A 55,023-nucleotide genomic window follows, 5' to 3' on the forward strand; every position below is an offset into this window, starting at 1 on the left:
TTTGACTGAATAATTTCTAGACCGCCATAACAATTATAATTATTTGAATACAAATATATATATATATATATATATATATATATATATATATAATATATATATATATATATATATATATATATTTATATATATATGTGTGTGTGTGTGTGTGTGTGTGTGTGGTGTGTGTGTGTGTGTGTGTGTTCATGAATAAAAATAAATTGACTTAAATAGTTTATATTTGTAAGTAATAATTATATGTATAAATAAATAATTATAAGTTATTTTTTATAAAATAAGATGGATTAGAAGATTATGTCAAACGATCAAATCTTTTACTTTAAAAAAATTATTTAAATTATGAAATACTATTTTAACAACAAATATAAAACCCGAGTGACTTGGTCAAATTTCATTGACTCGGTCGAGAGTTTCAAAATACTGCTAGAGTCATCAAGGTTGCCAAAAAAGATCATGTGTGAGATGATTCACATGGTATATCCCACTCCTTGGTATATGATATTTAGTCTCAATCTTTGACGAGATTAGAAACCATGGTTGAAGATAACACCTTTTTTTTGTGTAAAATTATTTTATCTTTTAGCAATTTTCACTTATGAGATCTCTCTAAATATTTCAAGATTTATCGATTTCACCCATTCAAATCATGGTTTTAAAACTCGGTCTTGCATCTCTTCTTGTCCATGTTAGATATTGAGTCGTCTTACACGAGTTTTCTAATACGTTTGAGATGTGTCGTTCAGGGTTATAAATCTCGTCCAAAAAATTGACTTGTCCAATTCATCTCGTCCATGCCTGATATCAAGATGAATCGAATGATACGTCTTGGATGAGTTTTGAAACCATGATTCAAATAGTTTCTGTTAAAGAAATGGCATATGACCCAAAATGAATTTAAAAATCAAGTACTTGTGACCAGAATGCATAGATTTTTAGATATGTATATAGGCCAATTAGATGGTGGGCCTTATTGGTTTGAAGTAGTTTTGTTTGCATTCAACGTGTCCCAATATCTTAAAATTTTATTTTATTCTCATCACATGAATCTTCTGAAAGGGGTGCTTTGGTTGGTTTCTTAGTCCCACATCGATTAAAAATTAGAATTCTACATGATATATTCATATTTGACAACACGGCATTTAGTGTATTGGGAAATATGCTCATATAACGATATGGTATTAGATCAAGTTATGATTTCTTAACTTATCCACTTAGTTTCTCTTAACTCGCTCTGATACCATGTTGGGTAAATTTACATATTTCTCATTTTTTAAAATAATCATTCTCCTACTTTTCATTAACAAGAAAAACAATTAAAAAAGTCATGAAATTGGATCAATTTTTACCAAATACTACCCAAAAAGTGTCCCACCATCTCACCTTAGGTTTCATCTTTACACAAATAATTCACTTTTACCCATTTTCTATTAGAATAATGTTTTTTTGTTTTTCAAAATATTTTATGTAAGAATAAAGGGTAAGTTGTTCAAAAAATAATATTTACATTTGGAAAATATCATAGATTAAAGTAATATAAAATAGAGTCATGCTGGAGTGACTTCGATTCATACTTTGCTGAAGTGGAGTTGCACACACAATCATAGATGCTTTTCACTTGCATCTCGATGAAAATCATATATGATTCCGTACACACCTCCCTGTCAGCAAAGTGTGAATTGAAGTCAATCGAGCATTATTCTATAAAATATTATAGGCACCTTGTTTGCCCCTCTACAAATTCATCACAAATTTTTGTTGGACTTATAGTTTGCCTTTTATCAATCAAAGATAATCTCAAAATTTTGTACATTCCCACAGTTTCGACAAAAAATTCTTACAAAACTTTACCGTCTAGAAAATCATTGGAAAAGACCACAAAATTTTCCAATGCCAAACTGGGTGAATTTTTTGTACATTTTACAAGTACTAAGCAAAAGCAAAATGGTTAGAAAACTTTCACAACTATGGACTTATGCCTAATTTTTCTCAAGTAAAAATAACATATTCCATTATTAGTACTGGATAAGTTGTTGAGTAACAAGAAATTGAAGTAGCTAAATTTTATTTATTGAACAAAAAAATTGGTGAGAAGGAAGTTGAGATAGTTTATTCCATTGTTTTTGTGGATGTAGGAAAATTATGCTTAATCTAGATCAGATGCATGGAACCTTGATATTCAAGTGGTACGAAGACTGCGACATTAACTAATTCCTAGGACATGTGTTTTTCCTCTCATCGTAGCCATTTGTCTGTTATTTAACATTAAACTTTGTCCGAGATTAGAAAAATCCAACAAGAAAAATATTAACCCATTTCCAAATGATCATGATTTAAAAAAAAAAACCTTCCGAGACTGAATGATTCGTCCAAGTCATCTTGTGGTATTGGCCATGAGTGAGCAATATTTTCATTGTGAATTGTCCTTCATATTGACTTGTCCAATATCCATTATGATTCCTTGATATTTTGGATATCATCTTAGTCAACTAGCTTTTGTATTTTTGAGAAAAATAATCAAATTTTAATATTGTAAGTAATTATCTAAATAGAAACATAATTTTGTGACTGAGCAATTTTTAAACCACCTTATTTAAATATAAGTATGTGGGTCAACTTCAGTTGACTCAAGAAATGACACAAGATCTTGATTGTGTAAACACAAAATCCAATGATTCAAAATCATTTTTCAGATAAGTATAATCGAGATATGTAATGTTAATATACGCATAAAATCTCAACCAATATTAGATTTTGTATTGACGCAGTTAAGATCTTGTGTCATTTCTCGAGTCCAATAATAGATAAGGTTGGCAATGGACCAGGTGTGGGTCGGATGAAGCATATATTTGTATTCGACTCTATATCCAGTTATCCATATCCAATTTTCATCCGATTTTGTTAGGGATATTTGTATCCGACTATTTATCCAACTTTTTAGAGGATTATATATACTTTTTAAAGGATATCCAGGTACCCCAATTTCAAGCAGATATTTGAGTCATATATATACATAATGATATATATATATATATAGGAGCCGATCAAGGGACAGACGTGAAAATAGAAATCGCGACAAAGGATTACAACCCTTTAAATGCAAAATCCAATGGTTGAGATTTATCCTTGGGATAAGTAACTCTAATATTTATGTTATTAAGATACTCATAAATCTCAACCAATGGATTTTGTGTTTAAAGGGTTGGGATCATGTGTCTTTTTCATGAGTCATTCTTAGGAGTCAAAGGATATATATGTATATGATTCGGATATCCACTTGAAATTGGGGTACGAGTCAGGTATGGATATCCTATAAAAAGTATATATGTATATTCTCACCCCAGAACAACCATTGAACCAACCTTTTTCTGGTGTACGGGGAGAAACTCAATTGTCGTGACAACATGACTTTGTTTCTGTGTACCCCCGTCCCCACAAGATATTTCAGATCTCGTGGGTGAGGAAAATACAGTCAATCCACATAGCCCCGAAAGGGTATCATGCGATCAAAACTCTGAAATTGCCAATTATGTGGCCAAGACCTCATCAAGGTCTAGCATGAGGTCGACTCTAGTCCTTCCAAGAAATACTGGTGCGCCATGACATATTGAATATATTACAACTGGTAGACAACATACTACTACAGGGAGTTGCTTGTGATATATGTATGGGTTAGGTTCAAAAATCAGTCCAATTTGAAACCTCTAAACCATCAAAAGTGGTTTACAAATTAACAATCCACGATTCCTGAAATTGTAAACAACTTTCTCAGAAAAATCAGCACATTCTAAAACTTCTAACCTGTATAGGACAAAATATTGGCTACCAACGTTAGTTGTTGAACCTGATCCTATATATATATATATATATAGGTCCCGTTCGGCACCCTAAGTTTTACCACACACTTTAACAAACGTGTTTTGTCCTACATCGGTTAGAAGTTTCGGAATGGGCTGATTTTTGGTGAGGATGATCTCTATGGTGAGGAGATCATCCTCACCAAAAATCAGCTCATTCCAAAACTTCTAACCCCATCAAAAATGATTTACAAAAAATGGACGGTCCACGATTTTTCAACGTGTAAACATGGGGCTAAACATTTCGGAATGGGCTGATTTTTGGGGAGGATGATCTTCTAATCATAGAGATCATCCTCACCAAAAATCAGCTAATTCCAAAACTTCTAACCCATGTAGGACAAAAAACATTTGTTAAAGTGTGTGGTAAAACTTAGGGTGCTGAACATTTCCCTATATATATATATATATATAGGGTCCTGTTATTTGGCCAACAGTTTGGCAAACATTTTGGCAAACACTTTTTCAAAACATGGGTTAGAGGTCTTGGAATGGGCTGATTTTTGGTGAGGATGATCTCTACGGTGAGGAGATCATCCTCACCAAAAATCAGCTCATTCCAAAACTTCTAGCCCCAGTTTACAAGTTGAAAAATCGTGAATCGTCCATTTTTTGTAAACCATTTTTGATGGGGTTAGAAGTTTTGGAATGGGCTGATTTTTGGTGATGATGATCACCTCACCGTAGAGATCATTCTCACCAAAAATCAGCCCATTCCAAGACCTCTAACCCATGTTTTGAAAAATGTGTTTGCCAAAATGTTTGTCAAACTGTTGGCCAGATAACGCTACCCATACATATATATATATATATATATATAAGGAAATGTTCAACATCCAACCATTTACCCAACAATTTGCCCAACATGTTTTGTCCTACATGGGTTAGAAGTTTTGGAATAGGCTGATTTTTGGTGAGGATGATCTCTATGATTAGAAGATCGACCTCACCAAAATTCAGCCCATTCCAAAACTTCTAACCCTATGTTTACAAGTTGAAAAATCGTGGACCGTCCATTTTTTATAAACCATTTGTGATGGGATTAGAAGTTTTGGAATGGGCTGATTTTTGGTGGGGATGATCTCCTCACCATAGAGATCATCCTCACCAAAAATCAATTTATTCCAAAACTTCTAACCCATGGAGGACAAAACATGTTGGGCAAATAGTTGGGTGCCAAATGGAACCATATATATATATAGGGTCCCGTTCCCCACCCTAAGCTTTACCCTACACTTTAACAAACGTGTTTTGTCCTACATGGGTTAGAAGTTTTGGAATGGGTTGATTTTTGGTGAGGATGATCTCTATGGTGAGGAGATCATCCTCACCAAAAATAAACTCATTCAAAAACTTCTAACCCCATCAAAAATAGTTTACAAAAAATGGACGGTCCACGATTTTCCAACTTGTAAACATGGGGCTAAAAATTTCGGAATGGGCTGATTTTTTGTGAGGATGATCTTCTAATCATAGATATCATCCTCACCAAAAATCAGCCCATTCCAAACCCATGTAGGACAAAACACGTTTGTTAAAGTGTAGGATAAAGCTAGGGTGTTGAACATTTCCCATATATATATATAGGGAAATGTTCAACACCCTACACTTTACCCTACGCTTTACCAAACTTGTTTTGTCATATATGGGTTAGAAGTTTTGGAATGGGCTGATTTTTGTGAGGATGATCTCTACGATTAGAAGATCATCCTCACAAAAAATCAGTCCATTCCGAAATTTCTAGTCCCATGTTTACAAGTTGAAAAATCATGGACCATCCATTTTTTATAAACCATTTTTTTATGGGGTTAGAAGTTTTGGAATGGGCTGATTTTTTGTGAGAATGATCTCCTCACCATAGAGATCATCCTCACCAAAAATCAGCATGATCTCTACGATTAGAAGATCATCCTCATAAAAAATCAGTCCATTCCGAAATTTCTAGTCCCATGTTTACAAGTTGAAAAATCGTGGACCGTCCATTTTTTGTAAACCATTTTTTATGGGGTTAGAAGTTTTGAAATGGGCTGATTTTTGGTGAGGATGATCTCCTCACCATAGAGATCATCTTCACCAAAAATCAGCCTATTCCAAAACTTCTAACCCATGTAGGACAAAACTCGTTTGGTAAAGCATAGGGTGGCGATATATATATAGGGAAATGTTCAACACCCTAAGCTTTAGCCTACACTCGTGTTTTATCCTACATGGGTTAGAAGTTTTGGAATAAGCTGATTTTTGGTGAGGATGATCTCTATGATTAGAAGATCATCCTCACAAAAAATCAGCCCATTCCAAAATTTTTAGCCCCATGTTTACAAGTTGAAAAATTGTGGACCGTCCATTTTTTGTAAACCATTTTTTATGGGGTTAGAAGTTTTGAAATGAGCTGATTTTTGGCGAGGATGATCTCCTCACCAAAAATCAGCCTATTCCAAAACTTCTAACCCATGTAGGACAAAACATGTTTGTTAAAGTGTAAGGTAAAGCTTAGGGTGGCGAACGGGACCCATATATATATATAGGGAAATGTTCAGCAACAAACATTTTGGTAAAACATTTTTCAAAACATAGGCTAGAGGTTTTGGAATGGTGAGGAGATCATCATCACCAAAAATCAGCCCATTCCAAAACTTTTAACCCCATCAAAAATGGTTTACAAAAAATGGACGGTCCACGATTTTTCAACTTGAAAACATGGGGTTAGAGGTTTTGGAATGGGCTGATTTTTGGTGAGGATGCATGTTTTGAAAAATATTTTTCCAAAATGTTTGTTGCTGAACGGACCCATATATATAATTTTTCAACTTGTAAACATGGTGCTATTTTATTGTGAATTTATCATTTTAAATTTGGTTATATGATATATTCTCACCTAGAAAAACCATCGAACCCACCTTTTTTCATGTATGAGGGGGAAGCTCAATCATCACAACGACATGACTATGTTTTTTGTGGAGTCTCGTTTCCCACAAGGTATTTCAGATGTCGTGGGTGAGGAAAATAAGGTCAATCTGTTGAGAACCAAAAGGGTACCTGGCGATTAAAACTCCAGAACTGTCGGTTTTGCGGCCATGACCTCATCAAGGTCTAGCACGCGGTCGACTCCAGTCCTTCCAACGAAGTACGAACACTAGTGTGGCATGGCACACTAAATATACTATAGTCACTACAGATAGCCGTGGGCGATAGACAAAGCATATCATATGCGCAATAATTATGGATGATTTATTGTGAAATTATCATTTTAAACTTGGGTAAACAAATATTTGGATCGGATATAATGCACATCTATCTCCGATCCTAAAAAACATTGACAAATAATTATGGATAATTTTCCAAAATTTTAATTGGATAAAAAAATGTATACGTACCCAAATAATTCGGGCTGGATGACTTGATTACATGATTTTAAATCTCATCCGAGATCGAGACGACTTGCCCGAATCACCTCGGTATCGTCTATGAACGAGACGGATAGACAAAATATTTTACGTGTGCAAAACCTTGCAGGACAAATGAGATTACTCAAATGATATTTTGAAAAACTTGTCCGAGTCAATCAGGAATTTGTATATTTTAATTAAAATAGTTTTTTTTTTATAGATTTAAATATTGATTAACTAAATAAAATATGATTTGATGATTAAACATGTTCTAATTTGCCTAATTTTATAATAAAAAAATATTATGATTATTTTTATATAAATATATAAAAATAAATAAGTGTCAAATGATTTATCTGTCCGACACATCCCGATTTTGTCCATGGATGAGACAAGACGTCAAAACAAATTTTAAAACCATGCTCGGGTAAGCCGATGTTATCTGATCCATTGCCAACCCTAATAACAAATGAGCAATGATTATGGTGAATAAAGTGATTTAGACTCATGGATTTTAAACTCGTCCGAGATCAAGACGTGTTGTCCGAGTTAACTCGGTATCAAAGTTGAATGAGACCAACTCACAAAGTTATTTTTTGATTGAGTTTTACGTCTCACATTTAATTTTATGAGTTATCTCACGAGACGTCTCAAATGTATCGGAAAACTCATCCGAGACGAATCGATATCAGAGTTGAACGAGACGAGACGCGATACCTAGTTTAAAAACCATGTTTAGACTTATCCAATTTTAAATGTTACCATAGATAACTCGTTCCATTCGTCTGCTATCGTCCACCAACGAGACGGATAAACAAGGCATCTCAAACCATTTGAAAACGCTGTCTCATTTTTGAACGAGATGACTCGAATAAATTGGATTACTCGTTCGAGACGACCCGATCTCCTTCATAGACGAGACGAGAAAACGAGTTTTAAAACCATAATCCCAACGGAATAACAATAACAAGGGTTAAATGGTAAAAGGCCACTTCCATCCGGAACCAAACCATCCACAAAATTTCCCGGGAAGAAGGAAAGAGATTTCTTCTCTCTCTCTCCAATCTCGTCATGTGAAGAAGCAACTCAGACCACCAAACCCTAATTCTTCCTCTATCGATCTCTCATCTACATCAAATTCAGGAAGAAAACAGAGAGATCAGAAAAGATATGAGCAATCTAAGAGCAATCTGTCGCCCTCATGTAGTCTTCTTCTCTTCATTCATCTGTGGTTGCAGAGACCGATCTAGATTAGGGTTTTCTTTTCGAAACCGTTATTACAGATCATATCGAGTTTCTTCGCCCTCTGTATCATCTCCTTGGTTCAGTCACCCTGATTTGCTGAAGATTAATCCGCTCTACGGTGTGAATTCGAGGAGAACACTCGTTAGGGCATCCAAATGGACCGATGAGAAATCTCCGTACGAAACACTTGGTAAAAACTCACCTTAAAACCTAATTTCGTTTTTTTGTTACTTTCGAATTTCCATTGGGAGAGAACACAGTAATTTTTATGTTATATATTTGATAAAGTTCTTTGAATTCTGTTATTTATGTTTTGTTTATCGTGTTGATTTAAAATGGTTTTTATAAATGTATTTTTATTATTAAATACTGTTTATTTTGATATTTTAAGCTGTATTAATGTATGCCCAATCATAAAATATAATTTATATACAATACAACCATTTAAATTCTCAAAAATGATGAAAAATGTGAGAACTGATCAACTTGACCAAGTTTGCAAAGCTGAGACGGGTGATTCATGGTAGATATCTGCCTTGGATGCCTCCAAGACTCAGATGACTCTCCCAAGTCATGTTCTAACATGTGTTTCACATTGGTAGTCTGAATGGACTAACAGTAATCTCAGTGTTGGACGAGTTTTAAAACCGTGGTCTGAACAGATGTATAGATATTAATGCTTTCAACAAATTACTTTAGAAGATCTAGAATGCAATTGTCTAATATGATCGGGAATTGTTGCTGTCAGAAGAGATTGAGCAAAATCAGGAAATGCATTTGTTTCGAGGATTGATCTGCTTGTTTGCCTTTTTAAGTAGTTTGTGTTGCTTCTTCTGTCTGGGTCTCTAATTGTCCAATTTTGTTTTAATCCATCTTTGTTTAACGAAGTTATCAAAATACATGCATTTTCATGTACTTGGATATATGTATGTATCTACGCTGGCATCATGTTATGCATTGCTAGAGTTCATTCGTTTTTCAAAAAAGAGTTACTTTTGCCACACCGAATTTTACTAACACCACACCAACTGTGTGCAATTCTTTGGTGATTTACATAGGAATTGTTGTGGCATTAGTAAAAGTTGGTGTGACAATAGCAACTCTAAAAAAGTAGAAAAATGACTTCCATTTCCTGTTTATCATGACTTCCATTTCCTGTTTATCATTTTATTCATTGTGGCTAAATTTTTTATTGTTATTTTGTTTTTAATTTACAGAGTTGGAAAGGGATGCTGATGAAGAGAAGATAAAGTTTGCTTATAGACGCCTGGCCAAATTTTACCATCCAGATGGTTTGTTTCTTCATCTCTCTGCCTTTATGCTTTTCTAATCTGAACAACGTATTTATCAAATCAGCAGTTGATATTTTTAGCTTAGTAAGAATAAGTCTCAAATATAGTTTGTATTGGGAAGAGCAAATAATGTTATTTTTGAGGAATGTAGTGGTATGGTTTTCGAGACTTGGTGTTTAGGTGGGATCGCATCATTAGAGGAGGGTCTTATCCCTTGTGTATCTTTATCGCTTTTGCCTAGGAATGTCATCTCAACCTCTTGGGCTTGTGTTTTCTTTGTATCCTCTTGTTTTTATTTATTTATTTATTTTTTAATTTTCTTCTTAATGAAATTCTCATAAAAAGATGCATGTGTACATTTCTCTGTTCGGTTCAGTAGATGATATTTTCTATTGCATAGTGTGTGTTGGGGTTGGGAGTAGAGACCTTTTTGGTGGTCATGGTTGGCTCACACTTATTTTTTTTAACAATTGGGAAAACTACAAGAGCCTTTCCTAAGGTTTCCATAATAACGTTAGCCACCCCCTGGTTTTGAAGCTCAATGCTCGACAAGTTGATTTCTCTGATTCAATTACTGTGCACTTTTAACAAAGTAGAAAAAAAAAAAATCAAATGAATAAAAAGAGTCATGTTGAATCAAAAGTTTTGAATGGTTCTAGAGCTTTAAGATTCTAATTTTCCTCCATCAGCGTTACAAATTTTCTTGAAGACTAACTTAGCTGTAAAGCTTATCACTTTGCACGATCACCAGAGCATTTGCACTCTTGATGGGGTGAATCCACATTCTTGGGAGAATTAAAGAACAATTGGCAAAAAAACAACTATGTTCAGATTTATAGCTTGTTATTGTATTCATATTTGATCAAAGCAGATAATGAAGTTGAAGAAAACAAATGCTTGGCTATTCTTTGTTTAGGATACCCCACAATAAGGACGAACAGCGAATATGGCATGCTGAAGAAGGGATTGAGTAAATTCAAAGAAAAGGAGTGGCACTGGATGTACCTCATTCCAATTAAGGATATGATAATCATTTAAAATGATTATATGGTGGTAATTAGGCAACAAAGAGGTGGCTGCTGTTGATTTGTGGCCAGGATGCGCTCCAAAGTCACCATCTTTAATATCTTGGTTTGAATATCCATAGGGTTCGTGATTTTGATGCAAATGCTGCCTACAAAATAACAATTGAGTGGCTAAAGTAGAGATGTGATTCTGAAGTGTTATGTAACATGTGCATACCAATTGGGCCAAAGGAAATTGTGTAATATGGTATAAAAGTAGCTATATGTTATGCTGGGCAATCAATAAACACATGTACATAGAATGAGTGTGGCCAAGACAAGCCTGTTGGGGTACATGTGATAAAAATGTGAGACGTTTTTTTTTCTCCTGATAAGTTAACTTTAATTGAAAGAGAGCAACAACTACAGCAACAGAGGTCAAGGCGACCTACCTAGGAGTGTCTCCAATCAGTGATAAAATGAAGGGGAGTTGATTGAGATGGTTTTGCCATTTGCAACGAAGATCTTTCCTTTTACACTCTAGTTTTGGAGTGTGGTGTCATATAACTTCTCTAGACTAAACTTTACCATGGTTACACCTATACAGACTTAGCGTGGTAACTTTAATTTCTTAGAATTGTTGTGGCTAGTCTCATTCATGATCTTTACCGTTTTTTTTTGGTGTTACTTAACTTTCTGAGAATTTTCCTGTGATCGTTAACTGATCAGTCTTGATACCATGTTGAAGTATACAATGGTAGAGGGACTCTTGAGGAAGGTGAAACATCTGAAGCTCGATTCATTAAGATTCAAGCTGCTTATGAGTTGCTCATTGATGGGGAGAAGCGGAGGCAATATGATAACGAGCATCGTGTCAACCCAATGAAGGTAAAAGTTGTTATTTTGGGACTAGGCTTTGTTGTTGTTTTATAGCTTACAAATAGATAGTGATAATTATATGATACAATTAGCTGTCTACTGTATTCGGTTTTGTTCTTTGAGTTAATTTCTATAATTAATCATAAATGCTTAACTTGCTTAAGTTATTGATGAAGCACCTATAAAAAAAAGTAATAGAAGAAGCAAACCTGGATTAAATCTGTAGCCATTTGGAGGATTTCCCAGTGAATTTCATGTTAGATGCGGGCTTATTCTCATTCTAATCACTCATACATCCTTCTTCTGACTGTTCTGCCAGGCTTCTCAAGCATGGATGGAATGGCTTATGAAAAAGCGAAAGGCGTTTGATCAGCGAGGTGATATGGCAATTGCAGCCTGGGCTGAGCAGCAGCAGCGTGAGATGAATCTCCGTGTTCGGCGTCTTTCACGTTCAAAGGTAATGCATATTCCTAAATGCTTCTTTATTCATTCCGATTTGGGAAAGAAAGAGTTATTCCGTTCCAATAACACAGAAGGATGCATAATCTATGGCCATTCTTGGTACACCCACAATAATTGAAAAAATAAAATAAAAAATGTTTTGCATAGAAATTTGTGACACAAAAAGGCCAGCAAAAGTTTTAGGGCAGTTTCTTAAGGGGTTTCACTCGCAATAGTTTACAGGTGATGCATAGCGACATTCACCCACAAACATTTGCTATTATTGGGTAATCAGGCCATGTGAAATGGCAATCGCCACTATTTGATATGCAGTGATTTGTGGTTATTTTGCAGGTGTGCCAAGCAGTTTTTCTTTCATTTTATAAATTAATTGTTGTAAAGTGGACCATCTTAGTATGACACTAGAATTCAAGATTGAAATGTGATGGAAAATTTTCAAGATTGTCTGGGGAGAGGTTAGGGCCCCTAGATCTCAAGATTACAGAGGCAAAGTGTTATTCTTTCTGAGGAGTGCCTGCCTTCCATTCTTACAGTACACTTTTTTTAATTGTTGGATAAATAATAAACAAGGATGAGATGGCCTCAAGAGAAAGAGAACAAACTGATTCCTCCCTTCACGACAAGCTCGCATTTAAAGATGAAATCCTCAAAGAAAAATGCCTCTAAAATCTCTAAATCGGTTACACCAGATGAAAAAAAAAACACCATGAATGAGGTCCTATTCCTTCAAAGGTTCTCCTATTCCTTTCTTTTCAAATACCCCAGCAAACGGGAAAAGGGAATGAGGTCCCTCTCTATGGCATCATCAGGAGCGGAGCTGGTGGGGGCAATTGTCCTCACAGAACTTTGATTCACCCCTATATTTTCAACTAATTACTTGACCCATTTGCCCCCACACCCTCACTTCCCTCCAATTTTTGCCGCCCGCCTCCCCCCCCTCCCCCCCCACCCCCTCTTCTCAATTTTTTGTTCATGACATTGCCTCCTGACCGGGCCTGCTGATATACTAATTGAAAATGGCCTAAATATCCTTTTCTTCAACTTCTAACCAAAAACCTCTGAATTTCTCCCTAAAACCATTCATCTTCAAGTTCTTCAACTAGACAACTAACCATTAGTTTGCTCCCCACTACAAGAAAATCCTGGCTCCACCCCTGGCCATCATCTAATTATTCTTCGACAACTATATCTATGTTTTGTGGTGTTATTTTCAGGTTGACCCAGAGGAGGAGAGGAGGATCCTGGCAAAAGAAAAGAAGGCATCCATGGAGAATTATGCCAATACCCTTAAGCGACATACACTTGTGCTCAAGAAAAGGGATATAATGCGGAAAAAGGCAGAGGAAGACAAGAAAAAGGTCATCAGTCAGCTTCTAGCAGCAGAAGGCCTTGAGCTCGACAACAGTAATGACGATGAAGCAGTATAGAACTATTTCCAACTAAAATCCAGGTGTACCTATTGTACCCCAACAACTATTCACTAAGCTATTGGTTCCTTGTTCCATATTTCCGCTGTACACAACATTGTATATATAATTGTTTCAATTAAGAAAAAATGAGAATTTTAGAGCCTTTAATAAACTCTCTCTCTCTCTCTCTACCTGGATTTCCAAATTTTTGAGTCCATGAAAGAAGATTTTGGCTTGAAATGAATCTTATTTTCCTTTGGATCATTTAGAAGCTTTTTACCGTCATCTAGATCCATTTTCTTAGGAGTGCACACGATAGCTCTTTGTTCATAAAGGTAAAAGTCCTCTCTTTTTTGCTTCCTTACCTTATCATTGGGGTAGAGATTAGAGAGGAGGATATCAATGTGGATCAACATTCCATTGTAGCCTTTTTTTTAAGTTATAGAGGGTAGAACAAAAGAATTGTATTATTATTTACTAAAGTTCAAACAAAATGGAGGGCTCTATGAGCAAAACTTGTGATCTTTATAAATCCATGTCATGTTTGTATACATAACATCAGTCTGTCCACGCCTTTCCACTTATAATCCTCAAGCTGGATTCCTCAGAGAATAGATTGACTGTCTCTCTACAAGGATCGTCCTCACATGATCATCAACTATGGCTCATCTTGATGTATCCTTCCACCACTTGTGACAACCAAAAGTTCCTCTTTACCATTTTAAAGGCTCATTAAGCATCACATCCATATCAGTCTTCGATAAATCTTCGAATGCCTCTCCCAACTTTTAAAACAAGCACCGAAAAAAGTCCCAAAACATTAGTTTCATTGATAGATTGATTGATTGTTCATCACATTTTTCCTGGGTGACCATAAGAAAACAATAGGTCAGATGGTTCATGTTATCAGTTAGATGATCAATTGTAAAACATAAGCAAACTCATTAAAAACTTAACTAATAAAAAAATGAGAAATATATTGAATTAGGGAAAAAAAAAACCAGCTTATGATATATCATAGAATTTATTTATCCTTTTAAAAATATTGTATGTTCATGATATTTAATTTTGTTTTAAAGCACTAAAATACCACACAAAGTTCATTTACATCCATTAACAAGTCATACAACAACTGCGAAGAAAAATAAAACATACGCATCTTTGTCATTAAAGCCTCTTCCAGATATTTGGGCTTATAGCTAAAAGAGTCTTTATTCCTCCATTTAATTTAAAATAAAAAATATCACGCTTCATTTGAAAACACACAAACTTCAATAAATAAATAAATAAATAAAGATTCGAAAACGTGTTTCACCATTCACTCAATATACAGTTCTTTATGAAGAAGACTTACAAGTATAAAATGGCCTTAATGGTATTTGTGGGTAAAATCCTGACCTTCAGACCTTCTACAATCTCTCAACTGATACACCTGCAGGAGGTCTCTGAAATCTCAAGTCACTAACAATTTTTGTTATTCAAAATTACTTGTCCCACTATGCACGATGAGAAGGCACAATCAATATAGGAACGACACTTGTCCTGACTTCTTTAAATGCAAGACAGGACGGTTACAAAGGCAACACAGCTCAAAAACTGAGGTCGGCAGTTGTGTGGGAATCAAAGAAATTCGTTAAGTAGATTCAAGATTTGAGCCAGTCTCTCCGCCCTAGAGCATGAAGAAAGTTTTGGGATCAAGGGGGGCTACTGCGAGGGCATGATAAAATATTCCTGAATCTGGGTGCATGATACCGCATTTGCATAAGGTCCCGTCATAAAACAAATTAGGTTAAGGTGGTTATAGAAATAAATTTAAATCTTGGCATGGATGATCCAGGCCAAGGTTCTTGAGACTTTCTAGTTTTATAGTCCAGTCGTCCAGCTTGCCCACAAAAAAAAAAATGGTAATGAAACAATTCTACTTAAGTGATTGTTCTGCGGTTAACATAAACTGCAAACCTTGAAGAGCTGATTGTATAAGATCAAACCTAAGCATAAATTCACAGGAAGAGACCTATAATAAGGCTGGCAGATTCCCCTACTAAATAATAATCCCTTGGATTAAGTAGAAAAAATTGGTATCGAAATAGAAAATTCAATGCTGCATATCCATCCTTCACAAAATATCTGCAACATTACCACTAAGTCCTAGTAGTTTTTGGTCTCAAACATGAACTATGGTAGGAGAACATTTATTAGATAAGGTGTAACATGACTACTCCATGGATGCCGCTCTTTGATGGTTTGAGCTGAAGACATCAATGTACCAACTGCAATACAGCTTTAGGCAAACAAACAATATCGCAAAGAGTTCTCAATATTTTTTAGATTAATGGATCAAATCAATTCAGCAGAAGCTTTCACTCTTATTTTTCTACCATGGAGTACACATATAACACATATAGGTCTTAAGGCTGTACAAAGAAAACTTAATAGTTCAATTGCAAGAGATATCATCCCTCCACTACTAAAAACAAAGGAAAATTATAAAAAAGAAAAAAAAGAAAAGAAAAAGGGAGCAACTACATGCAGATCACAAGTCACCCTTGCTCACAATTACGTGCGAATCACATGTCGCCCGCACGCCCGCATGCATGTGTGTATGCGTTGAGTAAGAATATGATTTTTCTTTCTTTCTTTGGGTGTGCAATCATTTGAAGTGCAATGTGGATCTTTGGAGTGATGAGGTGCAATTAGTTCTAAATGATCTGCAAGTGGACAGTCCCCAAGAAAAACTAATGCGAGCAATGAAAAAAGTTACTAAGATTCAAGATTCTAAATCAGCAAAAACAGCATTTCAACCATGAACAAATGTGTTTTCAATTGATGGAGTTCTCCATTCAAACTTAGGGTTACAAGAAGGTTTTTATACATAAATATAAGAATAATGCTGAAGTGACCTCAGGCTGGAACCTCATGTCGCACTTCTCGATGTGAAAGTGTATGGGAACCATAGATGCTTTTCATCGAGATACGAGTGAAAAGCATCTATGGTTCCTATCCACTTTCACGTCAACAAGTGTGATGTGAGGTTCCAGCTTGAGGTCACTCCAGAATGACTCTAAATATAATGATAGCAAAATGCCAAAAATATTCTTCATAATTAATAAAATATTCTTTATGGAGTTTGCAAACAAAGAATCTAGAGTATGGTACTGCTTGTGTCTTGGTGAAGAAATCCTCAAATATGATGGTTGCCTTTCAAAAATGGTGTCGGACAAAATGACAATAAATTTCTATATGCATTTTTCAACCATTGAAGACTCCATGTTTTTCGGCAATATGAGTGCACCAAGATTTTTTGCAATATCACATAGTGGGACTGAAAAAAATAATCCAATTCGTGAAGAACACATCAAAACAGATGACTTCCAATCCAGATTACTTCTGTAGTGATGGACGCAAATGAACAATATTCTGCGTCTGCCTTCTACATTAGAACGGGAAAAAACACTCTACTTATTGCCCTACCAAGAAATAAGAGAACCCCCAAGAAGAATGCAAAAACCCATGGAAAACATCGATCGGAACATATCAAATGTTGTGAAAGACAATAGTTATGGTACAACGACAAGACTAAGCAATTCAATGTAATGTACGAAACAAGAGGACAAATTGACTGAGAATATGAATTGCAAATGTAATGTCTAGAAAAATAATAACAAGATAAAGCAAGCCACACACAATTTATGATATCGTGGGGGTCCAAAAAAAATCAAGGAAAAAATAAATGAAAGGAAAATGCAGAACTAAGAATAAGCTAAAAGGGTACCCCAGAAGCCACAATTCATAAGTCAAACCAACAATTTTAGATCCATGGTAAGGGATTTGACATTTTGTCAGGGCTAAGGAAAATTGTATTGGTTCCGAGAACAAAAAAATAGATTGGATACTACTGAGGGGCATGAATTGACAAATTCGCTCCTTAGGGTTTGTACTTTATTGGAGTAACCTTTTTAGGTGGAACTCCTTCTATTTTTGTTTTTTCTTCTTTTGTCTTTTCGGGTTGGTCACCTCGACCACCCATTTTTCTTGTTGTATCTTTTCTTCTTTCAATAAATTTCTTTGTTGATAAAAAAATAGAATGAAAGACTCGGAACCCTAAGTATAAAGTCGGTACTCTTTCCCAAACAACTACCCCCATGTGCGTCATGATTTGTTGAGCTCATGTGAACTTGCAGACTAACTTCAAAAAACCGCATCCACTAATATTGCACTAAATGAGGGTGCACGTGACCTGACATTCCATAAGATAGGAAAACGAAGCTTCCCTTATAATACAAGTCAACGTCTCTAAGAGTGATATAATCAAGTTAACATGCATTATACCCAGTAACCTCAAGTCTATAAATAAGTAACAATCAAAGATACATAATCTTCACTATTATAAGCCAAATATTTGTCCAATTACTCACTGACTTGATCATCAAAGTATTTTTCGTAGGTACCATCATTTGAACATGAGCATTACCATAAAGGAGGAACAATGAATAAGTAAAATGAGCCACAATTTCTTGGCGTCATCCATGGGAATTTAGTCCCTCTAATCCTTTTTTCCATTGGTTTCTCAATGCAACCACACATTCAACCACTTCACCAACGCTGTTTGACCCCGTTTACACCCATATTTTTCTTCCAATCATTCCTAATAACTCTAGCAAAGATGCCTCAAGCAACCAAAGCCAAATTAGGGCTTGACCCAAAACTACACCATTGGATTGTGAAAATCAGTAAATTCTAAATTCTTTCAAAAGATGACCTTCTTGATCATGTAGTGATGCTTGTGAAAAATACTTCAACGATCGAATCAGTGACAAATTAGATAGAATTTCAACTTATATTAGTAAAGATTGCATCTTTTCCTATGATCATTACCTATATATAAATTTGGGGTCCTTGACTGTAGTGCATGTTGACTTGGTCATATCACTCACAGAGATGGTGAAACGTCTTGTAATAGAAGTTTCTTTTCGTGTATCTTACGAAATGTTAAGCCGTATGCATCCTCGTTCAGTATACAATATCGATAAGTGAGCTCCTGTCATGTTGGCTCAAAGGGTATCAGGTCATACGAACTCATCAAATCATGAAGCACATTCAGAGATTCTTTGGGAAAAGTGTCTACCGACTTTACACTCAAGACTCCGAGTCCATTCTTTCCCGAGATCTTATTGTTTGATCTATGTCCACCTATTTTAAGGAATGGATTCGCCAAGAAATAAGAGAACCCCCAAGAAGAATGCAAAAATCAATGGAAATCACCGATCGGAACATATCTTTGCCCAAATGTTGTGAGAGATAACAGTCATGGTACAATGAGAAGACTAAGAAATTCAATGTAATGTACAAAACAAGGAGACTACTTGACTAAGAATATGAATTGTGAATGTAATGTCTAAACAAATAATACTAAGATAAAACAAGTCGTACACAATTGACAATATTGTTTGGGGTACGAAAAAAATCAAGGAAAAAATAAAAGAAAGAAAAACGCAGAACTAACAATATTGAATTGATTGCTCAATGTGGGTAGAATAAGCTAGAAGGGTGTCCCATAATTCATCCACGTTAAGGGATTTGACATTTTGTGGCGACTAAGGAAAATTACATTGGTCCTGGGGCAAAAACAGATGCGATACTACTGAGAGGCATGAATTAACGAATTTGTTCAGTCGAGTATGCGCATTGATCCAAGATATAAAAAATAATGAAGTATTTAGAGCCTCGAATGTAAAGTCGATGCACTTTCCTAAATAATCACCTTTATGGACGTCATGATTTGTTGGGCTCGTGTAATCTTGTAAGTTAACTTGAAAAATTCCTCTCACAAATATTGTACTAAACAAGGGCACACGCGACCTGACATTACAGAATACACACAAAAAAGAAGCTTCCAATCTTAAACATGTCAACGTCTTTGCAAATAATATGATCAAGTCAACATGCATTATAACCAATAACCTCAAGTCTAAATAAGTTTCAATCAAAGGTACATAACATTCACTATTCTATGATGAAACTTTATACAATTCTCATTGACTTGATCGTCGGATTACTTTTCATAGGTAACCCCATTTGATCAACATCATTACCATCATGTTTAGAAAATAGCATAAAGGATGGATCGAATAGGTAAAACGACCCTCAATTTCTTGGTGTCGTCCGTGGGAATTTAGTCCCTCTATTACTTCTTCCATCAACTTCCTAATGCAACAACTCATTCCACCACCATCGTTTGCCCTCCTTTACACCCCTATTTTTCTTCCAATTATTCCCAGTAAGTCTAGCAAAGATGCCTCAAACAACGAGCAATGGAAGCCAAGCTAGGGCTTTGCCCAATAGCTATACAAGGCACTGAAGGGTTGGATTGTGAAAATCAATAAATTTTAAACATTTTCTATAGATGTTGATCTTCTTGATCACGCAGTGATGCTCGTGAAAAGTGTTTCGAGAGTAAAATTAGTAAGAAATAGGATAAATTTCAACTTAATAATGAAATTTGTGTACCTTTTCCTACGAACATCACTTATTGATGGACTTGGGATCTTTGATTGTAATGCATGTTGACTTGGTCATATCACTTGTAGAAATGATAATACATCTCGTAATAGAAATTTCTTTTTTATGTATTTTACGAAATATCAAGTTGCATGTGTCCTCATTCAGTATGCAATATCGATAAATGGGCTTCAGTCAAGTTAGCATACATGGTGTAAGGTTATATGAGCTCATCAAAACATCGCAAGCATTGAGAGATTCTTTGGGAAAAGTGTCTATAGGCATTACACTCAGGACTCCGAGTCATTAATTTTTTCTTGAAATCTTTTTGTCAGATATATGTCCATCTACTTTAAGGAATGGATTCGCCAATATTGTGTCTCTTAGTAGAAACCTATTTATTTTCCCCAAAATCATGCAAATTTCCTCAACCGCCACAATATTTATACTTGGGATATATTTGATTAGGCATGGAAAAAGGGGGGAAAATGCATTTTTCATGGAAAATTGCATCTTTGGTTATTTGATTGGTCATTTTCCATGGAAATGAATGTCAAACCTAATCTAAAAATCCACTCATTGGTGGATTTCATTATCCCACCAAACCTCATGGGAACATGAAATCTAGCCCTAATTTCTCTCTTCCCCCTTCTTATTCTTTTTCTTCCTACTCCTCATACCTCTCTCTCTCCCCTTCTTCTTCCCTATGCCTTTGGGCTCCGACCACTTCTACCTCCTCCTTTTCCCTCTATTTCAGACCACCTCTTCCTCCTCCTCCCTCCGCATGCGCCTCCACCCTTTTCTTCTTCTTTTTTTTTTTTCATGTAAATGCAATCAAACAATGAAGTTCCTTTTTTCTTATTTCCCATGGTTCTCAAAATCCATGGATTTTGAAATTCCAGGAATCGAACATACCCTAATTGTCAATCTCAAGGATGACTTGAACATGCTAAGAAGATGTGAATTTATTGATAAGTCTATATCTAAGGTGGAGAAGTTGAATTTAGGGATTTACAACTTGAATAATACCTTTGCACCAAAGTAAATTGAAACCAACTGGAACTTGCTCAGGGTTGTAGTAGGACTACGGGATCCAAGCCTCCTCTTTATTTGAGCTTGGGACCAAGAAGGCATGCATAGTGGACAAGATCATTTATCCTTAATTTCCCATAATTTCTTTACGAATTATATAATTATTCAATCATAGAATTGGGCTATCGAAAAAAAAATCTAGAACTACAAGGAAGATTATATAAGTTTCTTTAGAAATATTCTTAATAATTAAACAAAATGCCTTACATATTTTCACACCCCTTCCCCAAACTATTGATGTAATCATCTAGTATGCCAATAAAGAATCTAATGTGTGGTATTGTGTGTCTTGGTGAAGAAATTCACAAGTGTGATGGCTCCCTTTCAAAAATGGTGTCAGAAAAAAGGCAATCAATTTCTATATGCTTTTTTTACCCATCGAAGACTCCATGTTTTTCGACAATATGAGTAGCACTACGGTTTTTGCAATATCATATAGTGGGGCTGGAAAAAATATCTATTTTGCAAAGAAGACATCATAATAGATAACTTCCAAACTAGATTACTCTTGTAGTGATGTACATAAAGGAACAATATTATGCTTTCTGCCTTCTACATCAGCACGAAAAACTACATTCTACTTCTTGCCCTTCCAAGAAATAAGAGAATCCCCAAGAAGAATACAAACGTGGAAAGCACTGATTGGAACATATCTTGCCCAAATGTTGTAAGAGATAAAAGTTATGGCTCAACGAGAAACCTAAGCAATTCAATGTAATGTACGCAACAAGGAGAAGAGACTAATGTATGAAACAAGAATAGGAGACAAATTGACTGAGAACATGAGTTGTGAATTTAATGTTTGGACAAGTAATAATAAGATAAACCAAGCCACATACAATTGACGATATTATGTTGGGTCCTAAAAAACTCCAACAAAACAAAAATGCAGAACTAACAAAATTGAATTGATTGATTGTTCAATGTGGGCTGAATAAGCAAAAAGGGTGCCCCACAATTCATAACTCAAATCAACAATTTTAGATCCACATTACGGTATTTGACATTTTGTGGGGGCTAAGGAAAATTGCATTGGTTATGGAGCAAAAAGCATATGGGATACCATTGAAAGGCATGAATTGACGAATTTGTTCCCTTGAGTATGTGAGCATTAATTAGAGAGTAAGATCTCGAAAAAGAATAAAGGACTTGGACCCCCTGAGTGTAAAGTCGGTAGACACTTTCCCAAATAATCACCCACCCCCCATGTGCGTCGTGATTTGTTGAGTTCATGTAACCTTACAAGCTAACTTGAAAAAATCTCATCAACTGATATTGCATTAAGAGAAGACGCACATGACCTGACATTCCATAAGACACGTGAAAAAGAAACTTTCATTCTAACACATGTCAAAGTCTCTACGAGTAATATGATCAAGTCAGCATGCATTACAACTAGTAAACTCAAGTCTATAAATAAGAAACAATGAAAGATACATAATCTTTACTATAAATAAGTATTCCCCACTGACTTGATCATTGGAGTATTTTTCGAAAGCACTATCATTTGATTAGGAACATTTTTTTACTATCATGTTTAGAAAGGAGGAGCATGGAGCATTGATCAAATAAGTAAAATGACCTACAATTTCTTGACGTCAATCATAGGAATTTAATCCCGCAATTGCTTATTCCATTAGTTTCTCAATGCAATCACTTGTTCCACCACCGTTTCTCCCCATCCACAACTAAGTTTTTTTCCGATCATTCCCAATAACTCTAGCAAAGATGCCTCGAGCAACGAGAGCCAAGCTATGACTTGGCCCAACTGCTACACATGGAACTGAAGAGTCGGATTGTGAAAATCAACAAATTCCAAATCCTTTCTAAAGGTGATAATATTCTCTAATTTTGGTTATAAAAAAAAAGAAGATAATGTTCTTGATCATGCAGTGATGCCTGCGAAAAATGCTCCGACGATCAAGTCAATGAGAAATTAGATAGAGCTTTAACTTATAATAGTAAATATTATGTATCTTTTCCCATGATCATTACCTATTTATAGACTTGGGGTATTTGATTGTAGTGCATGTTGACTTAGTCATATCACTCTCAGAGATGGTAACACACCTTGTAATAAAATTTTGAAGAAATTATAAAAAAAAAACCAAATTAAATAAATATTTATCAAAAAAATATTATTTTTTGTAAAATTACAAAAATGAACCAAATTCGGCACTTGAAATGGAGCAATTTAGTTTTTTGAATTTTTTGAAAGCTTCCGCCACTTGAAGTGGCACAACTTTTTTTTTTTTTTTTAAATCAGCACCTAAAGTGGCGCAAAAAAATGGTTAGATCAAACCCACCTTCTTCGTTCTCACCTTTCTCTTCCTTCATCCTTCCTCCTTCAACTGGTATAAGAGGTAAGATTTCTTTACTTTTTTCCCTCCCAACACAAGTTGATCCAAGATCTTGATCTTAATACCTAAGTAGATCTTGATCTTGATTAACACAAGTAGATCTTGATCTTAAAACCTAAGAAAATCATGATCTTGATCTTTGATCAAGAACTTAATCAACACAAGCAAATCTTGATCTAAAAACACATTAAAGATCTCGATCTCAATCTTGATCAAAGATCACGATCTTAATCTTGATCTTAAAACCGTCAAAGATCACGATCTTGATCAACACAAGTTGATCCAAGATCTTGATCTTAATACCTAAGAAGATCATGATCTTGATGGTAATACCTAAGTAGATCATGATCTTGATCAACACAAGTAGATCTTGATCTTAAAACACACCAAAGATCACAATTTTGATCTTGATCTTGATCTTGAAAACGCTACTTTAAGTGACGTTTTTAAAATAAATAAAAAAAGTTGCGCTACTTGAAGTGGTGAATTTTTTTAAAAAATTCAAAAAACTAAATTGTACCACTTCAAGTGCCGATTTTAGTTTCTTTTTGTAATTTTACAAAAAATAGTATTTTTTTGATAAATAATTATTTAATTAGGTTTTTTTTTATATTTCCCCAAGAATCTTCTTTCTATGTATCTTATGAAATGTCAAGTTGCATACGTCCTTGTTCAATGTGCAATATCGATAAATAGGATTCTATCAAGTTAACCTGCAGGGGGTCAAGTCATATGATCTCATAAAATCATGGCGTGCATTTAAGGATTCTTTGGGGAAAGTGTCAACTCACTTTACACTCATGACTCTAAGTTCTTCATTCTTTCTCAAGATTTTATTGTCTAATCTATGTCCACCTACTTTAGGGAATGGATTCACTAATTTGCACCTCTTATTAATAACCTATTTTCTTTATGAGTACAAATTTTCTCAACCTCTACAATTTTTATACTTGGGGTATATTTGATTAAGAATGGAAAATGGGTAGAAATTGCATTTTTGGTTGTTTAATTGCTCATTTTTCATGGAAAATGAATTCCAAACCAACCTAATATAAAAATCTATTCTTGGGTGATTTTTCCACCCAACCTTGAGGGAAAATGAAATCTAGCCCTAGTTTGCCCCTTTATCCTACTTTTCTTCTTCTTCTTCTTCTTCTCTTTTCTTTGCCTCCGGCCACCTCCTTCTTTTTTTCCCTTCGCTTCTGACCACCTATTCCTCCTCCTTCTGCATGCCCCTCTGCCGTGTTCTTCTTCATAATTTAAATGCAATCAAACATTGAAATTCCTTTTTCCATTTTCCCATAGTTTCCAAAATCCATGGAATTTGAAATTCTAGACAGTCAACAGGCCCTAATTGTCAACCTCAAGGCTGGCTCGAACATGCTAAGAAGCTGTTAATTTACTGATGAGTCTATATCTAAGGTGTAGAAATTGAATTAGGATTTACAAGTTGAATAGTACCTTCGCACTAAATCAAATTGTGATCGACTGCAACTTCCTCAGGGATGTAGTAGTACTGTTGGATCCAAGTCTCCTCTTTATTTGGGCTTGAGACCAAGAAAGCAAGCATAGTGCACAAGATAATTTATCATTAATATTCATAGAATTTCTTTTCTAATTATTCAATCGTAGAATTGAAGTATAGAAAAAAAAAAAAAAAACTAAAACTACAAGGAAGATTATTATATAAGATTCTTCAAAAATCAAATATTAACTACTAAAAATAAGCAAAACCCAGTAATCAAACATTTATTAAAAACATAACCCAGAAAATAAAATACTCAAAAAAACTAAAATAAAATTCAAAAGGTTACAACAGAAAGTGAAATAAGAGATGAAGAAAACTAAACCTCAACGGAATGAAACCATCGATCTCTCTTAGAAAATCTTCGAATAGTTCTAATGAGCTTAACTTACTTGTTCAATGTCGAATGTCGATACCAATGGCTTCTTATCTTTAAAATTCATAAAAAGAACAAGAACGAGAGTGGATGGGATTTCGATTTCTAGCTATTGGTAGCCCATCTGGTCTTCGAGCAAGTCGAGACACGCGTAATTATCTCTCTTGAAATGGTGGGTTCTCTAAATTTTTGGGAGAAATCCAGTAAAGATCTTAGCCTCTTATGGACGAGCAATAGAGCATTGCTGGACAAGGTTGATGGATTTGGGGACATTTTGGTGGGTTTCTGCTAAATTTATAGTGAAACAGGTCTTAGGTTTTGAAGAATTGTATGATTAGATTTGGTGGAGGAATAACTAAAGGCCCTTTATTCGAAAAAACGAAAGACATATTTGTTGAACCCGACGTGAATCGAACACGCAACCTTCTGATCTGGAGTCAGACGCGCTACCATTGCGCCACGGATCCACTTCTGTTTTTATTTTATATTATATTATATTATATTATTCCACGAAAAAAATTCCTCAAGCAAGACTTCCACTGACTCCATACCCGAATTTTGGGATGATATCCAAATCTTTACTCAAGTTTTAGTTGGATACCCATATCTAATTTCTTAACCAATTCTTGAGTCACCCAAATTTTTACGCTCTTATCTGAATTTATTTTACTTTAATTACAAAAATTATATAATATAAAACTAATTATTTATATATAATATGAACTTATACTTTTATTGTCAAGTAAATGGATAGGACACTACGTGAAAACTAGAAAATTCTACAGAAAAAATTGACGGGCCAAGGCCCACGGATTTTAGAAACTGAATTTTGACGGTCTAGGACCGTCGAAATTCTCAATGTTCCCTAATTTGACAACTTAGAGTTGTCGAATTTCTCCCATCCTTCGTTAATTTGACAGTTTTGACCGATCGAAAATAAAAATTTGACAATGAAAAGTTCGATGCTAATTCAACCCCTTTGTCCGTCGAATTTTATGAAATTTGATGGCCCAAGACTGTCAAATTTGAGCTGTTTTCACATTGTGGGATATGATGTATATTCATACCTGACTTTACAAATTTTTTGGGTAAATGGGCATTACATAATATTTGAATTCTTAATTAGGAAGAAAAACTTTGTCCGCATCCGATTTATTCGGGTCAGATGAGTCGGGTAGACAGGTATTATCCTACCCATTGCAAGCCCTAACTATATATCATTCCTTCGTCTAGTGTTGGCGATAAGTTGGATCACTACCAAATCACTACTAAATAGATCCCAATCTGAACATTTTATTTTATGATCTAATCATATCAAATCAATGAAATTTTTAACCAAATTTGATTCAATTACATTTTTAGTCAATCAAAAACTTGATCCAATTAAATTGCTACTTTCAAGCATAAACTAAATCAATTAGAAACCTAGTAGTAAGAGAATAAATCCAAGGTGAAGAACTCACAGTCGAACGATGGGGTGCCATGGAGTCTTGTTGGTCACCTTATTCACAACAAAGTTCGAAGTGATTGCAAATCAAACTGGTCAAGTGAAGGAGCCAATGAGAGTTGGGGTTAGTGTTTTAGAAAATGTCCTCAATAGCCATTGTGTCCATTGACAGTGCAGATCGTGATGGCTAGAATGTCGTGGGTCGTGCTCTTAGATGAGACGATGCAAAAAAAAAAAATTCAAACCCTAAAATCGACATGAGAGAACCGATAAAATAGGAATACATGTATGATATGTATAAAAACAAAATCGATGGAGAATTCAATCCAAATGAGATTTAATATTTTTATCAGCTTAGACTATGGTTAGTCCGAAATCAATTCAAAAATTGATCAGATAGGTACTTTTCAATCCAAATTCAATCAGAAAATAACCCAATACATTGATAGAGCATTTTACAACATTATTATGCATGGGAAATTTGTAATTTGTAGAGATCAGTTTTGTAAGGTTTCTTTCATTTGTTTAAAATTCAAATATTGGCAAACTACTTTATTAACCAACTACATCTATCAGTTTCTCTAATTTATTTCTATTATTTTTCTGAGTAGTTTTATGGATAATGTAAGGTTTAATCTGAAAGTTGGTTTGTATGAAAATTATACAATTAAAATTCTATGTTGATGAGAAAACTTAGATGGCATGAGAAAATTCAAACTTTGAAATATGTTCCATTTATCCAAGAGGATTATTCTATTGTATTCACTTTTTAACATAAAATAAATCTTGTGGAACCATCATTAATCTCTTATCCCAAAATTTTGATGTCAGACTGAACGAAATATTGTTCCTCTGTTTAATTATGTTCAAAGGCAACCTCAAGGAGTTGGCCTAGTGTCAAGCCAAGCCTTAATAAGCTCCTCAAGAAGGGTAGGTCAAGTGTTTGAAACCCATGAAGTTAGGAATTCCTTGGGGCCACCTCTAGGATCTGGTTGACCCTCGACTCAAGCAGTTGCACGTATGATTTTTCGAGTGGGTAGTGTGTGTGACCGTGGGATTAGTCTCACTCGAAGGATGAGGATACCCACAATAAGTGCGCACAAAAAAAAAAGTTCATATCCACTCTCATTATCTTAATTCATGTTTCTTTTTTTATCTTGTTTTCATTTTTTTAGAATCTCCAACTTGCACTTCAATCTATCTATTTTATTAAAAATATAAAATAAAAATTATAAATTAGTCTTAAAAGAAAATCAACATCCGTAGCTCTATTAGAAATGTTAGCTCGAAGTGCATGTAATTGATTTTAACCCTAATTCTGAGCCTCTCCATTAAGCTTTTATCTTGTCATGGTTAATATGATTTGTTTCGCTCCATAGACCCATTCTGATGGGTTGACCCATTAATTTTTGAGAACTCTAACTTGCTTCATTGGTTTGGATTAATGAAATCAACTACCTAAAATTTCTTGATGGTGATTTTCTTTTGAAGTTGGTTTATGCATGAAGTAGTAACCCTTGTCCAGATAATTCCCTCTTAAATGATTTGTCTGTGTTTTATATTACTTCCTAAATTGAGTACTAAAACCTAATAAGTTTTGGTATGTATAGCCTAAATTGATCATTGTCAAAGAAGGTCCATCACTTTTTCTTCTCTTAATGGACATTTCATTCATCATCTCTTCTTGGGCAAAAAAATGCTAAGTAGTTCTTCAACTCTTCAATGACAATACACAGACTTTCTTCGGCCCCATATTCTTTAAAGAAGACCGATCTTACAAGATAAAGGCATTTGATAAAGGTTTGAGATATTTCCAAAGTTCAAATCAATCTTTGATTTATTCAAAACAACCAAGTATTTATTGATATACACTAGATCCTCTTTAGAGATAATTTTATAAATATTAGATTAGTATGAGATTAAAATTAGATCAATTAGAGTTAGAATTTATCTCTGGCTAGGATTTTTGTTTATTATTTCCTATATATACACTACCAAGAATATCATATCATTGGAGAAATTCTTCTATATAATCATCCATCCAAATGGACGGAGCTAGGATTTTCAATTAGTGAGGGCTAAGTGCTAATGATAGTCGATTTTGGTTTCCTTCTATACAAATATTGGGCTAGTCATTGCAACTGATAGTTGGTCAATAATTTCTATAACAATGATAGAATGAAGATTCTCACTAAAATCATAAATGTTTGGATTTGTAAAGGAAAAAAAAAAAACTCTTGTTCCTATACATCCCCAAACCTTAGAATTAATTTGATATCCTCGAGAAACTAGCTAGGCATAGATATTTTATACATCTAGGGATGGAATATAAAATTTTCAAAGGATCATTGGTTGTAGCCAAGGCTCATAAGAAACAATTTATATTATTTTAAGGCAAAGGCAATTGATGAAGACATGATCTCTACCAATGAGGATTTATTCTCAAAGTTGTAACAACAATGGCTTAGCCACATTGGTGCAAAAGGTTTGGAGGTCTTGTCTCGTCAAGGGCTCTTGCCCGGTATTAAGAATGTCAATCTTGATACTTATGAGCATTGTGTGTTGGGAAAATAAAAGAGGGTATTATATAAAGAACATGACCAAAATAAGAAATTAAAATTTCTTTTATTGTGTTTATACTGATGTATCTAGTAAAATGGGTGTTTGTACTTTTGGTGGTGCATATTACTTGATACTTTCATTGATCATGCATCAAGGAAATTGTGGGTATATCTTCTAAAATCAAAATACCGTGTCTGAAAATTTTAAAGAATTGCATAAGACCATTGAGAGGGAGACAGAAAGCCTCTCAAAAGTATTAGAACTAATAATGATGGAAAATGTTCCTCAAATCAAAGTATCCACCTCTTCACTTATCTCATGGATACATGTTGGGAAGGGAGTGATCCGTCTCGGGACCATATAATTTTGTATTACCGAAAAAAAAAAAAAAAAAAAACAATTATATCAATGCGACCATTCTTGAATGTCTCAACCATTAATTAATAACCCATTAATGACTTAGGAAAAGACTAGCGTTTGCTTGTGCCAAGTTAAGGGGGTAAACATGGGAAAAACAAAAATTTGGAGGGGTATTATTTAAAAAAAAAAAATTAAAATTAAAAGGGTAAAAGAGGAATTATAGTAAAAGAATCGTGATGATCTGACGCCCCTCTAACATACCCATCACAGAATCGTAAATCATTTGCCTAAAGATACACAAGAAAAAGATTTATGATTCTTTGTATCCCGAAGCAAATGATATGGCTCTGTGATGCGGGTGTATGTGATAGGGGGCATTAAAAAATCATTATTTATAGTAAAATTAGAGGGGTGCCAAGTAAAGGAAATAAATAGACTACACAAAACTATTGTTTCATGGGAGGTTTAGGAAAATGATGGACTGCTTTCATTGGACATTGTGTTCAACATTGCATTGACATGGTAGTGCATAGAGAACCATTGATTTTTTTTTTCTTGTATCTTGAGGAAATAAATCTATGGTTATTTATGTACTACCACGTCAACATAGTGTTTAACACAGTGTCCAATTGCAATGTATCACGACTTGGAGGTTTATTCAACAAAACTATAACAAATGTGGGCCCTATAGTTGTATTTTATTATATAGAATAGTTAATGACATCACATCTAAGTAGCTATGTGTCTCCATCCATGTGCTTTTCTTTCATAGATAGAAGTCTTTCATAGAAATTAGAAATTGTCTTCTAATTGATATCAATTTTTCTAACATCCCAACTTCTTGACTTGGATTTTCTATTTTACATGAGAAAGACATCGAAGGTACACGTATTAACTAGTTTGAGCTCCAAATTACTCATAAACAACATTACAAATCTAAAAATCTCTCCGTAAAGGTTGTAGCAAAGTTCAGACCGGGTAATTATTTGGCGGGGTTTCAATTCAGTTAACTCGAAATAAATTCAAGAAATTTTCATAAAAATTTGAAAAAACTTCAAGAATATATAAATGATACTTTTTGATTTTTTTTTTTATTTATCAAAATCCATCTTCTTCAATCTCGCTAAAAAAAATCCATTGTTGCTCTTGACATTTGAATATTGAAGAAAATAAGATACATAAGGTTAAAAGGCAACATATTACCATATTTACTATTAATTGATACTAGAAGGTGGTACGTGCGAACGCACATATATCAAAATGGTTTATTTGTAATTTAAAATATAGATTAAAAGACTTTTGAAGATTACATAATAAAAAAAAAGATACCTTTGTAATTCAAAAACCAAGCGTCATGATGGGTTGCAATTTTCTAGGTTTTTTTTCCCCAAAAGGACCCTGATTATATTAAAATTAAATATAAAAGCAGTGGCATTTATGACCACTCAAATTTTGGTGTCAAACCACTTCTATTACATTGTCTCTCATTATAATAGTAAAGGCACGGACAATTAATTCTTCTTTTCGCTGATTTAATTGTTAAGTCCCTTATTCAAAGAATCTTTAAAAAATTTAGAAAAATTTGGAGGATTTTGTGACTATGGTTGTAAGTTGTACGTGACTGTGCAATCATGTGTCATGAAAATCTCTCTAAATATGATTGGGGGTCTTTAGTTTAGGATGTCCAGAGCGTGTTATTTAGAATTTTCAAGTCAATGAACATGTTTCTTAATTTTGTGTTTTTCTACTCTTTAAGGGTATGTTAGTCATTTTGATGAAAAGAGAATTCATCCAAACTTAAATTTTTCTGGCCGAAGTAGGTAGGGTAATAAAAGTATTCCATTGATATTATAATTTGTTAAGAATCATTGTATACCCTAGCTAAGAAGCGCATTCCATCATCATAAGAGACGTGCATGAAAACTTGATTATAATTGGAGCATGTATAATTTGATCATATACAGTTGAACAAACTTCTCCATCTATTATTATTATTATTTTTTTTTTTCCGTCTTCTGCAGTTTTCTCATGATTTTGTTGCATGGAATACATATTATCTCAAAATGTGATTTCTTGAGTGCCTCAATCTTATGATTACTGGTTAGCTATGTTTGTGTCTTCATAAGCTTCTATTTCATAGACATCTTTTGCAAGACTTAAATTTCCTAGTGCTCAAGCGCAAAATAGTCTTCACCGAGTCTATACACAAAGATGAAAGGGACAATGATTGTGAAGGAGAATATGTACCTCGTAAAGAATATAAACCATTTAAGTCCCACTTAATAAAATATTAATATTAACCTATTAAGGATCTTTTGAAAAAAAAAATTTAAGAAAAATAATTGAAATACCCCTTTAACAACTTTACAAAGTGGTTTAATCTAAAAATATATGCAATCAAATAAAAATTTTGATTAATTTATTTGATTATTAATATTTTTGTGAAAAATAAAAATTAAATGTTTTATTAATTAAAAGTTATTCATAAATTCAATATAATTTTATTTTGACTCATGTAAGTCAACTTGCTAATTTTTGAGTTGAATCAATTCAATGAACATTCAAGTCAAGTTTTAAAATTATGTTTTAATTATTAAAAATTATTTATATATTTAAATCTAACATATATATATATATATATCAAATTAGTTTGATGATGATGATGATGGCCATACTCTTCTTCATCATCATCTTTGTTACAATCATCATCATCATCATTTATGTGAATTTAAGATCTTAGTCACCCAAACCTTATAACTAGGCCAATGTTCCTGCTTTCAAATCGTGGTTTGGTGGATTTAGGGTGGATCTGTAGTTTCTTGGGGCTTTCATCCTATGAAACTAACGCTCTCACTTATTAGAAACCATGCTCCCAAAAAAGTAACATAAACCCCGTTACCAAACTTTTACATCCACATTTCTATACTTAAAATCCTCGAATCAATTTTTGTGAAACCACGAATCAAGACTATTGAAATCACGATTTGTGTACAAATCAATTGAAATTAAATAACTTTTATACTCTAAGTTAAGATTAAAAAATAAAATATAATGAAAATTTAGAAGAAAAAAAATAAAATTCATAGAGATTGGTGTTGATCTTCTAGAGATCAGAACACTTTACTTAGGGTTACATTTTTTGTTAGAGAATCCATTCAAAGGACTTCTAATTACTCAATTATTTTACACGTTTAAAGTACTTTTGCACAACCCTCATTGCAACATTTGCTTTAACTCAGGGAGGCTAGGTTGACGGATCTTGCATTTCAACTCAAGAACAAAGGCTTTAGGAGATTGCATGTGACAAAAGGATGTTTGGATTGATTGATCTTCACATTTCTTTTTTTGTTTTTGTACTTTACTATTTGAGCAAGTATAATCTAAAATATGCTTGGAACTATGTTTTCTTTATGAACTTGAAAGATTAAATTCAAGTATCATGTTTTTGTTAGTATTACAAAAATACCTTTAGTACATGTTAGAATAACATGCATATGAATTTAATAAATAAATAAATAAAACCTTCATTACAAGATATATTTTTGTAATAAAATTTATAATGGGTATTTTTGTAATTTTTATATGCAAGTTAATGCATGATGAGATCTATTTTTTTGAATTCACATGCATCTTATCACATAAGTAGTAAGGGCTTATTTTATAATTTTAAAATTTATTTGACCAGGAGTATTTTTATAATTTTAATATGCATATTGTTGTAACAATCACTAAGATTATTTTTATAATTTGATTAATTTCACCGATAAGTAGTATTTTAATAATTTTGATATGCATATATTGGAGTTAAATAATTTTACAAATGATTTACGTACGGTAATCCATACAAACTTTTCGCAGTACAAGTCATTCGCATTATGTAATCAAGCACCAACAAAATTAATTTGCATTTGCAAAAGATTGGCGTCATGAGACCTAAGAATGTTGATAGCTTCAGTTTCCCTATCAAATCAACATTAGGTGGGTCCAACCACAGACTGAAGGACCTTTCATTCCAAATAATTTTCAAAGATTTCACCTTCACTTCCAAAAAATTCCACAAACTGCCTCTACCGCCATTGACCATGCAAAATATTACTACGCGGCAAATACAGAACCTCAGGTTTTCTTCTATTTAATTTAATTTAAAGTTTTTCCTCTTAGAATAAAAACATTATAAAAGGAAGGTTGGGCTATGGTGGTTTCTCACTTAAAATTTCAGTGAAATTTGTTATATCATAGATATGAGGTCTTCTTTCAAGTTGTGTTTGTGGGCTTTGTGGTTATTGGTTCAGTTTCAGGGTTATGGTTGTTTAGGATGTTTAGAAGAAGAGAGGATGGCTCTAATGAATCTAAAAGCAGTTTTCAATCACCCAAATGGCTCTTCTCTTCCTTCTTGGGACTACACTAAAGAGATTGACTGTTGTTTATGGGAGAAAGTTAAGTGTGACAATATCACGAGACGAGTGATCAGCCTCTCCCCTGAGAATGAGAGGGAATATGAGTTAGGAGGGTGGCATCTAAATGCCTCCTTGTTTCTTCCCTTTGAAGAACTCGTGGCACTCGATATATCCTATAATTACCTACTTGGGTGGGTTAAAAATGAAGGTCTCTCTCTCTCTCTCTCTCTCACACACACACACAAATGTGTTGACTCCCAAACTTAACCCATATATATATATATATATATATATTATATATATATATATATATATATATACAAAAATCAGATGGTCAACGATTCAGAATAAGTTAATTTTTGGCGAGGATGATCTCTTCATCATAGAGATATTCTTCACAAAAAATCAGCCCATTCCGAAACTTCTAACCCCTATTTTGAAAAATGTTTGGCATAATGTTTGGCTCTCTTTAGGGCCTCCGAATGCTTCCTATATTTATATAGGGCGGGGATTACGGGACAATCCTTATTTGACAATCTAGTTGACAACTATTTTACTTATATGGGTTAGAATTTCCAAAATAAAATAAAATTAAAAATTAAAAATTAAAAAATCAGCCCAATCTGAAACTTACAACCTCCATCAAAAATGGTTTACAAGTTGAAGAATCATGGACCGTCAATTATATCTTTAACCTCTAAGTCAGTCGTGATGGCGTTCGGAGTTCTAGAATGTGTTGATTTATTTTGTGAGGAGGATCTCTTCAATGCATAGATCATCCTAAAAATAAAAAAAAAATTCAGCCCTTCCTAGACCTTCGAAACCATATAGGACAAATGATGATCAAATTTAGAATGGGCTTATTTTTTGTGAAAATGATCTCAACAGTGAGGAGATCATCCTCACAAAAAATCAGCTCATTATGATTCCAAAACTTTAAATCCCATCAAAAGTGATTGACTGTTAATGGTAAAATTTAAAGATTCATAATTCTTCAACTTGTAAACTACTTTTGATGGAGTTAAGATTTTCGAAATGGGCAGATTTTTTGCAAGAACGATATCCTTGCCACTCAAATTGGTAAACATTTTTAAATTGGAATTTGTTTCTTGTATGATACAATGTCATTTACCTTTTCAAGTTTAATATTCAAAAATTATAAATAAGGCACCGATATTTCAAGCCTTGAGAAAAAATAAAGTAAAATCAAATGAAATTCAAATTGTTAAGTTACTCTCTCCCCACCTTTTCATATATTCATGGAAATAAGTAGACCTCAAGATATATTGGATTAATAAAACATGGACAAAAATTTTATTGACCTTGTGTGTCCTCTTTAATTTTTGTACCCAGGTTTAAATAAATTATCCAGACTCAAAAGATTAGAATTCCTGGACCTGAGTTTGAACGGATTCACAAGTCTAACTTCTTTGGGCCAACTTTCATCGCTCAAGGTTTTGTATCTTGGTGACAATCCATTAGAAGGAACAATTCCAATTCAAGGTAGTTTTATTTCTTATGCCCTAAGAGCCTCCGTTTGTAGTTTTGGTTCATTTTCTTATTATTTGTTAGAATCCTTCATTTTATTTTATTTTCTCTTTGCGTAGAGTTCATTTACTTGAGAAATTTGGAGGTGTTGGATATACGTAGGAATGATTTCAGTGGGAGTATTCCTTCTTCTATTGGGACTCTGACTTCTCTCAAGGCCTTAGATATGGGAGGGAACAATCTCAATGGCTCCCTATCCACCCAAGGTAAAAGATTGTTTACTGTCAGCACACTTGAAATTACAATTATGGGCTTTCAAACCATTGATCAAGATATACCTTTCAGTCACTCTTTATTTCTGGGTGTTCTAATTGTTTTTTTATTTATATTTTTATGTCCGACAAACTTGCTTAATTTTTACTAGATAAAATTATTGTTACTACTAGGTGGCATGCATGTATTACAAAAGTCAATATTTATAAAAATGGTCACGTTCGGCAGTCAACATAGAGTTCTACATGGCTTAAAAGTTTTGGAATGAGCTGATTTTTTATGAAGATGATCTCTATGATGAAGAGATCATCCTAAAAGAAAATCAGCCCATTCTGAAACTTCTAGCCCCATCAAAAGTGGTTTATAATTATGGACTATCGATTTTTTATCAATAATTTGTAAATCACTTTTGATGGACTTAGAAGTTTCAGAACGGGCTGATTCTTTGTGAGGATGATCTCCTCATCATAGAGACCATGCTCACAAAGAATCAACACAATCCAAAACTTTTAGGTTATATAGGACAAATTTTGGCTCCCAACATTGGCTCCCTAACGTTGGCTACTAAACGTAGCCTTATAAAAATTATTAAATAGATAATTTAACTTTATTTCATTTAATATATTATATGTTTTTTTTTGTAATTTCAATATAAAATAAAGATAATTTTGTAATTTTAAAAAACTCATCTTTGGATTGAAATTCTAATCTTTTTGATGAAAATGGTCATAATAGTAATGGTGAGGTTAAATGTAAAAGCGGAAGTATTATAGTATTAGTAATGTTGTTCTGTATTAAGGTGCATTGAGATGCACCAAATCATGTTTATTATGTGATTAGAATAGTTATGTAATCACCTTTATCCATATTCTCTATTTAATAAGAAACTAACACCAAAGATCATTGACTTGGGTTATTCTATTCATTTCAGGCATTTCATTATTATTTGGAAAGCTATGGTTGATTTTTATCCTACGGTCCAGCTGGCCAAGTTCTTGCCTTCCCCAATTTTCTTTAAGCCCAACTTCATCTCCACTTCAACTCATTCATTTTTTTCTTTTGTTTTTTTTTTCGTTTTAGTTTCGTTCTCATAATAATTAAGTTTTTGAGATGAATAGAACCCAGATCAATAATCTTTGGTGTGAGTTTCTATTAAATAGAGAATATATGTACGAAAGGTTAGATAACTACCCTAACCACATAATAGACATTATTTGGTGCATCTCAATACAACTTATTTTTTCTTGTCATGGGTATCCTCACTCTTTAGGTAAGACTAATCCCACAGTCATACACATTGCTCCCTCGGAAAGTCCTATGTGCAACTAGTTGAGTGGAAGGTCAATTGGACCTTGGAGGGTGGCCGCCTAGAAAAATGCACCTTAATGCATAACAGGATAACTAATAATGTATAGGGGGCAATTTTTTGCATAAGCAAACACTTATTCGATCTTTTATCATTATAATAGTAAAAATGACTATTGGATTCAATCTTGTAACATAGGGAGACACTAAACATTCGGGTAGTACGAGATCAAAACCTTTACTTTGTCCATACAACCCATGGGACACACAAGGAGATCTTATTGAACAATCCCACAATCCATTGCACATTTATGATAGACATGACTGTTGAGAACGAATAAAAACCCCGTCCCCTAACCAGAAAAAGGAAAGTATTCACGTGGGAGTAATATCTTCCAGTGAAAACTTCAACGAGAGATAAGATAATGGATTCACAAAATTAAAATGCTTTTATGGGAAATTTTAAAATTATCTAAGATCCTTCAGTCATGATTTTGTGACTAGTAGTAATAATATTCAAAAAGAGTAAACACAATTACATTTTTATTACCCCTTTAAGTATCATTTTAATACATCTTTGTCACTTGTAAATTAATACAACTTTTTCACGCACATCACATACTTCATAGTTCTAGTATTTATAACTCAGTAAGTAACCATCTCTTATTCCCTTCTCTAGGTTTGTGCAAATTGAAGAACCTTCAACTCTTGAATCTGGATGACAATGGATTTGAGGGGAATCTTCCCGCATGCCTTGGTAACCTGACATCCCTTCGTATGTTGGTTCTCTTTAATAACCACTTTAAAGGAGAAATCCCTCCATCCCTATTTCTTGGTCTCACATCTCTTGAGTATCTTGGGTTACAAAATAATCAATTTGAGGGAGTAGTACAATTTAGTTTATTTGCTAACAATTCCAAGCTCGAGGTCTTTGAACTTGATAGTCAAAACAATCAACTTGAAGTGGAAACTGAAAATCCGCCTTGGATTCCTCTATTTCAACTGAAAGTTTTTACCGTGTCAAATTGTATATTAAGAAACCCAAGCGGTGCAATTCCTAGCTTTTTGTCCAGCCAATACAATTTGAGAAAAGTTGATTTATCCCATAACAGCATGAATGGAAAATTTCCAACATGGATATTAGAGAATAATACAAAATTAGAATCCTTACAGCTCATGAATAACTCCTTCAGAGGTCCCCTTCGTTTTCCATCCCATTCAAACAACGCTAACATGCGTGTGTTTGACATTTCCATCAACCAAATCCATTCAAAACTTCCTTCCAACATTGGTGAGATCCTTCCAAATTTAAAAGTCTTAAACATGTCAAGAAATTCTTTGGAGGGCAACATTCCTCAGTCACTAGGTAACATGAGAAATCTATCTTCATTGGATTTGTCTGAAAATAATTTCTCAGGTGAAGTTCTTGATGTGATTGGGAACCTTTCAGAGTTGAGATCGCTCATCATGTCGAAAAATTATTTTAAGGGTCGTCTGCCAAATGGTTTTTGCAACCTCAACAAACTTCGTTTTTTCGACATTTCTGAGAACAATGTCTATGGAACCATACCTTCTTGCACCAATTTATCATCATTGAAGTACATACATTTGCAAAAAAATAGTTTTATAGGACAAATACCAAATATTTTAGCTCAAAATTCCTCTCTTGTGACATTAGATTTGAGGGATAACAATTTATCTGGTACTATTCCAAATTGGGTCGGCACACTTTCTAATTTGAGAGTTCTTCTCTTGAAAGGAAATCTTCTTCAAGGTCCCATTCCAATTGAATTATGTCAACTAGTCAAGGTAGGTATTATGGATCTTTCTCAAAACGAACTTTCTGGATCAATACCTTCTTGCTTGAACAACATTTCTTTTGGCAAACTAGGGATCATAGATGGCACTTTTGGTCCAAATAAGTTTACAGAACTATTTTATTCATCATCTTTGGGATTTCAAGTTCTTAATTCCACCTTGTATGTCAGTTTCGGATATGTATTTGTCGATGAGCAAGAAGAGGTGGAATTTATAACAAAAAGTAGGTCCGAATCTTACACTGGCAACATTCTTTACTTCATGTCTGGCATGGATCTATCATGGAATGCACTAACAGGTCATATTCCACCAGAAATTGGAGGCCTACAATGGATTCACACATTAAACTTATCCCACAATTATCTAACAGGCTCAATTCCGGAAACATTTTCCAATTTAAAGCAGCTAGAGAGTCTGGACCTTTCTTACAATCGATTGAGTGGAGCAATCCCTCCACAATTGACAGGACTGACTTTTCTAGCAATCTTCACGGTGGCTCACAATAACTTGTCTGGTAAGACACCAGATACAAAGAATCAGTTTGGGACATTCGGCGAAAGCAGTTACGAAGGCAACTCCCTTCTCTGTGGACCTCCATTACAGAAAAGTTGCACCACCGCTGAAACACCATCGTTGATGCTGCCGAGACCTTCAAATGCAGAAGAAGACAACACAAGCAATCTTAATGGTTTCTATATAAGTTTTGCATTTTCGTACATTATTGGATTGTGGGGGTATGTTGCACTTCTCTACTTCAATTCTCATTGGCGAAGAATGTTGTTTAGTTATATAGATGCATTTGTAGTTTCCTTCCATCATCGTACTATATGTTGTTGATCTCTATTATACAAATGACTGAAATAAAGGCATAGATATAACTAGAAATTACTTTTTGGGGGTGTGTAGTCTATAACAAAGTAAATTATCTTTGTTGAATGTGTGGGAAATCTGGATGAAAGCATTTAAAAGTGAAAATAAAGTGAGATCCAAGTGTATGAAGACTCAATATTTTGGACTCTTAGGTTGTCTCAATAAGCTTGAGCAACCTTGGCTTGAGTTCTTTAATGCATGGAATGATTACACGAAGATGCATAAAGAGCGCTTTAATGCAAGAATGTATGAAATCTAGTGTCAGTGCAAGGAATGCACGTAGGTAAACTAAATGTTCCCATTAGTAGAGGGTTTCATTATTTTCTTAGAATTTGGAAGGGTGCCTCATTAGAGGACCTCTCTTAGATTCAAGAATTCTTTTGGATGTGATGCATCTAAGAGTGAATGTATATACCACATCAGTGCGGGGGCGGAGCCAGGATTTTGCCCATGTGGGGGCTACTAAGAGTAGAAATTATTATTATTATTTTTTTTTTGTGGGGATAGCTAAGAATGAAAAAAAATAGTTGTGGGGACAATTAAGAGTGGATTTTTTTTTTGCGTGGGGGCAATAGTGGCAGATTTTTTATCTGCTGCTGAAACTTGTTGCAATAGCTCCTAATCCATGGACTTTGAAAATTCTTGTAGAGGCAAATGCCCCCACTGTAAATCCGCCCCAGCAACTGTGGGTATGATTTTTTGTTGGCAAAGTTGGGGAAATTGTTCCATTGATTGGAATTTTTATTTTTTTTCATGGCTTGGCCATTTCAAACTCAGAACTAGCATGAGTGAATGTGTGTATACAAGATGCTCCAAGAGAGTCTATTGTCGACTTACAATGGTAGGGATCACCTTATGAAGCGGGTATACTTCCTAATCAAGATTTTGCCAATATGAATTCTTGAATTACATAGAAAATAGTGTAGAGATGTTCCTAACTACATATGAGGATGCAAACATGCTCGTAATTAAATGATGCAAACTAATGCTCAATGGAGCTTATTATGGACTTACAATGTGAAATTGTGGGCTTCGTACTTTGTCTAGTCCTAGAGAGGGAGAGGGGGAGGGAGTGTGAATAGAATAATTTAAAATTTTCCTTTTTAATCCTATGATCTCTAGGTGGGTCAAGTGTGATGTTCTACTCACCTAATCCCGAATCGATCGATGTCTCACGATTAAGCTAAGTAAAGCAATGCACTTAAAATTACAGTATTTAAAGTATGTCATTGATGGCAAGGCATTCATGACTTTCAAATCATTCATGTGCATACTAAAACATGAGCATAAATCGGAAAGAGAGACACAAGATTTATAGTGGTTCGACAACTTGCCTACATTTACTCTCAAGATCACGTTCACAAAGGTCTTGATGTTCACTAATCAAAGAGGTTTTAGTTCACCTCAAAGCTTACATTAAGATTTTTTCCTAAGCTAAATCACAAAATCTTCTTGTTTGAAAGAGATAGCATCTCACTTTAGTATGAGTTTTATCCTTAGGAAACTCGGAACCTTGTCCTTTGGCAAGAGTTCTGGACTCAAACAAGTGTTTAGTTTTTGACAAGGAAAAACCAACATTATGTGAAAAAAGCCCATATTTGACAGTCTTAGCCTATCAAATTTTGAGAAATTTGACGGATCATCCCATCAAATATGCTCATCAAATATTTTCTTGTAGAATTTTTTTTTTTTGACGACCCTGGACTATCAAATTATTGGAGAATGAGATTTAAAAAAAATAAAATAAAAAATCCATAGAGTATGACCATCAAATTTGGAAGTTTAACAAATAATAGCACGGTCCTCCAATTCACCAATCACAATAAACAAAATAATAAAAATAATAAAAAATCGAAAAAATAAAAAACAAAAGAAAAATCATAAAACAAGCTCCAAATTAAACTAAACAATTCAAAACTCATATTATATATTGAAATTCTATTATTAAACAAGCTCTAATAGAAATAATTGGGCACTAACAAATGAAATTGAGTCACATAATTACTTAGAAATAAAACACAATCAGAAGCAAATGGTGGTGATGCCTTTCATCTCTTCTGGCTCTCTCTGCTCTATCGTGTCCTCTTATTTTTCTCAAGGTTTGGATTTTTTCTACATTGCCACCGTTTCCTAGATCAGATACTCTTTATTGGTTCGATTTCTGCGATTTCACGATCCTCTGTAATGATACAGTCAGTATGAGCACTGAAAAAAAGCCAAAATACAACAACATTAAAATCTTTATTTATTTTATTTAAAAGAAAAAAAAAATAGCAAGTCTAACATGCCTTCCATGATGATGTATATGATCAATGGCTACATGCATGTCATCCACGATCTCAATTGTGCAAGCCATCGAATTGTACTCATGATGAAATGAGTGTGCCTCCTCAAAATTTAACGAGGCACTCACTCTCGACCCCCCATATAGAGTAATGCATGTAATGGATAAAGTACCATGAGCTAAAAAAGTTTCACGCTTATCCTTTGATGGTTTGCCTCTACAAAATGTTAATAAAGAAAATATTAAAGCATCATCATCATCACCATCTTTATCATAGCCCTATTTCACCATTTATTTCTATTTTGAGCAAAATGTATAACATGCATCCTATACAATGCTATCCCAGAACCAAACAAAACACGATATTTGGATCTGGGGCAAGTAAGTCTGCCACTTGGGCCATACTCATGTCCAATATCCTCAGATCCAAGTAATCAAAAAAGAACTTTTTAATAAAGAAAGCCATACCTTCACTGCGAAGACCTACAATGAGCTCATTAAGCCCACCAAATCTTTGTGTACACGAAGTGTTTCCTGACAATACCAAGGTGAACAACACTGAGTGTTATTATCTCACAAAAAGTGGAGAGTAATTACTAATAGCATATATTAGTCAGAAATAAAAAGCCAGATCTGCAATATGTAAAATCATGTTCATCACAGTATCATCTAACATATCAGTCAAAAGAATGGATAAAGGAATTACCATTGCACTGCAGGCAGTAGGATAGTCTATCTTTGCATCCAAAACAATGCGTTTGGCCATATCAAAATTAGTGGTTTACACAAAAACGTTGTCATAAATTTTGTCACTTATTGTCCCATGAACCATCCCCTATATATAAACTTTTTAGATGGTAAAATAATTTTAAAAAATGATAGAAAATCCACATAAGATGCAGAAGCTACAAATTGCATCTTCTATTTTATTAATTTTAAAAGTTGAAACAAGAAATGAAGCACTTACCTACAAGGGTGATTGTAAGAAATCCCTGTAACCAAACTTGCATGAGAATTGCAAATGTCAACAGAAAATAGTAGCACATGCCATGAAGTCAACAAATGAAAAGTACATATGCTTTCTGGTGGTAATAATCTTAAAGAGGTTGGGAAGGGAAGAGGAGGGGAGGGGGTAGCTTGGACAAATAACTCAGCTGAACACAACCATGAGGTTGTGGATTCAAGTCAAGCTTACCCACCACACACACACAGAATTAACAAGCCTACCTCAAAGTGTTCTTGTTCAGAAAGTGGATCCATCCTTTGGTAGAAGTACCCAATGTAGTCCAAATAGGACCTCAATGGATAATTAGCTATGGGTCCCTTTCAGCAACAAACATTTTGACAAACATTTTGGCAAAACATTTTTCAAAACATGGGTTAGAAGTTTTGGAATGGGCTGATTTTTGGTAAGGATGATCTCTATGGTGAGGAGATCATCCTCACCAAAAATCAGCCCATTCCAAAACTTCTAGCCCCATGTTTACAAGTTGAAAAATCGTGGACCGTCCATTTTTTGTAAACCATTTTTTATGGGTTAGAAGTTTTGGAATGGGCTGATTTTTGGTGAGGATGATCTCCTCACCGTAGAGATCATCCTCACCAAAAATCAGCCCATTCCAAAACCTCTAACCCATATTTTGAAAAATGTTTTGCCAAAATGTTTGTCAAAATGTTTGTTGCTGAACATTTCCCATTAGCTATACCTACATGACATGAACACCCATTAGGCACATTCCTAGACTTCTACACATACCAATTAGGCATAGTGCAGGACATTTAAAAACAAAATTGTATATACGAACTGGTGAATAAATAGTTCTAACATATTTTAAATACTAAATAGTGTAAGTACAGAAAAATGCATGAGAAATATAACAATGAAATTTTCTGACAACTATGCACTACTATCAAGAAACAGGGGATGTAAAGGGAGAAGGAATGTAGCTCAAGCCACAACACAAACTGTTTCCTAAAATTTGATTTTTCTTTTAATAGGGTATAATAATAACACATACTTTAAAGAGAAAATGGGTTTTAGTCAACTAAAAGGTTGAATCAGATTCCTCAAAGGCTGAATCCGCTAAAAACTATAGCGATTAGCCATTACAAGTTGTTATTCATGGCGAGTCCATCAATGTGATTAGCATTCCTACAGCCCTGAGTCCACTCAAACATTCTTCCATGAAATCAACTTCTCTTTCCTTTCTATTAAATTAATAGCTAATAGCCAATCACTTATTATACTAATACCTACAACTAACCTTTAAATTTATCCCAGCTTTTATACTTAATATTTCTATTTCTAATTTTTCCTATGTATTAGAGTTTGTAGGCATCAATTCCATTAGCTTTTGTTCCTTTCGAATTTGGCTCCTTTGAACAAGCTAAGTTAATTTTCCTTCTTTTCAAGTCTCCCCTAACTATAAGCTCTTACCTATTAAAGCCCCCAGATTCCAAGTAACAAAATGAATTCTACATTTCTAGACTAACTTCTTTGCCTGAACCCGTATGGTTTGACGCAAGAACCCTCGCCTACTGGCCTAAAATACTTACCAAGCCTAAATATGGATCCAAACTGTTGGAATTATCATACCTGTAGAATCAAGCCAAACTGTGGAATTATCAAAGAGTTAATTGACATAAGATACAGAGCTTCAAGAGTCATTCTTTGTCCAAAATCAAATATGATTGATGATGTTCCCAAAGCAATAATATTGACAACTTCAAAATAAGCACATTGATCTTGTAATCCTTCTCTTTAATCAACAACAACAGAATACAAGATATCTTTCCTGAAATATGCTTCAAAAAGACTATCCCATTGACTTTGACACTCATAAGCTGCATATTTCTTCATTTAGTTATTTAATTTTGATCATAAAGTAACTAATATGGGGTATCGACTTAACTAATGAGGCAGACCCATCAACTAGTCAACTCTTTAACACAGGTTTCCTAGTCAACTCTTCTAACTAAAAAGCAAAAATACTTGTAAAACATACTAAGCCCATTACATGAATGTCTCTAAATATCCACACAATTCCCTCTTCAAACACTTTACAGCATCTCTAATTCCTCTTTCAATTCAAAAGCAATCATATAACTCCATTACTCTCTCATATTTTGGATACCTCTAATACTTGCTTACTTGTTGAATAAAACTTCCTTTTCTCCACATTCACTTGTTGCCCGAAGTGTTTTATAGATTATCCAAATGTCATCAGCAGTCTATCTACGTGTCCTTTAGTGAAACCAAGTTCCCCGATGGCACATAATGAGTCCCAAGACCAAGGTATAGTGCATCAGCAGGATATGAGATTCTATTTCCTGTCATTCCTAAATAAGCACCTGCAACAGATCTAACAAAACTGTGTCAAACAATTCCTTTATGACTTTGATTTACTTTTCCTCTCTAGCTCATGCCTTTAACTTGGCTACACTCATTATATGCACTTCTAATTTCTTAGTTGCTCATAATTTCTCCATAAAACATACCCAGTATCACACCTTCGTATTTACGAATTGATGTTTTATGTCTAAACATCAAGCACTATATAGTGCCATATATCCTATTATCTTATCTGCACATCACATGCACTAGGTAAGTGAGGATACACCCTCGTGGGTGACCTCAATGAGCCATTGCTCATATTAGGCAACCCCCGACTTGTCTTTCAAAAATATGCAAACTTTATGCTCTTGAAGCTCCAGGATATATTACTTGGAATTTTGTTCAAATCATTTTCAAGACATTGACTGAAACCTCTTCAAAAAAATCTTAAATTTTGTTTTTTTTTCCAAAAAGATCCATCATCTTCTACTACTACCCACAAATCCTATCTTGTCTTTGACATTTGAACGTTGAAGGAGATAAAATCTTATCAAACAATAGTGAAAGCGCCATCGATCCACGGGGTGCGCGGATCCGCTTTTGACCCTTGAGGTTTGGGAGTCGCCACCTAGTTATTGTGGTCTAGGAACCAAACTGACTCTAACATGGATAAAAAGAACTAATCTACCACAAAAAATCTGAATTCGGGAATCATGTTACGGGGTTGGAAGGTGTTAGGCACCAACCCCGTCCGGCCAAAGCCGGTCTCTACTAACTTCCCAAATATATCACATTGTTAAAAACCTAGATAAAAATAAAAAAATTACATACCTTTCCGATAGCAAGGATTTTGTTCCCTCAGTTCTGATAAAAAGAGCTCCTTGTACTGTACTCCCTTGCTTCGTTCTGTCTCCGGATTTGACTTCGGATCTCCTAGATCAAGGTATCTCCTTGTTTTTGGATCTGAACTCTTCAAGTTTATTGCGGATTTGGGGGTGTTTTTGGAGGGATTTTAGGTGTTTTCTAAACTAAAATTGAAGGAGGGATGTTAGGTAAGGAGTTGGGGCTCCAAAACTAGGGTTTATGGGGGGCTAGGGGAACTTCTAGACCTACTTCTCTTAGGGTTTATGATTTGATACGAAAATAGGGTGTGAGCACCTCTATTTATAGATATTTTTAGGGGTTGATTTGGATAGAGTTAGTGTTTAATTAGAGTTTTTTTAATTAGAGTTGTGTTTTAGTTAGACTTATTTTAGGTAGAATTGTGTTTTAATTAGAATTATTTTAGGTAGAATTGTTTTTAAGTTAGAACTCTATTAGATTGAATTATTATTTAATTAGAACTCTATTATGACTTTTGGTCTTATTTGATTGACTTTTAATGTTTTGACTTTAGTCTTAATTGATTGACTTTTAATATCTTGACTTCAGTCTTCCTTAATTGACTTTAATTTTGACTTTAGTCTCACTTGATTGAATTTAATACCTTGACCTTAGTCTTGCTTGATTGACTTTTAATTTTTGGAGAACCCCCCTCTAAAATATCTTTGATTCTTTGGACCCCCAAATGGAGGGGTCCTTAAAGAAATATCTCACGAACCCTCAACAATTTTACTTGAAAGCCCGATTGATCGATTTCTTCGGTTCAAAATTTTAAATTAATTTCATTAATGTTTCACTTTAATTATTTAATGTTTTATTTATTAATTTCGAATTTTTTAATTATGAAATTACCGTTTTGCCTCCGGAGAGGACTTTTCACGTTTTAAGTCGGTTTTTAATGTTGTAGGATGTTTTAGAATCGATTTTTCGTAAGGAATTCAATGAAAATATTAGTTTGTGTCATTTATGAAATTTTTTGTGTGAAATGGTCATGAACTTTATGAGGGGCATTTTCGTAATTTTGTCGAATTCTGTTAAAATTGGCGAAATGATTTATTTGGTTCCGATTTATTATTTTATGTGTTCGAGAGAGTTTTCCTAAGCGTAACGTAGGCTCTAGGATTATTTTGAGGTTAAAGGTATTTTGGTAATTTGATCAAGTTTTAGTGATTTTTATCGTGAAACTTCTTTTTGGTCTGTAAGATGATGATTTCTATATTTCTGGGGTCGCATTTTCCTAACGTAGCGTGATTTCTAAGGTTTCGTCAATTCGAGATACCTCATCCGGATTTCTAAAACATATCGGGTAACAAAATAAAGCAATGGAATACACATCCATCATTGGGAATCATTGCGATCGGGTTGACGAGTTGATTAATCAGGCGGATGCAAAAATGGGGTGTCTACAAATAGCTGTTAAAAAATTCCAGTTAAGATGTGTCCTTTGGGGGAGAAAAATCAAAGGTTTTTGACTAGAGGTTGAGGACAAAAGTTTAAAACATTTTCTGTAGTCTCCCAGAATTGAACAAGATTAAGGGCGTATTTCATAGCACAAGGGTATATAAAATATTCAATAAAATGTAGAGGGATATAAGTCTAAATCACCCTAAATTTAATGATTTTGCAATCAGACCATTTAAGATCAAATAGTGACCATTGAAGTAGAAAAACTTATTCACCTGTAGGATAAATGCACTATATGATCAGATCTGCTAAAACAAAGCTATGTGCATCATTTTGGCAAGAAGAACAGTTCAATAAATATTTTCCTTAAATAAAAGTGTTTCTATTGGCACCCCATCTTTGACTTATTACACCCCAATTTCTTAAATTATTTCTCTCCAATTAAATATTATAACACACCATTCAAACATTACAAAGGTTTGGCTCAATTATTATCTCAACATTATAACAATAATTACATATGTGAGAGAGAGAATCAATGTATGATTCAAAAAAGCATTTACCAGGATGAATGCATACTCTTTGTTTTGCCCCAGTTCTTGATGCCTTGTTACTTCAGCGGCAAAACGTGTCAACAAATCTCGTTCTCTCAAGCAGAATATTGCAGTCTAATGAAGACATACAGTAAGATAAAACTAACTAGGAATGCTTGATAAAACCAAAAAAAGAAGTCTAACAAGTTCAAAAATTTATTACTTGGAAATGGGTAGTCCTGAGGATAGAGCTTGTGAGTAGAGCTGGAACAACAGGGCAAGGATAATTCATGTGTTCAAATCCCAATCCTTTAAATGGTTTCTTTCTCCTCTGAGCTGTTATAAATTATGCAATGAGTGCCTTGCTAACCTGATTTCACACACATTCAAATGAACAAATCCTCATGGTTTAGACTCTAGCTCAAATAGACCCCTTTATATCAGCTTCATGGAGGACAGAAATGAGAGTAATAAAGATGAGATTACTTTGTTACCAAATGATAGCTAACAGATGATTATCAAAAAAGAAAATAAGCCATAGATGAGAGAGGAAGAAGGGTAAGGTTTTAGAAAGAAAACCAAGAAATTTGTCAAGGTTTTTGAGAGAAACCTCTAAACTACCCAAGGTTTAGAAAGAAACCTCTCAACTTAATTTTTTTTTTGGTAAAGTATGGACTAAAAATTCTGTCTTGATGGGCCAAAATTGAAGATTTCAATGGATTTGAAGTGGTGTCACATGTTCTAGGACGTTTTTGGGTGGAAAATGGCTCTCCAACCAATTTTTAAAACTTTTGCTAAGAGTATTCTTGAAATCCTTCCTACACCATAAAACTTGGAAGATAGGTGATCCTAATACTAGGAAACTGTATATACCTTGCTTAATATAAAACTTGGAAGATAGGTGTCCTATGTTAATAGCACACAACTCAGATATTCATGAAATTCTATGCAAATCAGACTTCCCCTCCCATCTCTACACTAATCAGATTTTGAGTTAAAATCCTACTTACCCATTAATTTAATTTTAGAAAAAAATAAATAAAAAAGCCCATCTTTGTCACATCAGAAGGTGACATTTTAAAGCAAACATATTGATAAGGTCCCAATAATTTCATTTTAGGATCGTAATTTCACCAAAATTATCAAAAGTTTAAGTACTAGTTCCCTTAAAATAATAATAAATTTTATTAAATCCCAAATTAATGTGGCTAACAATAGTTTGTTACTAATTTCAGGTGAAAAGGGTATATTCGAAAATCAACAAAAGGTGTAATATTTACTATTACAACATACGAGCAAAGAGGAAGCATCTGACAAAATCTCGAGGAATTTGGGCGCCATGTCACCGCACCGCAGCTAAACAAGACTGCGCCACGATCATTTCGAGGAATTTGTCCTCGAGATTTTCACAAAAGCTTCTAGAAGCTTCGGTGGTTGTAACTGATTGGGTCATTTGAATCGAATTATCCGCCAAATCACCTCGATTACCCGAATACGAACATTATAAATTGGGAGGTTGATTTTAGAGAAATGGACTCTTCTCTCCTTCTCTTCTTCCATAATTTTTGATTTTTCTTCTTTTAATTCTGTGTAATTTTTCCTTTGGGTGAGCTTTTGAGTGTAGTGAGAACATCAAGAATAAGTCATTGGCTCTATTGTAACTCTTTTGGGAGGCCATCAAGAAAGGAATTAAGTGGCAACATTGTTCTACATTCTCTCCATCTATTTTCTTCTTGCTTTTTGTTGCAACATGATCCTTGTGATGATCGGCTAGATTCTCATTAGAGAAGTCAAGAATGCCGTAGTAAATTCACTCTATTAATGCTATTTTAATTCATTACTTCTGTTTTACATGCTAATTTTATGAATCTCTTCATGATAAGATCATCCAATTTATACTTCCATTTCAAGCTTTGATGAGTGTTACTTAGATAAGCTCAAGAACATTCATGCTCTGTGATGAATGGAAGCATAAGTCGGATAATCTTGCATAAACAAGAGACCTTCATGAAGGCTTTTGGGTTCCAATCAATGGTTACATCGAATCATCTTCCGATCCACGAGCAATGACTTGCTACGTGGACTGAGTCATATGTTTTAGAATTAATTAGCATTTTTGGGAAACTTGCAATGGTAATCTTGAATTCTCTAATCTTTCTTTCTTATATCTTCAATCTTTATTTTCTGTTTTTAATTTCAATTGCAAGTAATTTTCATTTCATTTGTGCAACAAATTAATTCTGTTTTAAAACCAATCTGTTTCTAACTTTGTTTTTGATTTTAACCGATTGAACATTTGAATCCAAGCTGTCCCTGTGGAACGAATTCGACTTGCCCAAAGTCTTAGTTCACATCTTAATCTCTTCATTTATTTAACAAGATTTACAATCGAACATATATGACATTTTCAAGGATTTTCTATTAAAGAGAGTCGGTGCAATCCAAACTCTTTATACAAATTTTAGACTATTGTGCAAAGCCAATGAGTCCTTCTTACCTATGGGCTGACTACAAGGAAATCTATGAGTTGGTGCAATCCAAACATTTTCAATGATTTTCTTCCTTGTTCAAGAAGAAATGAAATCTAATTGGAGTATGAAAAACCAATAAGTCCCTCTTATCTATGGAATGGCTACAAGGAAATCCATGCCTTCAACTTGGTGTTCCAAAACTATGCCAAGAAATAAATCAACCTTAAGCCAACCACGAGAGTACTAGCAGTTGTAGACTCACTGTAAACATAAAAGAACTACATCAGTTTTGGATAAAATAAGACCAATAGTCAATCAATTAGTCACTTAGTACATACATAAAGAAATGTTTGGATACCAAATGAAAATATGAACACCCCTGCAAAACTATAAATTATGGATATATCCCCCCCTTCCCTCCCACCAAATTACATTTAGAGGGAAGAGTCAATTTGACACACTTAAAAAGAAGTTAATGGAAAAAAAATCATAAAAACTTCATGCCAGTGTTGCATAGATTGCATCTACTAGAGTGAAGGTTAAATACTTGCAACAAAGATGGGGAGAACACATAGATAATGAATATCACAGCTAATCTAACTATCAAGGAGAGCATAAAAAAGAAAATGAACCTCCATGTCATTGACATCCTTTAACAACTTACTTGCAATCTCAATTTTACCTAGGACTTCAACCTTCAATTAAATTGAAGCATGTGTTACCTCATTAATAACAAATCGACGTGTAATCAGTTGAAATGATCTCATAGACAATGTATAAGAGAAAACATTTGAGGTTTCTTACATACAAGCAAATAACTAAACTAACCACCATAACTTGTCTAAATAGTTTAAAGAAGAAAAATCACTTTGGAAAGAGGACAAGAGGCTTGGTGTTGCAACTTTAGAAAGAGGACAAAACAAAACAAAGAAGGACCTATGACACCTAGGAAGCAAAGGAATATATTAAGAAATAATAAAAAGTAGCATTCGAAGGGGACTCCCCTTATTAATGAACAATTATGAGATAAGATAAATATGCACTCCCAAGGCTATAACTCTAGATTATATTAATGAGAAGCTGAAAAAAGATGCGTGAAATAGCATGTCACAACATGACACAACCTAAAATGCTTATGTTGACTTAGACCAAAACAAAATCAAGGTTTAGGATGCATGATTAATGATTTTTTTTTTTTTTAATCAAGGCTTAAAGCCTTACATGTTCTTGAATGCTAGCAGGCCAAGCGAAGGGAAATTATCAAAGCCAAAGAATCCCCAACACCACTAAAAAACCACTTCAAACAGCTCTAACAGATTTGAACCAACCTAGACCTAATCATACGAGTATATTTTCCAAAAATTACATGATTTGAATCAAATATAACTAGAATTTTCCCCCAAAACTATTGCTACACATTCAAGATGGAATCCAAAATACAAACATTCAATAAAAAATAATAATGCTGTAATTAAAATACCAAATCAATCTTTAAAAACCTATTTTTAAGATCAAATCTACAAATCACCATCATAAAAATGAAAAAAAAAATGAACCTTGATCAAGATAGATGAGAGAGCTTAAGAGAGGTGGGATTCTGAAGGACGATGGATTGGTTCAACTGATCTGGCTTCTAGAGATCACTTTAAGGCTCCAGTTAACTTAGATCTCATCTTCACTCTATCATTTTTGGTGTTGAGAGATCGAGAGATCAGATACAGAGAAAGATCGATCAGATATAGAGAGAGATGTGCTCGATGGAGACAAACACAGAGAGATTCTCACAATCGGGAGAACTTCTCACAAATCAGAGAGAGAGTGAGAGAGATGGAAAAAAATGCAGAGAAATATCTCACAATCGAGAGCTTCTCATGAAACAGAGAGAGAGAGAGGAGAAAATACATAAAAACTAGAGAGAGAGGGAAACGCAGAGAAAAGGGTAACCAGAGAGAGAGAGGAGAAGAAGGCACGAAATATTCTCCCAATTTCGTGGGCTGTGTCCGTCAAATTTTTGTATCTAAAATTTGTTGGGCCGAGCCCATCAATTTTTTCCTTCAATTTTCAAAGTTTTCACGTAGTGCAAGAAACTCCTTTAGAAAGTTTTGAAATTAAAAACAAAACTTACAAGGATGACTCAATCGACGTATCTTCCAATTGAGTTCTCGAATTCTTCAAGTCCTTGTCTTCATTCCTTCCATCTTCTCATTTTGCTCTTTGCTCCTTGAATCTACTGAAGAGTGTGCAAGGGAAAGTTTGATGGTGAGAGTGTGATCAAATGAGAGGTTTAGAGATGTTGAAGGTGGGTTTGACTAATACTACGCTTTCATGGAGGTTGAGGATGCTCCAAGGTATGTGGGAGGCTTGGGAGCTCAAATCCTCAAGTATTGATCAGTCCCATAAGAAGCAAATGGTTTTTAATATATAAAAATGTTTTGGGCAACGTCTTTATGTTGGTGACACCGGCAAATTGGTTGGTGGCACAGTCAGAGTGGCAACGGTTATAAAATTTCAAAAATATGATAATTGGACAATGTCGGTGGCACTGATGAAGCTGGTGGTGGCATCTTGCAGTAGTACTGCCAGAATCAACCTTTTGTCACCGTCAATGCTCTAGTTTGTCAGTTTTGACAATGGCTAGAGGTGGCACCACCAGCCTGCTTTTAAAATAAATTTATTGTGAATTTTCTAATAGCTTTGGGTGATTCTTTGGTTGGGTCAATAGTTTACCAATTTTATTTAACCAAGGGACATCTAAGGGGTGTGGAAAATGGTTTGGGTGGTCAATCCATATACTTGGTTGGGCTATGCACACACTTGGTCGTTTTGTCAATGTGTCTAAGCTTTCGTGTCGTTGTCAGCGTCTTCATGTGTCTTCCAATATGAATAGACCTGGCACATAACAAGGTCTCGAGATTGACACAAAGTGGAACTGACACAATGGTGAGGATCACCTCATGAAGAAGGTATACTCTCTAACCATTTATTTTTTCCATTGTTAATGCTTACACTATATGACAATGTTATTCAGATTACCTATATGATATGGGTATTCTAGAATTGTTGAAGACTTGAGGTTGCCGAATAAGGAAAATAATATTTAATTGTTAAGGCAAGTAAGGGGTCGAATCCACTGGGATTACTACGTGAAAACTGGAAATTTTGATAGAAAAAATTGACGGGCTGAGGCCCATGGATTTTAGAAATTAAATTTTGACAGTCTAGGACCATCGAAATTCTTGATGTTCCTAGATTTGACGGCTTAGAGTTGTCGAATTTCTCCTATCCTTCATTAATTTGAAAATTTCAGCCCGTTGAAAACAAAAATTTGACAATGAAAAATTCAACACCAATTCAACCTGTTTGTCCGTCAAATTTTATGAAATTTCATGGCTCGGGGCTGTCAAATTTGGGCTTTTTTCACATTGTGGATAATGGGCGGTAAACTAAGATCAAAGGAGAACAACAAAAATTGGATTAAAAACAAGGAATAGAGATTGTGTAATTGATCTATTAGAGCAAGAAATTCAGAATTAAAAAAAAATACAAGAAAGATGCAATTGAGAAGAGCTAGAGAGTTGGAATCCACCTAGAACAAGCAATTTACGTACCTTATAAGTCGAAATTAATCTCGATTCCTCTCTTGATCTCAATTCAATTTAGCAAGAAAATGCTCATGGATTGGAAGATAAATAATTGAAGTACAAAATCAAGGTCTTAAGCAATGGTCTCGTTCACTCAAAGGGTTTAGATTTCAATATCTAATTATCTAGCTTAAGCATAATCCATCTACGGATCCCACCTATGCATGGATTATCAAGGTTAAGCATAACCAATAAAGAAATCTAAAATTAAGCTTTGAAACACAGGAGTTGGATCAAACACTAAAGATAAACCAGTTAGATTAATTAAGCATTACTGGAAGGAAATTGAAAATAAAGTAAACTAAGCTAGATAAACCTAACTTGCTATAATTGAATTATGATCAATTGCCAAGGTTCGTCCAAACTCTTTTAGCAGTATGACCTTACCATGCTTTTACAATAAAATTGTAATTCTGCCAGTACTCTTAAAGGGGGAAATAATCAAGCTACGAAAATACCAAGCAGCATGGAATTAAGAAAGAAAATGCGACTGGATTTCCCTAATGAAGGAGCAATGGACAAGAAAATGATTAACAATTTCCCTTCTAGATTTATAAAGGGAACAAAAGTCG

At 34.2% G+C, this 55,023-nt stretch overlaps 2 protein-coding genes, 2 long non-coding RNA genes and 1 other non-coding gene across 10 annotated transcripts; 2 read left to right on the forward strand and 3 right to left on the reverse strand.

Annotated features, from left to right (window-relative positions):
• Window positions 1-8,228: 8,228 nt before the first annotated feature.
• Window positions 8,229-13,703, forward strand: LOC147409649 (Chaperone DnaJ-domain superfamily protein). The gene is made up of 5 exons (XM_086431194.1): window positions 8,229-8,675; window positions 9,703-9,777; window positions 11,530-11,669; window positions 11,980-12,117; window positions 13,337-13,703. Exons 1-5 carry the CDS (start codon window positions 8,411-8,413, stop codon window positions 13,547-13,549), a joined length of 831 nt encoding a protein of 276 aa, XP_086287320.1. The 5' UTR covers window positions 8,229-8,410; the 3' UTR covers window positions 13,550-13,703.
• A 150-nt stretch (window positions 13,704-13,853) lies between these two features.
• Window positions 13,854-25,729, reverse strand: LOC147409650 (uncharacterized). Of its 5 annotated transcripts, none has more exons than XR_015175070.1 (4): window positions 25,332-25,729; window positions 24,943-25,028; window positions 14,886-19,390; window positions 13,854-14,394 (listed from the first exon to the last, which is right to left on the reverse strand). It is a non-coding gene; the product is annotated as an uncharacterized LOC147409650 (long non-coding RNA). The 5 variants fall into 5 exon arrangements; XR_015175080.1 differs by having other exon boundaries at window positions 13,855-14,394; window positions 25,399-25,729; XR_015175083.1 differs by lacking the exon at window positions 24,943-25,028 and having other exon boundaries at window positions 13,856-14,394.
• Window positions 25,730-25,777: 48 nt separating this feature from the next.
• On the reverse strand, window positions 25,778-25,849 carry TRNAW-CCA (transfer RNA tryptophan (anticodon CCA)). The gene has a single exon. It is a non-coding gene; the product is annotated as a tRNA-Trp (tRNA).
• Window positions 25,850-33,975: 8,126 nt separating this feature from the next.
• Window positions 33,976-39,925, forward strand: LOC147409652 (uncharacterized). Of its 2 annotated transcripts, none has more exons than XM_086431216.1 (4): window positions 33,976-34,356; window positions 35,502-35,651; window positions 35,756-35,902; window positions 37,894-39,925. In XM_086431216.1, the coding sequence occupies exons 1-4, from the start codon at window positions 33,993-33,995 to the stop codon at window positions 39,867-39,869; spliced, it is 2,637 nt and encodes an 878-aa protein (XP_086287342.1). In that variant the 5' UTR covers window positions 33,976-33,992; the 3' UTR covers window positions 39,870-39,925. The 2 variants fall into 2 exon arrangements, with proteins under 2 accessions (XP_086287342.1, XP_086287348.1); XM_086431222.1 differs by having other exon boundaries at window positions 39,403-39,925.
• A 1,874-nt stretch (window positions 39,926-41,799) lies between these two features.
• LOC147409653 (uncharacterized) lies at window positions 41,800-43,497 on the reverse strand. Its single transcript, XR_015175089.1, has 2 exons — window positions 42,655-43,497; window positions 41,800-42,403 (listed from the first exon to the last, which is right to left on the reverse strand). It is a non-coding gene; the product is annotated as an uncharacterized LOC147409653 (long non-coding RNA).
• Between the last annotated feature and the right edge of the window lie 11,526 nt (window positions 43,498-55,023).

The sequence above is a fragment of the Akebia trifoliata genome, chromosome 2, assembly GCF_017979445.1.
Source record: "Akebia trifoliata isolate Shusen 1 chromosome 2, ASM1797944v1, whole genome shotgun sequence".
Taxonomy (NCBI): Eukaryota; Viridiplantae; Streptophyta; class Magnoliopsida; order Ranunculales; family Lardizabalaceae; genus Akebia; species Akebia trifoliata.

What these genes read in the sequence shown, in the direction of transcription:
- LOC147409649 (XM_086431194.1), top strand. Translation starts at nt 8,411, where the DNA reads ATGAGCAATCTAAGAGCAATCTGTCGCCCTCATGTAGTCTTCTTCTCT. An exon ending in ATCTCCGTACGAAACACTTG is followed by an intron (nt 8,676 to 9,702) that starts GTAAAAACTCAC and finishes TTTAATTTACAG; the next exon opens with AGTTGGAAAGGGATGCTGAT. An exon ending in GGCGTCTTTCACGTTCAAAG is followed by an intron (nt 12,118 to 13,336) that starts GTAATGCATATT and finishes TGTTATTTTCAG; the next exon opens with GTTGACCCAGAGGAGGAGAG.
- LOC147409652 (XM_086431216.1), top strand. Translation starts at nt 33,993, where the DNA reads ATGAGGTCTTCTTTCAAGTTGTGTTTGTGGGCTTTGTGGTTATTGGTT. An exon ending in TGGGTGGGTTAAAAATGAAG is followed by an intron (nt 34,357 to 35,501) that starts GTCTCTCTCTCT and finishes TTTTGTACCCAG; the next exon opens with GTTTAAATAAATTATCCAGA. An exon ending in TGGCTCCCTATCCACCCAAG is followed by an intron (nt 35,903 to 37,893) that starts GTAAAAGATTGT and finishes TCCCTTCTCTAG; the next exon opens with GTTTGTGCAAATTGAAGAAC.